General features: G+C 39.6%; 2 non-coding genes across 2 annotated transcripts; both read right to left on the reverse strand.

Moving 5' to 3' along the window:
- Positions 1-19,536: 19,536 nt before the first annotated feature.
- LOC130952753 (small nucleolar RNA R71) lies at positions 19,537-19,639 on the reverse strand. The gene has a single exon (XR_009074930.1). It is a non-coding gene; the product is annotated as a small nucleolar RNA R71 (small nucleolar RNA).
- Positions 19,640-62,643: 43,004 nt separating this feature from the next.
- On the reverse strand, positions 62,644-62,751 carry LOC130953039 (small nucleolar RNA R71). The gene has a single exon (XR_009075213.1). It is a non-coding gene; the product is annotated as a small nucleolar RNA R71 (small nucleolar RNA).
- Between the last annotated feature and the right edge of the window lie 9,338 nt (positions 62,752-72,089).

The raw sequence follows: 72,089 nt of genomic DNA on the forward strand, positions 1-72,089 counted from the left end.
AATAATAAACTGAAATACCTCAAATAACATTAATTCAAAGAATAATCTGTAACATAGAAGAATTCATAAATTAAATTGAGAAGATAAATAAAAAAGAATATGGAACCTGATGAAAAGAGATAATCCTGAAGGCAAAAGAAATTCTAATTCTAAATCCTAGAAGAGAGAGGAGAGAACCTCTCCCTCCAAACTACATCTAATTCATCAATAGTAACTAATTGGAGATTTCCTATATGCTTTTTGAATGGGTGGATTCCTCCATTTATAATCCTTTAATCTGTGTTCTCTAGGTTTGGATCTGGGCCAAAAAGGGCCCAGAAATCGCTGAGGATGACTTCTGCAAATTCTGCAGATCGCGCACGTCACGCGTCCGCGTGAGTCACGCGGTCGCGTCATCTGGAGTTCTGCTTTTCCACGCGGTCACGTCAGTCATGCGCCCGCGTTAGTTGTGTTTTGCAGGTCACGCGCTTGCCTCTTCCATGTGCTCGCGTCGAATCTCTATTGCGCGAACCACGCGTTCGCGTCGTCCATGCAGACGCGTCACTGCCAGTTTCTCCAAAACTCCAATTTGTGCTTTCCTTTCATTTTTGTATGTTTCCTTTCCATCCTTTAAGTCATTCCTGCCCTAGAAGTTCTGCAACTACTCAACACACAAATTACGGCATCGAATGGTAATAAAGGGTAATTAAAATAATTATTTTTAAAGCATAGGAAATATGTAATTCACATATATCATATAATAGGGAAGGGAAAGTAAAACCATGCAATTTATATGAATAAGTAGGTGAAGGGTTAAATAAATCATTCAATTTAAGCACAATATATATCATAAAATATGGGTTTATCAACCTCCCCACACTTAAACAATAGCATGTCCTCATGCTAAATCCAAGAGAAAAGAGTGAAGGTGAAATGGTGGGATCTCATGCAATGCAATCTATCCTAGATGCAACTACCTAAATGAGTCATGCTAAACTAGTTATTGTTCACTTGTATATAAAACTTGCATGTAGTTAAATTAATTCACATTTTCAAGGAAATATATATATGCATAGCCAACCTTAGACAATGTTAAAGCACTTTTACAATTGAGAAAAAATATTTTTCAAACTTGCAAGACAATTAACAATTGAGACAGAGATATATGGTGATGAGCTATTGAACCCTCACTGGATTTTGTGTTTATTCTCTAGTCACTCAGTGTTTATTGGGTTAATCACTCTAATCTTCTTTTTATTCTTACTTTCTATAACTTTGTTCTTCATCTAACCAATCAACAATTATAGAATACATACATACAAAAATCATGAGGTCTTTTTAGGGTTGTAATGGGGCCAAGGTAGAGGTAAGAGTATATGTATAAGGCTAAGTGAGCTAATAAGTGAATCCTTGATTAGTCTAAGATCTCGCCTAACATACATATTTTTACATAAATCAAAGTTTCTTAACCTATTTGCCCAAACTTTTCCACTTTATGTTGCAAACTCATGCATTAAATTCAACTTTGTCCCATGTGTATTGACTCTTTTTATTTTGTAACTGGGAAATTTCTTTGTGTTCCCTTATTGAAAATAAAAACTTTTTTTAATGCACATGGTAATTTAATTATTTTGATTTCACATGAGCATGCTTCCTAAATTTTTACATAACTTGTTCAATTTAATTTCCTACTTTTTCTATCATCCCATGTTCCCATAAAATTCCCCACACTTAAATTATACACAATTTCTATCTTAAGCTAACTAAGGATTCAACTTGGGATTTTTTTTATTTTATTTTTCTGCTTAAGGCTAGTAATGTGGTTATGAAATAGAAGGGGATTAAAAGGCTCAAGGGGGCTAACAAAGGTGATTTAAAGGGTAGGCTTATCTGGGATAAGTGAGTGAAAATAAGTAATGGCCTCAATCCTATCTTGGTATGTATCTATATTCTATATTGGATATATAGATTAAAGCAAAGTAAAGAACACCAGAATAAAAAAAGAAGGGCAAAACACACAGGAATAAAAATTATGGTCTGAATGTAATCATACAATTAAGCTCAAAACTCACAGGCTATGTGTTTTCAAGCTCATAAATCATATGTATGTCATGCAAGTAGAAATTAAGAGTTTCTATTATTCTCAATGTAAAATATATTGGATGGCTTTAAAGTTTTAGTGTTCCTCCTTGATAAAATGTTGTTAACTAACTAACATGTAATGCTATATATACAAGCGGTGTGGATTGATTCTGTTAAAGTCTCTAGCTTACTTCCTTTTTATTTTCAATCAAATCAACTATCATATGCTAAAAAGGGTAAACTATACTAATTGATCCACTTAATATATAACTAGTAGACTATGGTGCAAATCGAGCCAAAATATCCAAGATGTATATACAGCCCAAAGTGCATAATGCAAAAAGTACAATAAAAGCAAAAGAGAGAAATGTGCAAAAATACAGAAAATAGACAAAATAAGAAGAGAGTCTGTAGTAGTTCACCAAAATGAATAGATGCCAGAGATGGCGACCTCCCCACACTTAAATAATAGCATCGTCCTCGATGCTCACTCAAGTAGGGTGTGACGAAGTGTCATCTCTGAAAAGATGGGCTGCTGGTGTCTCGATGGTGGCTGAGGATCTACAGTTGCTGTGAGGATCGGAGGAGTGGTCTGATGCAGTGGGGGGTCTGTCCGTAGAGGAACCTCCGGATTTGTGGTCTGTAGCTGGTGGTGCTCCTCATGATGTGGTGCAGTGTGGCTGGGACCTCTCTGCTCAGCCTTGGTAGGTGCCTCCTCCTCGTGATCGCTCACCTCCTCGTCAGATGTGTCGGAGGGCGTGTCGGGTTCGGAGAGAATGTCACCACCAGAGCGGATCATCAGCTTGAGGTGCTCATAGCATCGCTTGTGGCGACGCTCAGACCTCTCAAAAAGTCACCTGGTGCGACGGTCAGATCTCTCAAACTGCTGCTGGTGATGGCGCTCCATCTGATCTAGTGATGAGCGGATAATTTATACGCTTTTTGGCATTGTTTTTAGGTAGTTTTTAATAGGATATAGTTACTTTTAGGGATGTTTTCATTAGTTTTATGCTAAATTCACGTTTCTGGACTTTACTATGAGTTTTTGTGTTTTTCTGTGATTTCAGGTAATTTCTGGCTGAAATTGAGGGACCTGAGCAAAACTCTGATAAGGAGGCTGACAAAGGACTGCTGATGTTGTTGGATTCTGACCTCCCTGCACTCGAAATAGATTTTCTGGACCTACAGAACTTCAAATGGAGCGCTCTCAACGGCGTTGGAAAGTAAACATCCAGAACTTTCCAGCAATATATAATAGTCCATACTTTATTCGGGATTAGACGACGCAAACTGGCGCTCAACGCCAGTTCTATGCTGCATTCTAGAGTCAAACGCCAGAAACACGTCATGAACCAGAGTTGAACGCCAAAAACACATTACAACATGGCGTTCAACTCCAATAGAAGCCTCAGCTCGTGTAAAGCTCAAGCTCAGCCCAAGCACACATTAAGTGGGCCCCGGAAGTGGATTTCTGCATCAATTACTTACTTCTGTAAACCCTAGTAGCTAGTTTAGTATAAATAGAACTTTATACTATTGTACAAGGGGTCCTTTTCCCTTATTTTCGAATTCATATGCCATTTGTGGGGGCTGGCCATTCGGCCATGCTTGGACCATCACCTATGTATTTTCAACGGTGAAGTTTCTACACACCATAGATTAAGGGTGTGGAGCTCTGCTGTACCTCGAGTTTTAATGCAACTACTACTATTTTCTATTCAATTCAGTTTATTCCTATTCTAAGATATTCGTTGCACTTCAACATGATGAATGTGATGATCTGTGACACTCATCATCATTCTCACCCATGAACGCGTGACTGACAACCATTTCCGTTCTACCTTAAATCGGGCGCATATCTCTTGGATTCCTTAATCAGAATCTTCGTGGTATAAGCTAGAATTGATGGCGGCATTCATGAGAATCCAGAAAGTCTAAACCTTGTCTGTGGTATTCCGAGTAGGATTCAGGGATTGAATGACTGTGACGATCTTCAAACTCGCGATTGTTAGGCGTGATGACAAACGCAAAAGAATCAAGGGATTCTATTCTGACATGATCGAGAACCGACAGATGATTAGCTGTGCTGTGACAGAGCATTTAGACCATTTTCAGTGAGAGGATGGGATGTAGCCATTGACAACGGTGATGCCCTACATACAGCTTGCCATGGAAAGGAGTAAGAAGGATTGAAAGTAAGAAAGCAGTATGTTGCAGAGATTCAACAGGGACAAGCATCTCCATACACTTGTCTGAAATTATCACCAATGATTTACATAAGTATTTCTATCTTTATTTTCAGTTTATTTATTATTATTCGAAAACTCCATAACCATTTATTATCCGCCTGACTGAGATTTACAAGATGACCATAGCTTGCTTCATACCAACAATCTCCGTGGGATCGACCCTGGTGCACGAATTTGTGATTCGCACAACTAACCAGCAAGTGCACTGGGTCGTCCAAGTAATACCTTACGTGAGTAAGGGTCGATCCCACGGAGATTATTGGCTTGAAGCAATCAATATTTATTTTATTTGTCTTAGTCAGGATGTCAAAGAAAATTGTTTGGATTACTTGAACAATAGAGTTACTTGTTTATAAAGGATTGTGGAATATGTTGGAGTTTTGGAGATGCTTTGTCCTTTGACTTCAACTCTTCCTTGGAATCTTCTTCTCACACGCAGGTTCCTTCCATGGCAAGCTCTCTGTAGGGTGTCACCGTTGTCAATGGCTACCTCCCATCCTCTCAGTGAAAACGTTCCTATGCTCTGTCACAGCACGGCTAATCATCTGTCGGTTCTCAATCAGGTTGGAATAGAATCCCTTGATTCTTTTGCGTCTGTCACTAACGCCCAGCCCTCAGGAGTTTGAAGCACGTCACAGTCATTCAATCCTGGAATCCTACTTGGAATACCACAGACAAGGTTTAGACTTTCCGGATTCTCATGAATGCCGCCATCAATCCAGCTTATACCACGAAGATCCTGATTAGGGAAGCTAAGAGACATTCATTCAATCTGATGTAGAACGGAGGTGGTTGTCAGGCACACGTTCATGGGTTGAGGAAGGTGATGAGTGTCACGGATCATCACCTTCTTCACAATTAAGCGCGAATAAACATCTTAGATAAGAACAAGCGTGTTCGAATTGGAAAACAAAGGAATTGTATTAAATCATCGAGACGCTGCAGAGCTCCTCACCCCAACAATGGAGTTTAGAGACTCATGCTGTCAAAAGTATGTAATTCAGATCTGAAAATGTCATGAGGTACAAGAAATGTCTGTAAAAGTTGTTTAAATAGTAAACTAGTAACCTAGGTTTACAGAATATGAGTAAACTAAGATAATAGGTGCAGAAATCCACTTCTGGGGCCCACTTGGTGTGTGCTGGGGCTGAGACTAAAGCTTTCCACGTGTAAAGACCTTTCTTGGCGTTAAACTCCAGGTTATGACGTGTTTTGGGCGTTCAACTCCGGATCATGACGTTTTTCTGGCGTTTAACTCCAGACAGCAGCATGAACTTGGCGTTAAACGCCAAGTTACGTCGTCTATCCTTGCGCAAAGTATGGACTAGTATATATTGCTGGAAAGCCCTGGATGTCTACTTTCCAACGCCGTTGAGAGCGCGCCAATTGGACTCCTGTAGCTCCAGAAAATCCATTTCGAGTGCAGGGAGGTCAGGATCCAACAGCATCAGCAGTCCTTTTTCAGCCTAAGTCAGATTTTTGCTCAACTCCCTCAATTTCAGCCAGAAAATACCTGAAATCACAGAAAAACACACAAACTCATAGTAAAGTCCAGAAATATGATTTTTGCCTAAAAACTAATATTATTTTACTAAAAACTAACTGAAACATGCTAAAATCTACATGAAATTACCCCCAAAAAGCGTATAAAATATCCGCTCATCACAACACCAAACTTAAACTTTTGCTTGTCCTCAAGCAACTAGATGAATAAAATAGGTTCTAACAGAAATTAAGAAGTAATAATATTTTTGTGTTTTAAATGAGGCTCAGATTCTTATTAGATGAGCGGGGCTTGTAGCTTTTTTGTTTCTGAACAGTTTTGGCATCTCCCTGTATCTTTTAAATTTCAGAATGATTGGCATCCTTAGGAACTCAGAATTCAGATAGTATCATTGACTCTCCTAGTGTAGTATGTTGATTCTTGAACACAGTTATTTTATGAGTCTTGGCTGTGGCCCTAAGCACTTTGTTTTCCAGTATTACCACCGGATACAAAAATGCCACAGACACATAACTGGGTGAACCTTTTCAGATTGTGACTCAGCTTTGCTAGAGTCCCCAATTAGTGGTGTCCAGAGCTCTTAAGCACACTCTTTTGCTTTGGATCACGACTTTAACCACTCAGTCTCAAGCTTTTCACTTGGACCTTCATGACACAAGCACATAGTTAGGAACAACTTGATTTAGCCGCTTAGGCCTGGATTTTATTTCCTTGGGCCCTCCTATCCATAGATGCTCAAAGCCTTGGATCCTTTTTACTCTTGGCTAGTGCTCATGGCTTGTGAATATCTTTCTCTTTTTTTTTTTGAACTGCTTTTTCTTGCTTCAAGAATCAATTTCATGATTTTTCAGATCATCAATGATATTTTTCGTGTTCCTCATCCTTTCAGGAGCCAATATTCATCAAATTCAAAGTACATATTATGCACTGTTCAAGCATTCATTCAGAGAACAAAAAGTATTGCCACCACATATAATTAATTATAAATTTTATTATTAAGAACTCGAAAAATATAGATTACTTCTTTATTCTAAAATAAAATCTACTACTTTATTCATGCCTGATGATGATGAGAAAAATAAACTATAGCTTAATTGGAAATAAAATCAAAATAGACATACTAATTACTACTAAATATCTCCTAAGGTGAACTTCAATAAAAAAACGCTATCACTAAATTAAAGCAGGAAAATTGGAACTCAGCAACCTGTTGTTTTGAGTAGTAGATGTTCTTTTAATCTGTGGAGCACTTTTCAGGGATTAATTTTTGGCGCTTCAGCTCCCTTAGATCACGCCCTTGCTCCTCCTGTTCCTTGAGCAGTTTGCAAATCATGCTACTTTGATTATTCTGTTCTTCCTTTATTTGATCCATAGCTTCTTGCAATCTGGAAATAGAAGCCTCAAGATGTTCCCAATATTCGAATTGGGGCAGTTCTGGGAGGACTTCTTGTGCTCTCCTCTTGGTTGAATCATCTTGTTGCTGTTGTCTGACCATTGATATTCCAGTAATGGGCTTTTCAATTAGGATATATTCAGTTATTCCCATCTTTACTCCAGCATCTTTGCAGAGCATAGAGATTAAGCTTGGATAGGCCAATCTGGCGTCCTTAGAGTTCCTGTTTGCTACTTTAAATAGCTCACATGAGATCAGCTGATGGACTTCTACCTCTTTTCCCAACATGATGCAGTGAATCATGACAGCTCTTTTGATGGTTACTTCAGAACGGTTGCTGGTGGGCAATATGGAACGCCCTACGAAATCCAGCCAGCCTCTGGCTACTGGTTTTAGATCCTCCCTTTTTAGTTGAACTGGGACGCCAGTCGTGCTGGTAGTCCACTTGGCTCCAGGGATGCATATATCCTCCAGAATCTTGTCCAACCCTTTATTAACCCTCATCATTCTCCTATTAAAGGAGTCTGGGTCATCTTTCAGTTGAGGAATCTTGAATATCTCCCTGATCTTGTCAGAATTGGTATGAATGATCTTTCCTCTGACTAAGGTCTGATGGTCAAAGAGAGCAGCTCCAATTAGTCTTTGCCTGTCTGTCTGCCATAGATTGGCATAGAACTCTTGAACCATGTTTCTTCCCACTTTTGTTTCAGGATTGGCCAGAATTTCCCAATGCCTGTTTCGGATTTGCTCTTGGATCTCCGGATATTCATCTTCTTTCAGATCAAATCTGACTTCCGGGATCACTGATCTGTGACTCATTATCTTGTAGTAATGGTCTGCATGTTCTTTAGTTAAGAACTTCCCTTGATTCCAAAGTGGCTTTGGAGTGCTTTCTTTCTTGCCCTTTTGGGTGGGTTGCTTTCCTCTTGGGGCCATGAATTTGATGATCACGGATAACCACACCAAACTTAGAGCTTTGCTTGTCCTCAAGCAATAGAGAAGAAAGAAGAGGGATAGGAGGAGAGCAATTGTAGGATGGTGATGATGAGGAAGGCGCCAAATACAAGATATAGGGAGGGGGGGGTGGGAAATTTTCGAAAAATAAGAAAGAGATAAGATAGAAGATATGATTTTAAAAGATATGATCAGAAAAAGATATAATTAAAAAAAGAAAAAGATATGAATTATAATTTAAAAGATAAAATTGAAATTTAATTTTGAAAAAGATTTTAAAAGAAATAATTAAGTTTTGAAAACAAATTTGAAAAGATGATGGGTTGGATTTGAAAGCCATTTGTTTTTTTGGGTTAAGATATATCTAAAACATTTGTAAAATTGGATTTTAGAAATTAGGATCAAAACTTTTGGAATTGAAAATAATAATTTAAAATATGTTTATTCAAGAAAATATGAATTGAAACATAAAAATTTTGAAAAATTGTAAAAAAAAAACGAAATTGTACCTCCTCCCACCATCCTGGCGTTAAACGCCCACATGGTGCATGGTTTGGGCGTTTAACGCCCACATGTTGCTTCTCCTGGGCGTTCAACGCCCATGTGATGCTTCTTTCTGGCGTTGAACGCCAGGAAGTCCTTCTTTACTGGGCGTTTTCTAAACGCCCAGAATGCTAGCAGATTGGCGTTAAACGCCCAGAAGGTGCATCTTTCTGGCGTTTAACGCCCAGAAGATGCTCCTTTCTGGCGTTTAACGCCCAGATAGCTACCCTTACTGGCGTTAAACGCCCAGTGGGTGCTTCTTTTGGGCGTTTAACGCCCACAGTATTTCTTACTGGCTTTTTCACGCCAGTGAGCTTCCAAATTTCCCTGTAACTCTGTGACTTCAACCAATTGCTAATTCACCTTTGAAGATACTTGGACTTAAACCTGTAAAGAAAAGAAAATTTATTTAATTAGTAAATAAACTTTGTAAATGGCTGGGTTGCCTCCCAGCAAGCGCTTCTTTAATGTCCTTAGCTGGACTGTCACTGATCTTCAATGTAATCTCAGTCTTGAGCATTCTTGCTCGAAATTATCTTCAAGATAGTGTTTAACTCTTTGTCCATTGACAATGAACTTTTTGTTAGAGTCACTATCCTGAAGTTCTATGTATCCATATGGTGATACACTTGTGATTACATATGGACCTCTCCACCGGGATTTTAACTTCCCAGGGAATAATCTGAGCCTAGAGTTGAATAGCAGAACTTTCTGTCCTGGTTTAAAGACTCTGGATGACAATTTCTTATCATGCCATCTTTTTGCTTTTTCCTTGTAAATTTTCTCATTTTCAAAAGCATTGAGTCTAAATTCCTCTAGCTCATTTAACTGGAGCAATCGTTTTTCTCCAGCTAACTTGGCATCAAGGTTTAGGAATCTGGTTGCCCAGTAGGCCTTGTGTTCCAGTTCCACTGGCAAGTGACATGCCTTTCCATACACAAGCTGGTATGGAGAGGTCCCTATAGGGGTCTTAAATGCTGTTCTGTATGCCCACAGAGCATCATCCAAGCTTCTTGCCCAATCCTTTCTACGGTTAATTACAGTCCGTTCCAGGATTCTTTTAAGTTCTCTATTTGAGACTTCAGCCTGCCCATTAGTTTGTGGGTGATATGGAGTAGCCACCCTGTGGTTGACTCCATAACGTACTAGAGCAGAGTAGAGCTGTTTATTACAAAAATGAGTGCCCCCATCACTGATTAACACTCTAGGGATACCAAACCTGCTGAAGATATGTTTCTGGAGGAATTTTAACACTGTTTTAGTGTCATTAGTGGGTGTTGCAATAGCCTCCACCCATTTGGATACATAATCCACTGCCACCAGAATATAGGTGTTTGAGTATGATGGTGGGAAAGGTCCCATGAAGTCAATGCCCCATACGTCAAACAACTCAATCTCTAAGATTCCTTGTTGGGGCATGGCATAACTGTGAGGCAGGTTACCTGATCTTTGGCAACTATCACAGTTAAGTACAAATGCTCGGGAGTCTTTATAGAGAGTAGGCCAGTAGAAGCCACTTTGGAGGACTCTTGTGGCTGTTCGTTCACTTCCAAAATGTCCTCCATACTGTGATCCATGGCAATGCCAAAGGATCTTCTGTGCTTCTTCTTTAGGCACACATCTACGGATTACTCCGTCTGCACATCTCTTAAAGAGATATGGTTCATCCCAAAGATAGTACTTTGCATCTGTGATTAATTTCTTTGATTGCACCTTACTGTACTCTTTGGGTATGAATCTTACTGCCTTGTAGTTTGCAATGTCTGCAAACCATGGCACTTCCTGGACGGCCAGCAGTTGCTCATCCGGAAAGGTTTCAGAGATCTCAGTGAGAGGGGGGGACACCCCTTCCACTGGTTCTATTCGGGACAGGTGATCTGCTACTTGATTTTCTGTCCCTTTTCTGTCTCTTATTTCTATATCAAACTCTTGCAGAAGCAACACCCATCTGATGAGTCTGGGTTTTGAATCCTGCTTTGTGAGTAGATATTTAAGAGCAGCATGATCAGTGTACACAATCACTTTTGATCCTACTAAATAGGATCTGAATTTGTCAATGGCGTAAACCACTGCAAGTAGCTCTTTTTCTGTGGTTGTGTAATTCTTCTGTGCATCATTTAGAACACGGCTAGCATAGTAAATGACGTGCAGAAACTTGTCATGCCTTTGTCCCAATACTGCACCAATGGCATGGTCACTGGCATCACACATTAATTCAAATGGTAATGTCCAGTCTGGTGCAGAGATGATTGGTGCTGAGACCAATTTAGCTTTCAGGGTCTCAAATGCCTGCAAACACTCTTTATCAAAGATAAATGGCGTGTCAGCAGCTAGCAGGTTGCTCAGAGGTTTGGCGATTTTTGAGAAATCCTTTATAAACCTCCTATAGAATCCTGCATGCCCCAGAAAGCTTCTGATTGCCTTAACATTAGTAGGTGGTGGCAATTTTTCAATTACTTCTACCTTAGCTTGGTCCACCTCTATTCCCTTGTTCGAAATTTTGTGCCCAAGGACAATTCCTTCAGTCACCATAAAGTGACATTTTTCCCAGTTTAAAACCAGGTTAGTCTCTTGGCATCTTTTCAGAACAAGTGCTAAATGGTTAAGGCAGGAGCTGAATGAGTCTCCAAATACTGAAAAGTCATCCATGAAGACTTCCAGAAATTTTTCCACCATATCAGAGAAAATGGAGAGCATGCACCTCTGAAAGGTTGCAGGTGCATTGCACAGGCCAAATGGCATCCTTCTGTATGCAAATACTCCAGATGGGCATGTGAACGCCGTTTTCTCCTGATCCTGGGGATCTACTGCAATTTGATTATAACCTGAATATCCATCCAGGAAGCAGTAGTATTCATGGCCTGCTAGTCTTTCTAGCATTTGGTCTATGAATGGTAAAGGAAAATGATCCTTTCTGGTGGCTGTATTGAGCCTTCTGTAATCAATGCACATACGCCACCCTGTAACTGTCCTTGTAGGAACCAGTTCATTTTTTTCATTGTGAACCACTGTCATGCCTCCTTTTTTTGGAACAACTTGGACAGGGCTCACCCAGAGGCTGTCAGAAATAGGATAAATGATCATAGCCTCTAGTAGTTTAGTGACCTCTTTTTGCACCACTTCTTTCATAGCTGGATTCAGCCGCCTTTGTGGTTGAACCACTGGCTTGGCGTCATCTTCCAGCAAGATTTTGTGCATGCATCTGGCTGGGCTAATGCCCTTAAGATCACTAATGGACCACCCAAGAGCTGTCTTGTGCGTCCTTAGCACTTGAATTAGTGCTTCCTCTTCTGTGGCTCTAAGGTAGAGCTTATAATTACAGGAAAGGTATCACCTTCTCCCAGAAATGCATATTTTAGGGATGGTGGTAATGGTTTGAGTTCGGGTTTTGGAGGTTTTCCTCTTGAGGGATTTCAGAGGTTCTATTATCTTCTCTGACTCCTCCAAATCAGGCTGAACATCTTTAAAGATGTCCTCTAGCTCTGATTCCAAACTCTCAGCCATATTGACCTCTCTTACCAGAGAATCAATAATATCAACACTCATGCAGTCATTATGGGTGTCTGGATGTTGCATTGCTTTGACAACATTCAACTTGAACTCCTCCTCATTGACTCTCAAGGTTACTTCCCCTTTTTGGACATCAATGAGGGTTCGGCCAGTTGCTAGGAAAGGTCTTCCTAGAATGAGAGTTGCACTCTTGTGCTCCTCCATTTCCAGCACCACAAAGTCAGTAGGAAAGGCGAATGGCCTAACCTTGACAATCATGTCTTCAATCACGCCTGATGGGTACTTAATGGACCATCAGCAAGTTGAAGACATATCCTGGTTGGTTTAATTTCTTCAGTTAAACCAAGCTTTCTGATAGTAGATGCAGGTATTAAGTTGATACTTGCCCCAAGATCACATAGAGCTTGCTTGGTACAATTACCCTCTAATGTGCATGGTATCATAAAGCTCCAGGATCTTAAGCTTCTCAGGTAAGCTTTTCAGAATGACTGCACTGCATTCTTCAGTGAGGTAGACTTTTTCAGTTTCCCTCCAATCCTTCTTATGACTTAAGATTTCTTTCATGAACTTAGCATAAGAAGGTATTTGCTCAAGTGCTTCTGCAAACGGAATCTTTATTTCAAGAGTCCTGAGATAGTCTGCAAAGCGGGCAAATTGCTTATCCTGTTCCGCTTGGCGGAGTTTTTGAGGATAAGGCATTTGGCTTTGTATTCCTCAACCTTAGTTGGTTGAAGGACGCCTTTTTAGAAGGATTGTTATCAGCACTTGTATGTGACTGATCACCACTGGCGTTTGAATACCAGGGGTGGAAGCTGGGGTGGCGTTAAACGCCACCTCCTTGCTTGTTACTGGCGTTCGAACGCCAGAACCATGTTCCTTTTGGGCGTTCAACGCCAGATCCATGCTTGTTTCTGGCGTTGAACGCCAGGAATGAGCATGGTCTGGGCGTTTAGCGCCAGCTTTATCCCTTTCTGGGCTCTGCCTGTCCTCAAAGGGATTTTGAGTAGCTATTTGTTCATTTCCTGTCTTCTTGCTGCTTTGAAGTGAGGTATTTAATGTTTTCCCACTTCTTAATTGAACTGCTTGGCATTCTTCTGTTATTTGTTTTGACAGTTGCTTTTCTGTCTGCTTTAATTGCACTTCCATGTTCCTGTTAGCCATTCTTGTTTCCTGTAATATTTCCTTGAATTCGGCTAGTTGCTGAGTTAAAAAATCTAATTGCTGATTGAATTCATTAGCCTGATCCACTGGACTGAGTTCTGCAGTTACTGTTTTGGCTTCTTCTTTTATAGAAGATTCACTGCTTAGGTATAGATGCTGATTTCTGGCAACTGTATCAATAAGCTCTTGAGCTTCTTCAATTGTTTTTCTCATGTGTATAGATCCACCAGCTGAGTGGTCTAGAGAAATCTGAGCTTTTTCTGTAAGCCCATAGTAGAAGATGTCTAATTGCACCCATTCTGAAAACATTTCAGAGGGGCATTTTCTTAGCATCTCTCTGTATCTTTCCCAGGCATCATAAAGGGATTCATTATCTCCTTGTTTGAAGCCTTGGATGTTTAGCCTTAGCTGTGTCATCCGTTTGGGAGGGAAATAGTGATTCAGGAATTTTTTTGACAGCTGTTTCCATGTTTTTATGCTGCTCTTAGGCTGGTTATTTAACCACCTCTTAGCTTGATCTTTTACAGCAAATGGAAACAGTAATAATCTGTAGACATCCTGATCTACTTCCTTATCATGTACTGTATCAGCAATTTGCAGAAATTGTGCCAGAAACTCTGTAGGTTCTTCATGTGGAAGACCAGAATACTGGCAGTTTTGCTGCACCATGATAATGAGCTGAGGATTCAGCTCAAAGCTACTAACTCCAATGGAGGGTATACTGATACTACTCCCAGATGAAGCAGTAGTGGGGTTAGCATATGACCCCAGAGTCCTCTTGGACTGTTCATTCATACTTACTTCCATAATGGAATACAAGCTGAGAATTTATATGTTGAGAATTATTTATTTTATAATAGTGGAATAAAAAAAATGGAATATATAAAAAAAAAATATTTTGAAAATATTTTGTGAAAATTTTTTTCGAAAAATTTGAAATTGAAAATTGAAGTTTATATTAAAAATTTCGAAAAAGTAGTTTTAAAATTGGTTAGAAAATAAAATTTTTTTTTGAATTTTGAATTTTATGATGAAAGAGAAAAACTCACAAAAGACACAAGACTTAAAATTTTTAGATCTAATGCTCCTTAAATTTCGAAAATTTTTGGAGGGAAAACACTAAGGAACACCAAACTTAAAAATTTTAAGATCAAGACACAAGAAAAACTCAAGAACACCTTGAAGATTCACAAGAACACCAAGAACACAAGAAAGAACACCAAACTTAAAATTTTTAGAAAACCAAGATAAATTTTCGAAAATTGTGAAAAGATTAACAAGAAAACACCAAACTTAAAGTTTGGCACAAGATTAAATCAAGAAAAATTATTTTTGAAAAAAGGATTTTAAAAAGAAAGTGCCCAATTGCCAAGAACATAAGCCAACACTATAACCAACTGAATTAAAAATGTAATGTATTTAAAGATGTATTATTTTTATGGATAAAATAAATTTTTGAAAACTAATGTTTTGAAAAAGCACAAGAAAAACAAGAAAAGACACAGAACAAGAAAAATTAAAGATCAAACAAGAAAAATAAACAAGAACAACTTGAAGATCAATGAAGAACAAAGAACACAAGTCGAAAATTTTAAAGAAAAATATAGGATATGCAATTGACACCAAACTTAAAATAAGACACTAAACTCACGAAAATTAGCAACTAATAAAGAAAAATAATATATTTTGAAAAGAAATTTTTGAAAAGAAACTATCCTATCAAGATTTACTGACCCTATAACAATAAAAATAAAAATAAAATATTCCTAATCTAAGAAATAAAATAAGCCTTCAATTGTCCAAACTCAATAATCCCCGGCAACGGCGCCAAAAACTTGGTGCACGAATTTGTGATTCGCACAACTAACCAGCAAGTACACTGGGTCGTCCAAGTAATACCTTACGTGAGTAAGGGTCGATCCCACGGAGATTATTGGCTTGAAGCAATCAATATTTATTTTATTTGTCTTAGTCAGGATGTCAAAGAAAATTGTTTGGATTACTTGAACAATAGAGTTACTTGTTTATAAAGGATTGTGGAATATGTTGGAGTTTTGGAGATGCTTTGTCCTTTGACTTCAACTCTTCCTTGGAATCCTCTTCTCACACGCAGGTTCCTTCCATGGCAAGCTCTCTGTAGGGTGTCACCGTTGTCAATGGCTACCTCCCATCCTCTCAGTGAAAACGTTCCTATGCTCTGTCACAGCACGGCTAATCATCTGTCGGTTCTCAATCAGGTTGGAATAGAATCCCTGATTCTTTTGCGTCTGTCACTAACGCCCAGCCCTCAGGAGTTTGAAGCACGTCACAGTCATTCAATCCTGGAATCCTACTTGGAATACCACAGACAAGGTTTAGACTTTCCGGATTCTCATGAATGCCGCCATCAATCCAGCTTATACCACGAAGATCCTGATTAGGGAAGCTAAGAGACATTCATTCAATCTGATGTAGAACGGAGGTGGTTGTCAGGCACACATTCATGGGTTGAGGAAGGTGATGAGTGTCACGGATCATCACCTTCTTCACAATTAAGCGCGAATAAACATCTTAGATAAGAACAAGCGTGTTCGAATTGGAAAACAAAGGAATTGTATTAAATCATCGAGACGCTGCAGAGCTCCTCACCCCCAACAATGGAGTTTAGAGACTCATGCCGTCAAAAGTATGTAATTCAGATCTGAAAATGTCATGAGGTACAAGAAATGTCTGTAAGGTAGCGTTTGGTGGAGAGACAGATACTGAAAGACTGAGACTGAGAGACAGAGACTAAGACAGAGATTGAAATAAGTTTTAGTATTCTGTTTGGTGCCAAATGGGAGACAAAAATTGAAACAAGAATAAAACTCTAATTTAATTTGCACAAAGGATAAAATTGGAATTAATTAATTAAAATGAGAGTATTTTAGGTATAAAATGTTATTAAAGTTTCAGTCTCTGTTTCTAAAAATATCAGTCCCCTGTGTCCCTATATTTTGGAGGCACTGAAATACTGAAATTTTGGAGACAGAGACAGAAATTTTAGTACCAGTCTCTGAGCCAACAAACATGATACTGTGTCTCAATCTCTTGGTCTCTGTCCCAGTACTGCAAAACAAACGCTACCTAAAAGTTGTTTAAATAGTAAACTAGTAACCTAGGTTTACAGAATATGAGTAAACTAAGATAATAGGTGCAGAAATCCACTTCTGGGGCCCACTTGGTGTGTGCTGGGGCTGAGACTAAAGCTTTCCACGTGTAAAGACCTTTCTTGGCGTTAAACTCCAGGTTATGACGTGTTTTGGGCGTTCAACTCCGGATCATGACGTTTTTCTGGCGTTTAACTCCAGACAGCAGCATGAACTTGGCGTTAAATGCCAAGTTACGTCGTCTATCCTTGCGCAAAGTATGGACTAGTATATATTGCTGGAAAGCCCTGGATGTCTACTTTCCAACGCCGTTGAGAGCGCGCCAATTGGACTCCTGTAGCTCCAGAAAATCCATTTCGAGTGCAGGGAGGTCAGGATCCAACAGCATCAGCAGTCCTTTTTCAGCCTAAGTCAGATTTTTGCTCAACTCCCTCAATTTCAGCCAGAAAATACCTGAAATCACAGAAAAACACACAAACTCATAGTAAAGTCCAGAAATATGATTTTTGCCTAAAAACTAATATTATTTTACTAAAAACTAACTGAAACATGCTAAAATCTACATGAAATTACCCCCCAAAAAGCGTATAAAATATCCGCTCATCAGACCCTTACTCACGTAAGGTTTATTACTTGGACGAACTAGTGCATTTGCTGGTTAGTTGAGCGAAGTTGTGAAATTATGTTTAGACCATGGTATTGAGCACCAGGTTTTGGGGCCATTACCGGGGAATCAATTTCGAACAACAATTTAAGTATGAATCACAATTTCGTCCACCAAGTTTTTGGCACCGTTGCTGGGGATTGTTTGAGTTTGGACAACTGACGGTTCATCTTGTTGCTCAGATTAGGTAATTTCTTTTTTTATTTTTATTTTCAAAAAGTTTTCAAAAATATTTTTTAAAATTTTCCCTTTGTTTTCGAAAAATCCTTCAGAGTTTTTAAGAATGAATTCTAGAGTTTCAAAATGGTATGCTGAAGCTTGGCTGGCCATCAAGCTTTAGACTAACCTGGTATGATTCCTGGGATTTTGATTGAGGACTTTGAATTCATTACTTCCTTTTTCCTATATATTTTTCGAAAAATATAAAATAAAATTAAAAAAATTTAATAAAATCATAAAATCAAAAATATTTTGTGATTCTTGTTTGAGTCTTGTGTCATGATTTAAGTTTGGTGTCAATTGCATATTCATCTTGTTCTTGCATTTTTCGAAAATTCATGTATTCATAGTGTTCTTCATGATCTTCAAGTTGTTCTTGGTAAGTATTCTTGTTTGATCTTGATGTTTTCTTGTTTTGTGTCTTTTATTGTTTTTCATGTGCATTTTTGCATTCATAGTGTCTAAACATGAACAATTTCTAAGTTTGGTGTCTTGCATGTTTTTTTTGCATCAAAAGTTTTTCAAAAATATGTTCTTGATGTTCATCATGATCTTCAAAGTGTTCTTGGTGTTCATCTTGATATTCATAGTGTTTTTGCATGCATCATGAGTTTTGATTCATAATGTTCATGTTGTGAGTCATTTTTGTTGTTTTTCTCTCTCATCATTAGAAATTCAAAAAAAAAAATCTTTTCCTTATTTCTCTCAAAATTTCGAAAATTTGAGTTGACTTAGTCAAAAAATTTTAAAAATTAATTAGTTCTTATAAGTCAAGTCAAATTTTCAATTTTAAAAATCTTATCTTTTCAAAATCTTTTTCAAAAATCAAATCTCTTTTACTTTTATCTTATGATTTTCGAAAATTTAAAACTATTTTTCAAAATCTTTTTCTTATTTTATTTCAAATTTTTGAAATTTAACTAACAAGTAATGTGATTGATTCAAAAATTTGAAGTTTGTTACTTTATTGTTAAGAAAGGTTCAATCTTTAAATTCTAGAATCATATCTTTTAGTTTCTTATTAGTCAAGTAATTAATTTTAATTTTAAAAATTAAATCTTTTCCAACCATATCTTTTTAATCATATCTTTTTATCATATCTTTTTAAATTTTATCTTTTTTCAAAAATTTGATTTCAAAATATCTTCTTATCTTCTTATCTTTTCAAAATTGATTTTCAAATCTTTTTCAATTAACTAACTAACTTTTTGTTTGTTTCTTATCTTTTTCAAAACCAACTAACTACTTTTCCCTCTATAATTTTCGAAAATCACTTCCCTCTTTTTTTTTTAAAAAATTTTCTTAATTAATTAATTATTTTGAATTTTAACTTTAATCTTATCTCCCCTTTAATTTTCGAAAATCATTAACTCCTTTTCAAAATTTATTTTCAAAAATTTCTCCCTCTCTCATCTTATTCTATTTATTTATTCATTTACTAATACCTCTCTTCATCTCTCTTCATCTCAAATCACTGCCTCTATTCTCACCCTTGTGTTTGGATTATTCATTCTTCTCCACTCTTATTCCCTTTCTTCTTTTACTAACATAAAGGAATCTCTATACTGTGACATAGAGGATTCCTCTTCTTTTTCTATTCTCTTCTCTTTCATATGAGCAGGAATAAGGAAAAAAGCATTCTTGTTGAAGCTGATCCAGAACCTGAAAGGACTCTGAAGAGGAAACTAAGAGAAGCTAAATTACAACAATCCAAAGATAACCTTACTGAAATTTTCGAACAAGAAAAGGATATGGCAGCCGAACCCAACAACAATAATGCAAGGAGGATGCTTGGTGATTATACTACACCTACTTCCAAGTTTGATGGAAGAAGCATCTCAATTCCTGCCATTGGAGCAAACAATTTTGAGCTGAAACCTCAACTAGTTGCTCTAATGCAACAAAATTACAAGTTTTATGGACTTCCATCAGAAGATCCCTACCAGTTTTTAACTGAGTTCTTGCAGATCTGTAAGATTGTTAAGACTAATGGAGTAGATCCTGAAGTCTACAGGCTCATGCTTTTCCCTTTTGCTGTAAGAGACAGAGCTAGAACATGGTTGGACTCACAACCTAAGGATAGCCTGGACTCTTGGGATAAGTTGGTCACGGCCTTCTTGGTTAAGTTCTTTCCTCCTCAAAAGCTGAGCAAGCTTAGAGTGGATGTTCAGACCTTCAAGCAAAAAGATGGTGAATCCCTCTATGAAGCTTGGGAAAGATACAAGCAGATGACCAAAAAGTGTCCTTTTGCATGTTTTCAGAATGGACCATGATAGATATATTCTATTATGGTCTGTCTGAGTTCTCTAAGATGTCACTGGACCACTCTGCAGGTGGATCCATTCACCTAAAGAAAATGCCTGCAGAAGCTCAGGAACTTATTGAAATGGTTGCAAATAACCAATTCATGTACACTTCTGAGAGGAATTCCGTGAATAATGGGACGCCTCAGAGGAAGGGAGTTCTTGAAATTGATGCTCTGAATGCCATATTGGCTCAGAACAAAATGTTGACCCAGCAAGTCAACATGATTTCTCAAAGTCTGAATGGATGGCAAAATGCATCCAATAGTACTAAAGAGGCATCTTCTGAAGAAGAAGCTTATGATTCTGAAAACCCTACAATGGCAGAGGTAAATTACATGGGTGAACCTTATGGAAACACCTATAATTCTTCATGACGAAATCATCCAAATTTCTCATAGAAGGATCAACAAAAGCCTCAACAAGGCTGTAATAATGGTGGAAGAAACAGGTTTAGCAATGGCAAGCCGTTTCCATCATCTTCTCAGCAACAGACAGAAAATTCTGAGCAAAATACCTCTAACTTAGCAAATATAGTCTCTGATCTATCCAAGGCCACTTTAAGTTTCATGAGTGAAACAAGGTCCTCCATCAGAAATCTGGAGGCACAAGTGGGCCAGCTGAGTAAGAAAGTCAATGAAACTCCTCCTAGTACTCTCCCAAGTAATACTAAAGAGAATCCAAAAAGAGAGTGCAAGGCCATTGATATAATCAACATGGCCGAACCTAGAGAGGAAGGAGAGGACGTGAATCCCAATGAGGAAGACCTCATGGGACGTCTCTCAAGCAAGAAGGAGTTTCCTATTGAGGACCCAAAGGAATCCGAGGCTCATATAGAGACCATAAAGATTCCACTAAACCTCCTTCTGCCATTCATGAGTTCTGAAGACTATTCTTCCTCTGAAGAGGATAAAGAGGTAACTGGAGAGCAAGTTGCTCAATATCTAGGAGCTATCATGAAGCTGAATGCCAAGTTATTTGGTAATGAGACTTGGGAAGTTGAACCTCCCTTGCTCATTGGTGAACTAGATACATGGGTTCAGCAAACTTTACCTCAAAAGAGACAAGATCCTGGCAAATTCTTAATACCCTGCACCATAGGCACCATGACCTTTGAAAAGGCTCTGTGTGACCTAGGGTCAGGCATAAATCTTATGCCATTCTCTGTAATGGAAAAGCTGGGGATCATTGAGGTACAGCTTGCCATAATTTCATTACAAATGGCAGACAAGTCAGTAAGACAAGCTTATGGTTTGGTAGAGGACGTGTTGGTAAAGGTTAAAGGCCTTTACATCCCTGCTGATTTCATAATCTTAGACACTAGGAAGGAGGAGGATGAATGCATCATCCTTGGAAGATCTTTCCTAGCCACAGCAGGAGCTGTGATAGATGTTAACAAAGGAGAATTAGTCCTTCAATTGAATGGGGACTACCTTGTGTTTAAGACCCAAGGGTGTTCTTTTGTAAACATGGAGAGGAAGCATGAAAAGCTTCTCTCAGTACAGAGTCAAACAAAGCCCCCACCATCAAACTCTAAGTTTGGTGTTGGGAGGCCAAAGCCAAACTCTAAGTTTGGTGTTGAATCCCCACATTCAAACTCTAAGTTTGGTGTTGGGAGTCTACAACATTGACCTGATCACCTGTGAGGCTCCATGAGAGCCCACTGTCAAGCTATTGACATTAAAGAAGCGCTTATTGGGAGGCAACCCAATTTTTATTTATCTAATTCTATTTTTATTTTTATTTTTCTTTTATGTTTTATTAGGATCATGATCATGTGGAGTCACAAAATAAATACAAAAATTAAAAACAGAATAAAAAACAGCAGAAGAAAAAGCACACCCTGGAGGAAGGTCTTACTGGCGTTTAAACGCCAGTAAGGAGCATCTGGCTGGCGTTCAATGCCAGAACAGAGCATGGATCTGGCGTTGAACGCCAGAAATAAGCAGCATGGAACTGGCGTTCAACGCCAGAAACATGCTGCAAATGGGCGTTGAACGCCCAAAACAAGCATGAAGCTGGCGTTCAACGCCAGAAACAAGCATCAATCTGGCGTTGAACACCAGGATTGCATGAAAAGGGCGTTTTACACGCCTCATTGGTGCGGGGATGTAAATCCTTGACACCTCAGGATCTGTGGACCCCACAGGATCCCCACCTACCTCAACTCACCTTCTCTCCTCTTCACACAATCCAATAACACTCTTCACCACTCACATCCATCCATCCTTCCCACCCAAACCCACCCTAAATGGCCGAAACACAAACCTCTCTCCCTCTCCTCCATTTCTTCCTCTTCTTCTTCTATTCTATCTTCTCTTTACTCGAGGGCGAGCAATATTCTAAGTTTGGTGTGGTAAAAGCATAGCTTTTTAGTTTTTCCATAACCATTGATGGCACCTAAGGCCAGAGAAACCTAAAAAAAAAAGGGAAGACAAAAAATTTTTTTTTCCACCTCCGAGTCATGGGAGATAGAGAGATTCATCTCAAGGGTCCATAGCTCAGTAGTAGAGTATTTGAATGCACATCAAGAGAGCATGAGGAATTCCCTCATCAAGAAATCCCTGAGATACCTCAGGGGATATATTTTCCTCCATACAACTATTGGGAGCAACTAAGGATAGGAGCACCAAAATCACTAGGGATCAAGCAACAGAGGCAAGGAAGAGACATAAAGGAGCTCAAAAAGCACCATTGATCCTTCAAAAAGGTGCCACCCTCACTAAGGTGGACCCATTCCTTGTTTTTATTTCTCTGTTTTTCGATTTTTATGCTATATGTTTGTTTATGTTTTGTGTCTTTACTTCATGATCATTAGTATGTAGTAACTATGTCTTAAAGCTATGAATAATTCCATGAATCCTTCACCTTTCTTAAATGAAAAATGTTTTTAATTCAAAAGAACAAGAAGTACATGAGTTTTGAATTCATCCTTGAATTTAGTTTAATTATATTAATGTGATGACAATACTTTTTATTTTCTGAATGAATGCTTGAACAGTACATATTTTTGATCTTGTTATTTATGAATGTTAAAATTGTTGGCTCTTGAAAGAATGATGAACAAAGAGAAATGCTATTGATAATCTGAAAAATCATGAAATTGATTCTTGAAGCAAGAAAAAGCAGTGAATAGGAAAAGCTTGCGAAAAAAAAATAATAATAGAAAGAAAAAGAAAAAGCAAGCAGAAAAAGCCAATAGCCCTTAAAACCAAAAGGCAAGGGTAAAAAGGATCCAAGGCTTTGAGCATCAATAGATAGGAGGGCCCAAGGAAATAAAATCCAAGCCTAAGCGGCTAAATCAAGCTGTCTGGTGGACGAAATTGTGATCCATGTTCTAACTATTTTGAGATGAAGGCATTCTTATGGCACTGGTTGAATTCACAACTCCGTTCAACTAACCAGCAAGTGTACTGGGTCGTCCAAGTAATAAACCTTACGTGAGTAAGGGTCGATCCCACAGAGATTGTTGGTATGAAGCAAGCTATGGTTACCTTGTAAATCTCAGTTAGGCAGATTAAATATTGTTTATGGTTTTGGAAATAGAAATAAACAAAATAGATAAAATAATAAAAGGGATAGAACACTTATGCAGATTCATTGGTAGGAATTTCAGATAAGAATATGGAGATACTGTATGGCTCAAGGACGCCTGCTCTCCTACTGCTTCAACTCAATCCTTCTTACTCCTTTCCATGGCAAGTTGTGTATAGGGGTTCACCGTTCGACGATGGCTACTTTCAATCCTCTCGGGAAAATGGTCCTCTGCGGCTATCACTCGCATGGCTAATCGTCTGGAGGCATCACCTGGCCGAAGGCTACATCCCATCCTCGCAGTGAAAACTACGCTCACGCGCTCTGTCACAGCACGGCTAATCACTGGTTGGTTCCCGCGCCTACTGGAATAGAATCCCTTGATTCTTTTGCATTTTTCATCACGCCCAGCACTTGCAAGTTTGAAGCACGTCACAGTCATTCATTACCGGAATCCTACTCGGAATACCACAGACAAGGTGAGACTTTCCGGATCCTCATAAATGCCGCCATCTATCTAGCTTATACCACGAAGATTCTGTTGGGGAATCTAAGAGATACACATTCAAGCTCTGTTGCATGTAGAACGGAAGTGGTTGTCAATCACACGCGTTCATAAGTGAGAATGATAATGAGGGTTATCTAATCATCACATTCATCATGTTCTTGGGTGTGAATGAATATCTTGGAATAAGAATAAGAGAGAATTGAATGAAACAAAATAGAATTGCATTAATACTTGAGGTACAGCAGAGCTCCACACCCTTAATCTATGGTGTGCAGAAACTCCACCGTTGAAAATACATAAGTAAAAGGTTCAGGCATGGCCGAATGGCCAGCCCCCAAAACGTGATCAATAGCCTCTTAGGATGAAGAATAAAACAAAACTGAGACCAAAGATGTCTAATACATTAGTAAATCATCCTATTTATAATAAACTAGCTCCTAGGGTTTACATGAGTAAGTAATTGATGCATAAATCCACTTCCGGGGCCCACTTGGTGTATGCTTGGGCTGAGCTTGATCAATCCATGAGCTGAGGCTTCTCTTGGAGTTGAACTCCGAGTTATGACATGTTTTGGGCATTCAACTCCGGATCATGACGTTTTTCTGGCGTTTAACTCCAGACAGCAGCATGTACTTGGCGTTCAACGCCAAGTTATGTCGTCAATTTCCGAATAAAGTATGGACTATTATATATTGCTGGAAAGCCCTGGATGTCTACTTTCCAACGCCGTTGAGAGCGCGCCAATTGAAGTTCTGTAGCTCCAGAAAATCCATTTCGAGTGCAGGGAGGTCAGATTCCAACAGCATCAGCAGTCCTTTTGTCAGCCTTTTTCAGAGTTTTGCTCAAATCCCTCAATTTCAGCCAGAAATTACCTGAAATCATAGAAAAACACACAAACTCATAGTAAAGTCCAGAAATGTGAATTTAACATAAAAACTAATGAAAACATCCCTAAAAGTAGCTTAAACTTACTAAAAACTACCTAAAAACAATGCCAAAAAGCGTATAAATTATCCGCTCATCACTGTCCCTAACCATGTGCTTATGGCATGCAGACCCAAGTGAAAAGTTTGAGACTGAGTGGTTGAAGTCGTGATCCAAAGCAAAAAGAGTGTGCTTAAGAACTCTGGACACCTCTAACTGGGGACTTTAGCAAAGCTGAGTCACAATCTGAAAAGGTTCACCCAGCTATGTGTCTGTGGCATTTATGTATCTGGTGGTAATACTGGAAAACAAAGTGCTTAGGGCCACGGCCAAGACTCATAAAAGTAGCTGTGTTCAAAAATCAACATACTTAAATAGGAGAATCAATAACACTATCTGAAATTCTAAGTTCCTATAGATGCCAATCATTCTAAACTTCAAAGGAAAAAGTGAGATGCCAAAACTGTTCAGAGGCAAAAAGCTACAAGTCCTGCTCATCTAATTAGGACTAATATTCATTGATATTCTGGAATTTATAGTATATTCTCTTCTTTTTATCCTAATTGATTTTTAGTTGCTTGGGGACAAGCAACAATTTAAGTTTGGTGTTGTGATGAGCGGATAATTTATACGCTTTTTGGCATTGTTTTTAGGTAGTTTTTAATAGGATATAGTTACTTTTAGGGATGTTTTCATTAGTTTTTATGCTAAATTCACATTTCTGGACTTTACTATGAGTTTGTGTATTTTTCTGTGATTTTAGGTAATTTCTAGCTGAAATTGAGGGGCCTGAGCAAAACTCTGATAAGGAGGCTAACAAAGGACTGCTGATGCTGTTGGATTCTGACCTCCCTGCACTCGAAATAGATTTTCTGGAGCTACAGAACTTCAAATGGAGCGCTCTCAATGGCGTTGGAAAGTAGACATCAAGAGCTTTCCAGCAATATATAATAGTTCATACTTTATTCGGGATTAGACGACGCAAACTGGCGCTCAACGCCAGTTCTACGCTACATTCTGGAGTCAAACGCCAGAAACACGTCATGAACCAGAGTTGAACGCCAAAAACACGTTACAACTTGGCGTTCAACTCCAATAGAGCCTCAGCTCGTGTAAAGCTTAAGCTCAGCCCAAGCACACATTAAGTGGGCCCCGGAAGTGGATTTCTGCATCAATTACTTACTTCTGTAAACCCTAGTAGCTAGTTTAGTATAAATAGAACTTTTTACTATTGTACAAGGGGTCCTTTTTCCTTATTTTTGAATTCATATGCCATTTGTGGGGGCTGGCCATTCAGCCATGCCTGGACCATCATTTATGTATTTTCAATGGTGGAGTTTCTACACACCATAGATTAAGGGTGTGGAGCTCTGCTGTACCTCGAGTTTTAATGCAACTACTACTATTTTCTATTCAATTCAGTTTATTCCTGTTCTAAGATATTCGTTGCACTTCAACATGATGAATGTGATGATCTGTGACACTCATCATCATTCTCACCCATGAACGCGTGACTGACAACCACTTCCGTTCTACCTTAGACTGGGCGCATATCTCTTGGATTCCTTAATCAGAATCTTCGTGGTATAAGCTAGAATTGATGGCAGCATTCATGAGAATCCGGAAAGTCTAAACCTTGTCTGTGGTATTCCGAGTAGGATTCAGGGATTGAATAACTGTGACGAGCTTCAAACTTGCGATTGTTGGGCGTTATGACAAACGCAAAAGAATCAAGGGATTCTATTCTGACATGATCGAGAATCGACAGATGATTAGCCGTACTGTGACAGAGCATTTGGACCATTTTCACTGAGAGGATGGGATGTAGCCATTGACAACGGTGATGCCCTACATACAGCTTGCCATGGAAAGGAGTAAGAAGGATTGAAAGTAAGAAAGCATTATGTTGCAGAGATTCAACAGGGACAAGCATCTCCATACACTTGTCTGAAATTCTCACAAATGATTTACATAAGTATTTCTATCTTTATTTTCAGTTTATTTATTATTATTATTCGAAAACTCCATAACCATTTATTATCCGCCTGACTGAGATTTACAAGATGACCATAGCTTGCTTCATACCAACAATCTCCGTGGGATCGACCCTTACTCACGTAAGGTTTATTACTTGGACGACCCAGTGCACTTGCTGGTTAGTTGAGCGAAGTTGTGAAATTATGCTTAGACCATGGTATTGAGCACCACATTTTGGGGCCATTACCAAGGAATCAATTTCGAACAATAATTTAAGTATGAATCACAATTTCTTCCACCATCTAGGTGATCAAAGAGTCGGTGCACCAGACAGTAGACAAGCTCAGGAGCAGGTGGGGGTACAGCGGATGGTACTGGGCCGATGGAAGCAGAAGGGGTAGCTGAAGAGGTGGCTTCCTGATAAACCCCATTTTTAGAGCTTATCTTATGCTTGATTTAGGGGATTTTATAACCTTTTACCCACATTTATGCAATGAAATAGCATGGTTTTGTATATTCTCCTTTAATTGTGCTTAAGAGTGAAAACATGCTTTTTAGGACTCAAAATAGCTAAATTTAATTCACCTTGATTCTATTAGATGCCTTGATATGTTTGTTAAGTGATTTCAGATTTAGGAGGCAAAGATTGGATCAAGGGAATGAAGAAAAAGCATGTAAAGTTGGAGAACTCATGAAGAAATGATGGAACCAAAAAGCTGGCAAGCCGACCTCTTCGCACTTAATTGATCATAACTTGAGCTACAGAGGTCCAATTGATGCGGTTCTAGTTGGGTTGGAAAGCTAACATTCGGGGCTTCGAAACGATATAAGATTTGCTATAGTTGCATCCCGCATAGGGGCGCGCACGCTCACGGTACGCGGACGTGCCGATGGTGGCACATGACCCACTTAATGCAACACGTGGCCAGCGATTTTAGAAGCCTTGTGGGCCCAATCCAACTCATTTCTGATGCTATTTAAGCCAAGGATTGAAGAGGAATCAACATACTTTTGATCATTAGTCATAGTTTAGTTTTAGAAGTAGTTAGAACTAGTTTTTAGAGAGAGAAGCTCTCATTTCTCTCTAGAATTAGGATTAGGCATTAGGGTTAGATTAGGATCTTATAGTTCTAGGTTTAATTCAAGTCTCCTTCTACTTCTACCTCCAATTGGTGATTGCTACACTTTGGTTCTTCTCTCTATCTCTATTCTCTTGTTGTAATTTCTCTTATTTTGTTTCTAAGTTTTGTAATTGAGATACTCTTGTTCTCTTTATTTTCTTTCAATAATGCAATTTGAGGTAATTCATGATAATTGTGATTTCCTTGATTGTTGTTGTTAATTCTTTACATTCAATTGTAGTTAGAATTCATTCTTGTTGTGATTGACTATACTTTTCTTTTGTGCCTTCCAAGTGTTTGATTAAATGCTTGGAAGAATGTTAGACTAGAATTTTATGTTCTTGGCTTGAGAAGGTAACTTAGGATTTCTTGAGTCATTAATGTCCAATTGATTGATAGTTGACAGCCATTAACTCTAGCCTTCATTAATCCAATTAGTGGAAAGCTAGGACTTATGGACTAGGATTGATATAACTCACTTGACTTTCCTTTGTTAATTGATTTAAGGATGACTAAGTGGGATTAATCCTTGCAACTACCATACTTGTGGCTAGTGATAATGATGAAGACCCTTGACAACCAAACCTTGCCAAGACCATTTTGTGAATAAAGTTTTCCTACCATTTACTATTCACATTCCTCATCTAAAACCCCAAAATAAGCAAGTCCATAACCAATAACAAGAACACTACCCTGCAAGTCCTTTGAGAGACGACCCGAGGTTTAAATACTTCGGTTTATAGATTTTAGGGGTTTGTACTTGTGACAAACAAATTTTTGTATGAGAGGATTATTGTTGGTTTAGAGACTATACTTCGACGAGATTTCATTTAGAAAATTCTAAACCGTCAAAAATCCAATCATCACTGCCTCAGTAGTGTCAGTGAGAAATAGAGGGCGGTAGCCGAAAGCCAAGAACTTCTGACTGTGAGGGATGATCTTTCGACACTCTGCTACGGGGGGCTTTTCATCAACAGCCTCCCAAGGGATCTCAGCTCGGCGACCCAATTGAGTAATCTGGTAAGGAAAAGAGAGGGTGCCTCTAATATGGACCCTGGCCATGTAATGCTGGATGAAGCGAGGTAGATAAAGGTCCTTACCCGTCATCACACACCAGATGAGGGTAATCATAGCAGCTGGCACCTCCGTCTCATGAGTGCTCGGCATCACATAGTTACTCAGAATCTGTTGCCATAGTCGAGCCTCATTATTCAGATATATAAGCCTGATTCCCTTTGGTACCAATGTGCTAGTTCCCATGACCCAAGGAACAGTAGGATCAAGAGTGATGTCCTTCTTTACTGCATCCCAATCAAACCTCATGAATCTCATATCTTCCTCAGCTTTCTGGTAACCATCTGGCTGATCTGATTTAGGTGGAAGATGAAGGATTTCTTCAATTGCTTCCTCGGTAACCAGAATCTGTTTGACTCTGAGCTATACTGCATCCATGGAAGAGAAAAAGTAGTTACAGTAGAATTCTCTAACCCAGGATGAGTTGACCTCAGTTAGGTTCCTCTCCAGGAAGAATCAGCCTCTCTGTTTGATCTGATCTGAGGTGTACTACTGGAGTTCTTCTGGAATTTTGAGGGTCCTTTCCAGGTGTAGGTTCCTGGTGGTGGCAAAGGTTGGGTAATTCAGCTCACAGTATTTGTTTGCAAATTTTACCGGGTCAGCTGAAGGTACCAACTGATCAGCCTTTTTCTGCGGGGTAAAGTTCTTCTCCCGCCAGGAATCATCATGTAAGATGCTAATGATGGAACTAGAGGATTCACCTCTTTTCCGTTTGCCAGTTGTTGCTTTGCCCTTACCCCTGCCTTGAGAGTCAGACATCCTGAAAAAAAATAGATTTTTTCAAGATATAATTGAGGAATAAAAGCAGGAAAACAGGTAGGCAAATAACAAGATAAGCATGAAGTGGCAAAGGAGCAGTAGAAAAATGAAATGAGTTAAGTAAATGTATATTTCGGATTGTGTTGGAGTTGAAAAGCGGAGATGAGAAATCACTTTCCAAAATGTGTTAGAAGTGGAAAGCTTGTTAAATAGAAAAAAAACAATAATCATGCCGTGAGTGAAATTAATTTAAAGAAGTAGGGAAAAGGTAAAGTGGGAAGTTAGAAAGTTAAAAATGGGTAAAATTGAAAAAGAGGTTAGAAAGCGAAAATTAGTGAGTTAGTAAAAAGGAAGTCAGAGTAAGTGGCATGATGATTGGTTTCTAAGTAACAAGAATTTCACAGATTTAAGCAACAGTTAACTCATATTCAAGCAAGGATAACAGGGTATTGATGATGATTCATATATATATAGAAGGAGTAAAAAGCATAATCAAATCATCAATAATGCGATTTATTATCCAGGAAATCAAAAGGGATAAAAATGCTGGCCCGTGCATTCAAGAATGGGTTTGGTTGATTAATCAGAAAATTGAGAAATGCCAAAACCAAGTCTTGAATGTCAAAAGGAAACAGTTTGCAGAAAATTGGGCAGCATTCAGGCTAAAATTGGATGTTTCCGGAAAATAAATAGCAAGAATAAGTTCATATGAATTGAAATAAGGCTGCACAAATAGCAAAAATAAGAAAGAGCAGTGGAACAGCAACATGTAACAGTTAAGAGTAGCATATGAACAGGGTCAACATCATAGCCAGAATAAATTACAGAGCAGATAAACAGATAACAGGAACGGTGCAATTATCAGGCCTAAATCCACTAACCAGATCCTAGCTACCTAACCACCTAGAATCCACTACAAACATGCATCTCTATCTAGCCTATGCGGAACAAAAATTGAAAAACGAACTAAAGAGTTGCAAGGATGAATTGCCATATGGTGGAACCTGGTGCGTAAAGGGCAATGGGATGGGGTAGAGGGAAGGCAGTGGTGATGTGGTGGCACCGGGAGGGGCACAGCGGCGCTAGGTGAACAGAGGTGGGGATCTGGTCGTGGTGGGGGCTGGGTGGTGGCCGGCGGAGGGGGCAGCGCCGGTCGGAGGCTTGCGGCGGTGGTACAGTGGAGAGTGAGAAAGAGGGGGATGGAAAGAAGAGAAGAGAGAAGAGAGAAGAGGGGTGGTGGTCGCGGTGGTGGCTGGGTGGTGGAGGGTGGCGTGGCAGTGGTTTTGGTGGTCGGAGATGGGGACTAGGGTGGTGAAGAGAGAGTTGCAGAGGTTATGGGGAGAGGAGGTTAAGGTTTGGGGACATGACGGGGAAAGGGTTCGCGTGACATAGGGTTAGTGATCGTGAATCCACGCAAACGCGTGGATGATGCGATCGCATGAGTAGGGTAGAATAGGGTTGACACGGATGCGTGGTTGACGCAATCGCGTGGGTTGGGTGTAAGATAGGTGACGCGGACGCGTGAAGCACGCGAACGCGTCGCTGATATTTGTGCTAGACGCATGATTCCAGCGTCGTTTCAGCGCAACTCTCTGTTTGGTTTTGGGGGTTTAAAGTCTCCGCGCGACGCGATCGCGTCACTCACGCTTTCGCGTGGTGTGGGTGTTATGTAGGTGACGCGTTCGCGTCAGGGACGCGTACGCGTGGGTTGTTTGGTGCTACATGCACAATAGCCGCACGATTTCAGCCCAACTTTCTGGGCGTTGGATCTTTACGTCGATATCCAGATCACGCTTTCGGGTGGGTGACGTGGACGCGTGGGGGGCCTTTTTTGCAGCTGACGCAATCGCGTGGGGCACGCGGTCGCGTGGAATAATTGTGCTAAAGGCACGCCTCCAGCCTTGCTTCAGCATGACTCTCTGTTCACTTTCCTTTTCTTTTAATGCACTTGTGACGCGGACGCGTCAGCGACGCTGTCACGTCGTGTGCTCTCTCCCTTTTTTTTGATACAGTATGCAAAATGCAAAAATGCAATGAATGTCATGCAAAAATTCAGGTTCTAACAAAATTCAAAAACAGAGAAAAATAGAGGGGGAACGATCATACCATGGTGGGTTGTCTCCTACCTAACACTTTTAGTTAAAGTCCTTAAGTTGGACATTTGATGAGCTTCCTCCTTTGGTGGCTTGTGCTTGAATTTATCCAGAAATCTCCACCAGTGTTTGGAATGCCAGCATCCTCCGGGGTCCCAAACAAAGTACGTAAAGCCCTTGTGTGAGTTCAAACAGGCTTGTAGGCTCCCGGAGTGTTGAATGGTAGAATAGATTCTAGGATCCCAAATTCTACTTGTACACCCGTCTTTGTCTTGATCTGTATTTTTTCAGTCGGGTGATAAGTAATCTGAATTCTCACTACAGTGACCAAACAGCTTCCGAGATCCTTCTAATTGAGCTTGACACAAATTCCTGCACCTCAAATTGAAGTGCAAAACCTCATTGAATCTTGCATACCAGCGCTGAGTGCGAGTCATTTCCCTTTTTCTCTTAAAGTCGCAAAGAGCTCTAAGCTGGCCATCTGTCTCAAGCAAACCATATTCCAGTGGAAAATTGAAGATAAAGGTCAAGGATTTTACCCACTTGAAGTTTGTGTTGGGTGGTAGTGGCGTTGGGATCAGTGTTTTCAGTGGTTCTACAAGCTCTACTCCCTTGTGGTCTTCCGTGAATTCCTCCACTTCTTGGCAATTTTCTTCCAATTCAACCATGTCTTAATCAAAGTCACTGATATCTTCCTCATCACTTGAGTCATAATTGGGAGGTTGAGAAAAGTCGACCTCTGCATCATCCTCGTATTCACTTGGGGAAGATTCTTCTGTCTCTAGGAATTCACTTGCGGATGCAAGTTTAATACCAAGAGAACTTGACTTGTGATCATCATCATCAAGGAAACATGTGTCTCGGGTAGTTCCGTCTAGTTCTCCATAAGATACCTGCTTTAGGGGTTGTGCACTATCCTCCTTAGCATCAATTGTAGCGTCCTTGACGGAATTCTCCACAACTCTAGATTTAGGTGGCGGTTCCGCATCTCCTAAATCTTCAACCAACTCTTCTTCTTCTATAATGACAGCGTCCTCTACTTGTTCTAGTACGAAGTTATGCTCTATGCTGTCCACTGGAGCTTCTTGTGTCGTCTTCTTTGTGCTGCGTTCTTCATTGAATTCTCCACATGAAGCCATGGGAGTTTGTTGAGGGGCTGAACGTCTGGAAGATAATTGATTTATTGCTTGCTCCAGTTGATGAAGGGTTGCATTAAATTGGTTTTCTGATTCTTCGAAGTGAACCTGTGATTCTTGGCTTGATAGGTATGGACATGGTGCATAGGGGAGTGGTGGTTCTTGGGAGTAATTGGATTGGTGTTGGGGCGGGTAAGGATCATGTGGTGGCGAATGGCAAAAAGAAGCTTGTGAGTATGGTGGGTTAAGGTTATGTTGAAAGGATGGTCTCTGAGCATAGGGTGGGGCTTGTTGGTAGCTACAAGGGGGTCCACCAAATCTATTTATTGGGTATGCATTGTAGAATGGTCTTTGTCCATGATATCTAGGAGGTTGTTGTTGCCTAAAGGGGTGATCAGATCCTCGTGGCTCCATCCATCTTTGATTGCTTAGACCTTGATGCATAGTCCTGTTATAGCTTCCATTCCTTGCAACAAAATTAGAACCAAACTCAAAGCGAGAGGGGTGAGAATTCATAGTAGTTATCAGAAATGAGGAGGGAAGAGAAGAAACAAATAAACAAGTTAAAAGAAAAAATATTTACAATAACCAATAATAAGGCACACGTTTGCAATTCCCCGGCAACGGTGCCATTTTGACGTTGGGATTTTTGCTAGTAAAGAATTTTATAAAATATAGTCGCATTGTGAGTATAGATTCTAAACCAACAGAAAATCTATTCGTACAAACGTTTTGGTTGTCACAAGTAACAAACCCCTAAATAAATTGATAACCGAGTATTTAAACCTCGGGTCGTCTTCTCAAGGAATTGCAGGGAGGTATGTTCTTATTATTGGTTATGAAGATTATAAATCGGAGTTTTAAAGATGAGGAACAAGTCACTTAAATTGCAATTAAAATAAATAAAAGACTGTAAAATAAATAAATAACTGTAAAATAAACTTTTGGCAAGGTATGAGAAATTGGAAGTCCTATCCTAGTTATCCTTATTAATGATGATGAAAATTGAATCTTAATTCTACTTAGTTAACCTTTGCTAGTGCAAGGGAAGGTCAAGTGACTAATTAGCCGTGACTAATTTGCGAGTGTTGGGCGTAGTGACAGACACAAAAGGATCAATGGATCCTATTCCGACATGATCGAGAACCGACAGATGATTAGCCGTGCGGTGACAGCGTATTTGGACCATTTTCACGAGAGTACGGATGGTAGCCATTGACAACGGTGATCCACCAACACACAGCTTGCCATAGGAGGAACCTTGCGTGTGTGAAGAAAAAGACAGGGGAAAGCAGAGATTCAGAAGACAAAGCATCTCCAAAACTCCAACACATTCTCCATTACTGCGTAACAATTACTTATTTTATGCTCTTTTACTTTTTACAATTGAAACTAAAGAACCCTATTGGTATCCTGACTAAGAATAATAAGATAACCATAGCTTGCTTCAAGCCAACAATCTCTGTGGGATTCGACCCTTTCTCACGTAAAGTATTACTTGGACGACACAGTGCACTTGCTAGTTAGTTGTGCGGAATTACATAGTGTGAGTGTAATTTTCATGCACCAAGTTTTTGGCGCCGTTGCCGGGGATTGTTTGAGTTTGAACCACTGACGGTTTATCTTGTTGCTTAGATTAGGAAATTTTTGTCTCTTGGGTCAGAGTCTTTTATTTTCTTTTCAAAAATTTTTCAAAAATATTATTTTTCTTTATTGAATTTTCATTCTTTTTTGTGAGTTTAGTGTCATGTTCTAAGTTTGGTGTCAATTGCATGTTTTTCTTTGTCTTTCAATTTTTGAATTGCATGTTCTTGTTCTTCCTTGATCTCCAAGTTGTTCTTGTCAATTTTTCTTGTTTGATCTTTGGTTTGTCTTGTTTTGTGTCTTTTCTTGTTTTTCTTGTGTATTTTCAAATTTTTAGTTTTCAAAAATTTTTTATTTATTAAATACCTTGTTAAAACACGTTAAATTTATAGCTCAGTTGGCTAGATCGTTGGCTTATGTTCTTGGCAATTGGGTATCTTCCTTTTAAAACCTTTTTCAAAAATAATTTTTCTTTGATTAAATCTTGTGCCAAACCTTAAGTTTGGTGTTCTCTTGTTAATTTTCTTTAATTTTCAAAAATTTATTTTGGTTTTCTAAAAATTTTAAGTTTGGTGTTCTATCTTTTGTTCTTGTTGTTCTTGTGAGTCTTCAAAGTGTTCTTGAGTCTTCCTTGTGTTTTGATCTTAAAATTTTTAAGTTTGGTGTACCTTGGTGTTTTCCCTCCAAAATTTTCGAAAACAAGGAGCATTGGATTTGAAAATTTTAAGTCTTGTGGCTTTTGTGTGTTTTCCTCTTTCATAATAAAATAAAAAATATCTTTTCTAACTATTTTTAAGCAACTATTTCGAATTTGTTTTCATAAAAATTCAGATTTCAATTTCAAAATTTTTCAAATCTTATCCTTTAATTTTTTTTAAATCATATATTTTTCAAAAAAAATATCCTAACCACACTCTCTCCTCACTTTTTCGAAAAAAAAATTTAAAATATTTTTTAAATTTTATTTTCATCTTTTATTTTAGTTTTTAATTTTATTTTATTTTATTATTTTGAAAATTATTTTTCTTATACAATAAAATAAATAAAATAAATCCACCTTATCTCCCTTTCTCCATGATGGATCTAAGTGGAAATGAACAGTCCAGAAGGACTCTGGGGTCATATGCTAACCCCACTACTGCTTCATATGGGAGTAGTATATGTATACCCTCCATCGGAGTTAGTAGTTTGGAGCTGAATCCTCAGCTCATTATCATGGTGCAATAAAGTTGCCAGTATTCTGGTCTTCCACAGGAAGAACCTACAGAGTTTCTGGCACAGTTTTTACAAATTGCTGACACAGTACATGATAAGGAAGTAGATCAGAATGTCTACAGATTGCTACTGTTTCCATTTGCTGTAAAAGACCAAGCTAAGAGGTGGTTAAATAACCAACCTAAGGCTAGCATAAGAACATAGAAACAGTTGTCAGAAAAATTCCTGAATCAATATTTTCCTCCAAAACGGATGACACAGCTAAGACTGAGCATCCAAGGCTTTAAACAATGAGATAATGAATCCCTTTATGATGCCTGAGAGAGATACATAGAGATGCTAAGAAAATACCCCTCTGAAATATTTTCAGAGTGGGTGCAGTTAGACATCTTCTATTATGGGCTTATAGAGAAAGCTCAGATTTCTCTAAACCACTCAGCTGGTGGATCTATCCACATGAGAAAGACAATTGAAGAAGCTCAAGAGCTCATTGATACAGTTGCCAGAAATCAGCATCTGTATCTAAGCAGTAAATCTTCCATGAAAGAAGAGGCTAAAACAGTAACTGCTGAACTCAGTCTTGCAGAACAAGTTACTGAATTCAATAAGCAATTAGATTTTCTAACAAAACAGCTAGCCAAATTCAAGGAGATATTGCAAGAAACAAGAATGGTTAATATGAATATGGAAGTGCAGTTGAAGCAAACAAAACAGCAGTCATCAAAACAAATAACAGAAGAGTACCAAGCAGTTCAATTAAGAAGTGAGAGAACATTAAATACCTCACTTCAAGGCAGCAGGAAGCCAAGAAATGAACAAACTGCTACCCAAAATACCTCTGAGGACAGTAAGAGCCCAGAGAGGAACAATTATGGCATTCAAACACCAGAAAATGGTGAAGGGCTGGCGTTAAACGCCCAACCCATGCTCAGTTCCGGCGTTCAAACGCCAGAAACAGGCAAGAAGTTGGCGTTGAATGCCCAAAGGAAGCTCAGTTCTGGCGTTCAGACGCCAGAAACAGGTAAGGAGTTGGCGTCTAACGCCATACCAGCTTCCACCCCTGGTATTCAAACACCAGTGGGGGATCAGACACATACAAGTGCTGATAGCAACCCCTCTAAAAAGGCGTCTCAACCCATATCTGTAGGCAATAAACCTGCAGCAACTAAGGTTGAGAAATACAAAGCCAAAATACCTTATCCTCAGAAACTCCGCCAAGCGAAACAGGATAAGCAATTTGCCCGCTTTGCAGACTATCTCAAGACTCTTGAAATAAAGATTCTGTTTGCAGAGGAACTTGAGCAAATACCCTTATGCTAAGTTCATGAAAGAGATCTTAAATCATAAGAAGGATTGGAGAGAAACTGAAAAGTTTACCTCACTGAAGAATGCAGTGCAGTCATTCTGAAAAGCTTACCAGAAAAGCTTAAAGATCCCGAAAGCTTTATGATACCATGCACATTAGACGGTACTTGTACCAAGCAAGCTCTATGTGATCTTGGGGCAAGTATCAACCTAATACCTGCATCTACTATCAGAAAGCTTGGTTTGACTGAAGAAGTCAAACCAACCCGAATATGTCTCAAACTTGCTGATGGCTCCATTAAATACCCATCAGGCATGATTGAAGACATGATTGTCAAGGTTGGGCCATTTGCCTTTTCCACTGACTTTGTGGTGCTGGAAATGGAGGAGCACAAGAGTGCAACTCTCATTCTAGGAAGACCTTTCCTAGCAATTGGATGAACCCTCATTGACGTCTGATGAGCGGATAATTTATACGCTTTTTGGCATTGTTTTTAGGTAGTTTTTAGTAAGTTCAAGCTACTTTTAGGGATGTTTTCATTAGTTTTTATGTTAAATTCACATTTCTGGACTTTACTATGAGTTTGTGTGTTTTTCTGTGATTTCAGGTAAATTCTGACTGAAATTGAGGGATTTGAGGAAAACTCTGAAAAAGGCTGACAAAAGGACTGCTGATGCTGTTGGAATCTGACCTCCCTGCACTCGAAATGGATTTTCTGGAGCTACAGAACTCCAATTGGCGCGCTCTCAACGGAGTTGGAAAGTAGACATCCAGGGCTTTCCAGCAATATATAATAGTCCATACTTCATTCGGAAATTGACGACGTAACTTGGCGTTGAACGCCAAGTTCATGCTGCTGTCTGGAGTTAAACGCCAGAAAAACGTCATGATCCGGAGTTGAACGCCCAAAACATGTCATAACTCGGAGTTCAACTCCAAGAGAAGCCTCAGCTCGTGGATTGATCAAGCTCAGCCCAAACATACACCAAGTGGGCCCCGGAAGTGGATTTATGCATCAATTACTTACTCATGTAAACCCTAGGAGCTAGTTTATTATAAATAGAACATTTAACTAATGTATTTGACATCTTTTGATCACTTTAGATCTTAGGATCAGATTTTTGAACGCATAGTTCTTAGACCATGGGGGCTGGCCATTCGGCCATGCCTGAACCTTTTACTTATGTATTTTCAACGGTGGAGTTTCTGCACACCATAGATTAAGGATGTGGAGCTCTGCTGTACCTCAAGTATTAATGCAGTTCTATTTTCTTTTATTCAAATCTCTCTTATTCTTATTCCAAGATATTCATTCGCACCTAAGAACATGATGAATGTGATGATTAGATAACCCTCATTATCATTCTCACTCATGAACGCACGTGATTGACAACCACTTCCGTTCTACATGCAACCGAGCTTGAATGTGTATCTCTTAGATTCCCCAACAGAATCTTCGTGGTATAAGCTAGATAGATGGCGGCATTTATGAGGATCCGGAAAGTCTCACCTTGTCTGTGGTATTCCGAGTAGGATCCTGGGAATCCGGAAAGTCTAACCTTGTCTGTGGTATTCCGAGTAGGATTCCGGTAATGAATGACTGTGACGTGCTTCAGACTTGCAAGTGCTGGGCGTGATGACAAACGCAAAAGAATCAAGGGATTCTATTCCAGTAGGCGCGGGAACCAACCAGTGATTAGCCGTGCTGTGACAGAGCGCGTGAGCGTAGTTTTCACTGCGAGGATGGGATGTAGCCTTCGGCCAGGTGATGCCTCCAGACGATTAGCCATGCGAGTGACAGCCGCAGAGGACCATTTTCCCGAGAGGATAGAAAGTAGCCATCGTCGAACGGTGAACCCCTATACACAGCTTGCCATGGAAAAGAGTAAGAAGGATTGAGTAGAAGCAGTAGGAGAGCAGGCGTCCTTGAGCCATACAGTATCTCCATTCACTTGTCTGAAATTCCTACCAATGAGGCTGCATAAGTATCCCTTTTGTTATTTCTTTTTATTATTTGATTCTCCAAATTCCATAATTTTATCTGCCTAACTGAGATTTACAAGGTGACCATAGCTTGCTTCATACCAACAATCTCTGTGGGATCGACCCTTACTCACGTAAGGTTTATTACTTGGACGACCCAGTACACTTGCTGGTTAGTTGAACGGAGTTGTGAATTTAACTAGTGCCATAAGAATGCCTTCATCTCAAAATAGTTAGAACATGGATCACAATTTCGTCCACCAACGTCCAAAAAGGAGAAGTAACCCTGAGAGTCAATGAGAACGAGTTTAAGTTGAATGTTGTCAAAGCTATGCAGCATCCAGACACCCCAAATGACTGCATGAGCATTGATATTATTGACTCTCTGGTAAAAGAGGTCAATACGACTGAGAGTCTCGAATCAGAGCTAGAGGATATCTTTAAAGATGTTCAGCCTGATCTGGAGGAACTAGAAAGAATAATAGAACCTCTGAAAATACCACTGAAAGAGGAAAAACCTCCCAAACCCGAGCACAAACCATTACCACCATCCCTAAAATATGCATTTCTGGGAGAAGGTGATACCTTTCCTGTAATCATAAGCTCTACCTTAGAGCCACAGGAAGAGGAAGCACTAATTCAAGTGCTAAGGACACACACGACAACTCTTGGTTGGTCCATCAGTGATCTTAAGGACATTAGCCCAGCCAGATGCATGCACAAGATCCTATTAGAGGGTGACGCTAAGCCAGTGGTTCAACCATAGAGGCGGCTGAGTCCAGCCATGAAGAAGGTGGTGCAGAAGGAGGTCACTAAATTACTAGAGGCTGGGATTATTTAGCCTATTTCTGATAGCCCCTGGGTAAGCCCTGTCTAAGTCATCCCTAAGAAGGGTGGCATGATAGTGGTTCATAATGAAAAAAATGAACTGGTTCTTACAAGAACAGTTACAGGGTGACATATGTATATTGATTATAGACGGCTCAATATAGCTACCAGAAAGGATCATTTTCCTTTACCATTCATAGACCAGATGCTAGAAAGACTAGCAGGTCATGAATACTACTGCTTCCTAGATGGATATTCAGGTTATAATAAAATTGCAGTAGATCCCCAGGATAAAGAGAAAACAGCATTCACATATCCATCCGGAGTATTTGCATACAGAAGGATGCCATTTGGTCTGTGCAATGCACCTGCAACCTTTCAAAGGTGCATGCTCTCTATTTTCTCTGATATGGTGGAAAATTTTCTAGAAGTCTTCATGGATGACTTTTCAGTATTTGGAGAATCATTTAGCTCCTGTGTTGACCATCTAGCACTTGTTTTAAAGAGGTGCCAAGAGACTAACCTAGTTTTAAACTGGGAGAAATGTCACTTTATGGTGACTGAAGGAATCGTCTTTGGGCACAAAATTTCAAACAAGAGAATAGAGGTGGATCAAGCTAAGGTAGAGGTAATTGAAAAATTACCACCACCTGCCAATGTTAAGGCAATCAGAAGCTTTCTAGGGCATACAGGATTCTATAGGAGGTTTATAAAATATTTTTCAAAAATTGCCAAACCTCTGAGTAATCTGCTAGTTGCTGACATGCCATTTATCTTAGATAAGGAATGTCTGCAGGCGTTTGAGACTCTGAAAGCTAAATTGGTCACAGCACCAGTCATCTCTGCACCAGACTGGACATTACCATTTGAACTAATGTGTAATGTCAGTGACCATGCCATTGGTGCAGTGTTGGGACAAAGGCATGACAAGCTTCTGTACGTCATTTATTATGCCAGTCGTGTTTTGAATGACGTACAGAAGAATTACACAACCACGGAAAAAGAGCTACTTGCAGTGGTTTACGCCATTGACAAGTTCAGATCTTATTTAGTAGGAACAAAAGTGATTGTGTACACTGACCATGCTGCTCTTAAATATCTACTCACAAAGCAGGATTCAAAACCCAGACTCATAAGATGGGTGTTGCTTCTGCAAGAGTTTGATATAGAAATAAGAGACAGAAAAGGGACAGAGAACCAAGTAGCAGATCACCTATCCCAAATAGAACCAGTAGAAGGGGCGTCCCTCCCTCGTACTGAGATCTTTGAAAACTTTTCGGATGAGCAACTCTTGGCCGTCCAGGAAGTGCCATGGTTTGCAGACATTGCAAACTACAAGGCAGTGAGATTCATACCCAAAGAGTACAGTAGGCAGCAATCAAAGAAATTGATCACGGATGCAAAATACTATCTTTGGGACGAACCATATCTCTTCAAGAGATGTGCAAACGGAGTAATCCGTAGATGTGTGCCTAAAGAAGAAGCACAAAAGATCATCTGGCATTGCCATGGATCACAGTATGGAGGACATTTTGAAAGTGAGCGAACAGCCACAAGAGTCCTCCAATGTGGCTTCTACTAGCCTACTCTCTATAAAGACTCCCGAGTGTTTGTACTTAATTGTGACAGTTGCCAAAGATCTGACAATCTGCCTCACAGTTATGCCATACCTCAACAAGGGATCTTGGAGATTGAGTTGTTTGATGTATGGGGTATTGACTTCATGGGGCCTTTCCCACCATCATACTCAAACATTTATATTCTGGTGGCAGTGGATTATGTATCCAAATGGGTGGAAGCTATTGCAACACCCACTAATGACACTAAGACAGTGCTGAAATTCCTCCAAAAACACATCTTCAGCAGATTTGGTATCCTTAGAGTACTAATCAGTGATGGGGGCACTCATTTCTGCAATGAACAACTTTACTCTGCTTTGGTTCGATATGGAGTTAGCCACAGGGTAGCTACTCCATATCATCCACAGACAAATAGGCAAGCTGAAGTCTCTAATAGAGAACTTAAAAGAATCCTGGAACGGACTGTGATTAACCGTAGAAGGGATTGGGCAAGAAGCTTGGATGATGCTCTGTGAGCATACAGAACAGCATTCAAGACTCCTATAGGAACTTCTCCATACCAGCTTGTGTATGGAAAAACCTGTCACTTGCCAGTGGAACTGGAGCATAAGGCCTATGGGGCAACCAGATTCCTAAACCTTGATGTCAAGTTAGCTGGAGAAAAACGATTGCTCCAGTTAAATGAGCTAGAGGAATTCAGACTCAATGCTTTCGAAAATGCGAAAATTTACAAAGAGAAAGCAAAAAGATGGCATGATAAGAAGTTGTCATCCAGAGTCTTTGAGCCAGGGCAGAAAGTTCTGCTGTTTAATTCTAGGCTCAGATTATTCCTCGAAAAATTGAAATCCCGGTGGAGAGGACCATATGTGATTACAAGTGTGTCACCATATGGATACATAGAGCTTCAGGATAATGATTCTAACAAAAAGTTTATTGTTAATGGACAGAGAGTCAAACATTATCTTGAAGGCAATTTTGAGCAAGAATGCTCAAAACTGAGACTTAATTAAAGCTCAGTAATAGTCCAGCTAATGACAATAAAGAAGCACTTGCTGGGAGGCAACCCAGCCATTAACAAAGCTTATTTTTCAATTAATTGATTTTTATAGGTTCATATTAATTTTCTTCAAGGTAAAATGGCAATTGCATGAGTTCACAGAGTCACAGAAGGATTCAGAGGATAAAACAGCAAAAAGAAGGTCACTGGTGTGAAAAAGCCAGTAAGAGCTGTTTTGGGCGTTAAACGCCCAAAAGAAGCATCTACTGGGCATTCAACACCAGTAGAGATAGCCATCTGGGCGTTAAACGCCAGAAAGAAGCATCTTCTGGGCGTTTAACGCCAGATTTACAGTGTCCCGAGTGTTCAGAAAAATGCCCAGTGACAAAGGAGTTTTTGGCGTTTAACGCCAGCTGGAAGCAACAGTTGGGCGTTAAATGCCCAGGAGAAGCTACAAATGGGCATTAAACGCCCAAAACATGCAGCGTTTGGGTGTTTAACGCCAGGATTGTGGGGAGGAGGTAAATTCGTTTTCAATTCAAACTTTTTCTATTTTTTATGTTTCAATTCATGATTTCTTGCATAAACATGTTACAAACTCTCATATTCCAAACCTCAATTCCAAAAATTTTTAATCCTAATTTTTCAAATCCTTTTTCAAAGATATCAAATGTATCTTAATTCATAAACACAAATCCTTTTCAAATCCTCTCCAACTTCTTTTCAAATCTTTTTCAAAACTCAAATATCTTTTTAAATTCTTCTCAAATTTTTTCTTTTAAATTCATCATATCTTCTTTTCAAAATTCAGATTTATTTTTTTTAAATATCTTTCATATCTTTTCAGTTTTAAATTGCATCTTTTTCCTATCATACTTATCTTTTACAAATCATATCTTCTATCATATCTCCTTCAAAATTTTCGAAAAACCCACCCCTTCCCTTTAAATCCTAGTTCGGCCTCCCTCCTCTCCCCCACAATTCGAAAAATTAGCTCTCCTTCTATTCCTCTCCTTTCCTTTCTTTTGCTTGATGGCAAGCAAACCTCTAAGTTTGGTGTGTTTATCCGTGATCACTAAACCAATACCCATTAAGATCATGGCTCCTAAGGAAAAACAAACCACTCCAAGAGGCAAGAAAGAGAATATTCCAAAACAACTTTGGAATCAAGGGAAGTTCTTAACCAAGGAACATTCAGACCATTACTACAAAATAATGGGTCTAAGGTCAGTGATCCTGGAAGTTAAATTCGATCTGAAAGAAGATGAATATCCGGAGATCCAAGAGCAAATTCGAAACAAGAGCTGGGAAATCCTAGCTAATCCTGAAATAAAGGTGGGAAGGAACATGGTTTAGGAATTCTACTCTAATCTGTGGCAAACAGACAGACAGAGAATAGCTGGAGCCGCCTTCTATAATTATCGAACCTTGGTCAGAGGGAAGATTGTTCACCTTCACCCTGACAAAATCAGGAAAATCTTTAAGCTACCTCAGCTGAAAGATGACCCAGACTCCTTTAATAGGAGAATGATGAGAACAAATAAGGGCTTGGACGAAATTCTAGAGGACATATGCCTCCCTAGAACCAAGTGGATAACCAGCACCAAGGGTGTCCCAAATCAACTCAAGAGAGAAGATCTCAAACCAGTCGCCAGAGGCTGGCTGGACTTCATTGGGCATTCTATACTGCACACTAGCAACCGCTCTGAAGTCACCATCAAAAGAGCAGTAATGATCCATTGCATTATGTTGGAAAAAGAAGTGGAAGTTCATCAGCTGATTTCTTGTGAACTTTACACAATTGCAAACAAGAATTCCAAAGATGCCAAATTGGCTTATCCAAGCTTAATCTCTATGCTATGTAAAGATGCTGGGGTGAAGATGGGAGTAACTGAATATATCTCAATTGACCGACCAATCACCAAAAAGTCAATGGAAGGACAACAAGTGCAGGACGACTCCATCAAGAGGAGAGCACAAGAGTTCCTCCTGAAAATTCCTCAAATTGAATACTGGGAGCGTCTTGAAGCATCTGTCATCAAGTTGCAAGAAGCTATGGACCAACTAAAGGAAGAACAGAAAAATCAAAATAGCATGCTTTGCAAACTGCTTGGGGAACTGATGAGCGGATAATTTGTACGCTTTTTGGCATTGTTTTTAGTATGTTTTTAGTATGTTTTAGTTAGTTTTTAGTATATTTTTATTAGTTTTTAGTTAAAATTCACTTTTCTGGACTTTACTATGAGTTTGTGTGTTTTTCTGTGATTTCAGGTATTTTCTGGCTGAAATTGAGGGACCTGAGCAAAAATCTGATTCAGAGACTGAAAAGGACTACAGATGCTGTTGGATTCTGACCTCCCTGCACTCGAAGTGGATTTTCTGGAGCTATAGAAGCCCAATTGGCGCGCTCTCAACGGCGTTGGAAAGTAGACATCCTGGGCTTTCCAGCAATGGATAATAGTCCATACTTTGCCCAAGATTTGATGGCCCAAACCGACGTTCCAAATCAGCTGAAGAATGCCCGGCGTTAAACGCCGGAACTGGCACAAGAATGGGAGTTAAACGCCCAAAACACTGGCACAAAAGCTGGCGTTTAACTCCAAGAAGAGTCTCTACACGAAAACACTTCAATGCTCAGCCCAAGCACACACCAAGTGGGCCCGGAAGTGGATTTTTATGTCATTTACTCACCTTTGTAATTCTTAAGCTATTAGTTCCCTATAAATAGGACCTTTTACTATTGAAAAATTACCACCACCTAATAATGCCAAGGCAATTCGGAGTTTCTTGGGACATGCCAGATTTTACAGGAAATTTATAAAGGGTTTTTCTAAAATTGCTAAACCTTTGAGCAACCTCTTGGTTGCAGACATTCCTTTTAACTTTGATAATAATTGTTTGCAGCCTTTGAAACTCTGAAAACAAGGCTTGTCTCTGCACCCATCATAGGTCCTCCCAATTGGGATTTACCATTTGAATTATGTGAGATGCCACTGATTATGCTATAGGATCTGTCTTGGGACAGAGACAATGCAAGCTTATGCATGTCATTTATTATGCTAGTCGTGTACTAAATGATGCTCAAAAGAACTACACAACTACAGAAAAAAATTACTAGTTGTAGTGTATTGTCTGATAAGTTTAGATCCTGTTTAATTGGTTCCAAGGTTATTGTTTATATTGACCACGCTGCTCTTAAGTACCTTCTAACCAAGTAGGATTCTAAACAAAGATTGATCAGGTGTGTGCTGCTTCTTCAGGAGTTTGACATTGAGATTAGAGAAAGGAAGGGGTCAGAGAATCAAGTGGCTGACCATCTTTCTAGGATCAAACCTGAAGAAGCGACGCCCACCCTCACTGCTATGACTGAGACCTTCTTGGATGAGTAACTCTTCATGATTTAGAGGGCTCTATAGTTCGCAGACATTGTGAACTACATGGCCATGAGGTTCATCCCCAAGGAGTACACTAAATAGCAAGTTAGAAAGCTTTTGAATGATGCTAAGTAATATTTGTGGGAAGAACCTTATCTTTTTAAGAGATGCTTAGATCGTATAATTTGGCGTTGTGTCTCAGATGAGGAATCACAGTAGATCCTCTGGCATTGTCACAGTTCTGAATATGGAGGCCACTTTGGTGGTGAAAAGATAGCCACCAAGGTCATTTAGAGGGTTTTTATTGGCTGACTCTCTTCCAGGACTCCCGAGAATTTTTAAAAAACTGTGACAAGTGCCAGAAAGTCGAGAATCTCCCTAACAATCATGAGATTCCACAGCAGGAGATTCTAGAGATTGAGTTATTTGATGTATGGGGTATTGATTTCATGGGACATTTTTTACCCTCATACTCAAACACTTACATCTTGGTAGCGTGGATTATGTGTCCAAGTGGGTGAAAACCATGGTTTTACGCACCAATGATGCCAAAGTAGTGCTGAGCTTTTTGCAGAGATATATTTTTAGTCGGTTTGGTGTCCCAAGGACACTGATTAGCGATGGAGGAAGTAACTTTTACAACAAATAGTTGGACTAAATTCTGTAGAGATATTGAGTCTGTCATAAAGTGGCAACACCTTATCACCCCCAGACAAGTGGATAGGTTGAAGTCTCTAACAGGGAACTCAACAGGATCCCAGAGATGACTGTGAGTACTTTAAGGAAGGGCTGGACAAGGAAACTTGATGATGCTATCTGAGCATACCGGACTGCTTTTAAGACTCCTATTGGAATGTCCCCATACCAGTTAGTTTATGGTAAGGCCTGTCACTTGCTAGTGGAGTTGGAGCACAAAGCATATTACGAAAAAAAGTTTCTAAACTTTGATTTCAAGGCTGCAGGATAGAAGAGGCTGCTCCAACTGAATGAGCTTGACGAGTTCAAAAACTCTACTTACGAGAATACCAAGTCCTACAAGGAAAAGATCAAGAGGTGGCATGACAAGAAGATAGCCACAAGAGCATTTAGGCCAGGCCAAAAGGTTCTACTATTCAATTCTAGGCTAAAACTCTTTCCCAGAAAGGTAAAGTCCCGGTGTTCAGGACCTTTTTTGGTAACCGGAGTGTCAGCTTATGGTTATGTAGAACTTCAAGAGGAAAACTTAGATAGAAGGTTCACAGTCAATGGCCAGAGGGTAAAGCACTATCTTGGAGGTGAGATTGATTGTCTGGGGTCCACTCATCTACTTAGTAGAACTGACCATCAAGTTAATGACGGTAAAAAAACGCTTGTTGAGAGCTAACCCAACCCTTACTATCCTCGATTTCATGTTTAGTTTGATTTTCATTTCTTTTTGTTTATTTTAGATAATTATTCTTAGTTTTTCCTTGGTTTAATAGTATTTGTGGTCATGCAAAGTGTTTAGAACAGGAACATGAGGGATTTGGAAGAAGAACAGAACACCCTGGAGAGCATTTTACTCGAGTACTCTGGGGCAATTACCAAGGAGCTCTCTGATGGGTGGCGTTAAATGCCAGGCTGGGCGTTTAGCACCGAGGAACACATAAATCAAGGAGGATTTACATCGATTTGGGCTCTAAATGCCAGGATGGGTGTTTAACGCTTAAATTGGTCACATGGATGCTGGCGTAAAACGCCAGAGAAGGCGTTTAACGCCCTGAATAGCACGCAAACCAAGACAAACTCATTCCTCATAAGGTGCTAAATGCTAGCTGGGTGTTTAACACTAGGCCTCGTCCTAAAAAAAATATTTTGAATAAGGTGGTGGTGCTAAACACCAGAATGGGCGTTTAGCGCCCTAGATGGCACATATTGTGAGGCGTTGCGGCACTAAACGCTAGAGCTGTCGTTTAGCGCCAACAATGCAGATTTGGGTATTGAGAAAGGAAATTCAAATTTTGCAACGGTAACTTCCAAACCCCCCTCCCCTTTGACCGTTCCAACCTTTTCCATACCCTCCCCTCATTCCCTATCATATCTCATCAAATCTTCCCCATATCTCTCTTTTCTATAACACCCATCAACCCATTTAATTTACCCAACCCCAATCCTTCTCCCTTCATAACCATACCCTATCCCCCTCTATAAATACCCACTTCTTCTTTTTCACTTTTTACCACAGCACAATTCACCATCTTTCATCCCTTCTCTTTCTTTTTACCGTCATCCTTCTTTTTTACTTTTTTCTTTCTTCCCCCTCCTCATAGCCGAGCTATACCCCACCCCCTCATTCTACTTTATTTTCCTTTACTCTCCCTCCCTTTCTTCTTTTCACCACATCTTACCACTTCCCTTTTTTCTTTTCTTTTTCTTGTTCTCTTTTCTTTGCTCGGGAACGAGCAACAACTCTAAGTTTAGTGTTGGGGCGCTCCACTTTTCTCTTATTTTTCTCATATCCCATATGGCACCCAAGACTGGAGAATCCTCTTCTAGGAAGAGAAAGGAAAAGGCTCCCGCAACCGGTCTATTTGATAACAACTGATTCATTTTCAAGATCTATGAGGATCACTTCCATGAGATTGTGAGCAAAAAAAAGGTGATCCCGGAGGTCTGATTTGATTTGCAACAGGATGAATATCCAAAAATCCAAGAGCAGATTCTGAGGAGGGGATAGGAAGTTCTGTACAACCCGTGACTAATGTAGGCATTCTAATGGTCCGGGAGTTTTACACCAATACTTGAGTGACGTACAAACATATCAAGGATGTGAACCCTGAGTTTAAGACCTGGCGTACTATGGTCCGAGGAAGGATCATAGAGTTCGATCTAGAGAGAGTGAGGGATATACTTCAGTTACCGCCATCCAGAGATGACCCTCACTTTTACTCTCACAGGCTCACCCGTGATCAGAGGTTGGACCAGATCCTCACTGATATATACCTCTCCGGAGCATAGTAGAGGAGGGATGCTAGAGGGTAGCCATACCAATTGGGAAAGCATGATCTGAAGCCCGTTGTTCGAGGGTGGTTGGAGTTCATTCAGCGCTCTATCATCCCTACGAATAACCGGTCTGAGGTTACTATTAACTGAGTTGTGATGATTCACTACATCATGCTCGGTAATGAGGTAGAGGTGCATCATGTGATCCCTTTGGAGTTGTACAACATAGCTATGAAGGCCTCTACTTTTGCTAGATTGGCCTCCCCTCATCTCATCTTCTGCCTGTGCGAGGCTGCCCGCGTCTGCTTTGACCGAGACACTCCTATTGACGTTGATAGACCGATCACTACGAGGGATATGGGGTATGCCAAGGAGCTTCGACGAGCACCGCCTTAGGAGCCAGTTCCCCCTCCTCAGCAGGAGCAGCCTGAGATGCCTCAGGGATATTACTTCTCTCCGCGTGATTACTGGGATCAGTTGACAGCATCTATCGGGCAGCTGGCATCTTCTATTGACCAGCTGAGGATAGACCATCAGGATCACTCTACCCTCCTTCATCAACTAGTGGAGGAACAGTAGAGCCAGAGGCAAGAATTGGACGAGCTGAGGTGCTTGAGAGGATTCTGAAGAATGAAACTCTCGCATGATCTAGAATTTTCACAAATAAATTCCCGTTGTAAGTATAGCTTCAAGACCGACAAGAATTCCTTTCTTACAAATGTTTTAGTTGTCACAAGTAACAAACCCAATAAAATTTATAAACCGAAGTATTCAAACCTCGAGTCGTCTTCTCAAAGGATTGCAGGAAGTATGATTTATTATTGGTTATGAAAAATAGTATTTTTGGATTTGAAAAGGTTTGAGCAACTAGTCTAATTGAGAAGAAAAATAAATTAATACTAGAAAATCTCTTGGCAAGGTATGAGAATTGGAATTCCTATCTTAGTTATCCTTATCAGGTGTGTTGAAATTGGATTTTAATCCTGCTTAGTTATCCCTTATTAAATAAAGGAAAGTCAGGCAAACTAATTAAATTGATCCTCAAGTCCTAGTCAACTTTTAGAGCGATCTAAATCAATTAGCAATTGCCAATTTCAACCACTGCTGAGTTTGATAACTCAAGTGTTACCAATTAATTAACTAAAGACAAAAGAAGAAAATAAATCATAAACAGAGCAAAATAATCATGAGTCTGAAATACCTCAAAGTATATTAATTAAGAAAATCCTAACATGAATGGTTCATAAGCCAATTGGGCAACATAAGTCAAATACACATAAAAGCATCAGAGTAAATAAGAGTAGAAGAGAAACATATATTATTGAACCTGGTATGAAGAAACAATCCTAATAACTAAAAGAAATCCTAAATCCTAAGATAAATCCTAATCCTAAGAGAGTGGAGAGAACCTCTCTCTCTAAAACTACATCTAAATTGTGAAAAGTGTGTATTATGAATGAATGATTCATGATGAATGAATGATTCATGATGAATGAATGGATTCCCCCACTTTATAGCTTCTAATCTGTGTTTTATGGGCCAGAAACTGGGTCAAAAACAGCCCAGAATTCACTGATTGTGAAATCTGGTTCGTACAGGTCGCGGCAAAGTGACGTGGAGGCATCATCCACGCGTTTACGTGGATTGAAATTCGCAGATGCGACATGTGCGCGTCATCCACGCGTTCACGTTGCCTAAATTTGGGGAAGCTATAGAAAATTATATATTTTTGCGAAGCCCCAGATGTTAGCTTTCCAACGTAACTAGAACCGTATCGTTCAGACCTCTGTAGCTCAAGTTATGGTCGATTTAGTACCAAGAGATCAGGCTGGACAGCTTTAGCAGTTCCTTCAGTTTCTTGTATTCCTTCCAATTTTGCATGCTTCCTTTCCATCCTCTAAGCCATTCCTGCCCTGTAATCTCTGAAATCACTTAACACACATATCACGGGATAAATGGTAATAAGAAAGAATTAAACATAGTGAAATTAAGACCAAAGAAGCAAGTTTTCAATCATAGAACAAATTCTAGGAAGGAATTGTAAGACCATGCAAATAGTATGAATAAGTGTGCAAAGGCTTGATAAAAACCACTCAATTGAGTATAAGATAAACCACGAAATAGTGGTTTATCAGATTCCCCGGAAGAGTAGCCACCAGGACTGAGGTAGTTGAGTTTCTTATCTGTCATTTCCTTTATTTTTTGTTCTTCAATGTTTTATCTTGTTTTCTGTTATCTATTTGTAGCCTTTACATGATTATTTGTAGCTTTTTATTGTTTTTCTAGCTTAGTTATTTAAATTAATGTTTTATATTTATTTTGAAAAAGTGTCTCATGTATTGCTCACTGAGCTCGAAAAATCAAAAGAAAAAGAAAAGAAGTAGTAAAATGCATGAGACTTGAGTATATATTCTGAGTTGTCTTGAATACTTTGCTATGGTGATATTATCTATGATTCTGAATGTATGAATTGAGTAGTGCATATTTGATATTGTAGTTAATAATGCTTATTCTTGAGGTACAAAAACTTAGAGAAGTATTATGGATTCTCTAAATTGAGTAAGAAATTGATCCTTGAGGCAAAACAAATAGCAAAAAAAAAAAGAAAATAAAGAGCAAGGTCCAAGGCTCTGAGCATCAATGGTTAGGAATGTCAATTATGATCAAAAGCTCAAACAGTTGTTTTCCTAACTATATGCTTGTAGTGTAAATGTGTCAAGTAACCCTTGAGACATAGCACTGAGAGTCGATACCAAGTGCAATTACAGAGTATGCCTAAGGCTCTGAGCACCACTAAATGGGAGAAATTAAAAGAAAAATTAGAACTCAAAGAGTTCCCCAGCCAAGTGCTTGTGGTGTTCTTGTGTCAAGTTAAGGTTGAGACAAAACACTAAGAGTCACGGCTATACTCAAGGTGCAAAGCACACAAAGAAAAAATAAGAAAAAGTTGTGTTCAAGGATTAATAAGAGTTTAAAGAAGAGAATCCATAATATCATTCGAGTTCTAGTTGGTGCACGAAATTGCAATCACACTTGTAATTTCGCACAACTAACTAGCAAGTGCACTGGGTCGTCCAAGTAATACCTTACGTGAGTAAAGGTCGATCCCACGGAGATTGTCGGCTTGAAGCAAGCTATGGTTACCTTGTAACTCTTAGTCAGGAGATTATCAATGAAAAGGGTTTTGTTTGCAATAAAATAAAAGAGCATGAAATAAAAGGTACTTGTGATTCAATAATGGAGAACAGGTTGGAGTTTTGGAGATGCTCTGTCATCTGAATCTCTGCTTTCCTATTGTCTTCTTCTTTACACACGTAAGGCTCCTTCCATGGCAAGCTGTGTGTAGGGTGTCACCGTTGTCAATGGCTACTTCCCATCCTTTCAGTGAAAATGGTCCATGTGCGCTATCACCGCACGGCTAATTATCTATCGGTTCTTGATCATGTTGGAATAGAATCCAGTGATCCTTTTGCGTCTGTCACTACGCCCAACACTCGCGAGTTTGAAGCTTGTCACAGCCATCCCTTCCCAGATCCTACTCGGAATACCACAGACAAGGTTTAGACCTTCCGGATCTCAGGAATGGCCGCCAATAATCCTAGCTTATACCACGAAGACTCCGATCTTTCGGAATGGAGGCTAAGAGATACACATTTGAGGTGGTTGTCAGGCACGCGTTCATAAGTTGAGAATGGTGATGAATGTCACGGATCATCACATTCATTATGTTTAAGTGCGAATGAATATCTTATAACGGAAACAAGCGTGATTGAATAGAAAACAGTAGTAATTGCATTAATCTATCGAGACACAGCAGAGCTCCTCACCCCCAACAATGGAGTTTAGAGACTCATGATGTAGAGATACAATGTAAAACGTGAAAATGTCATGAGGTACAAAATAAATCTCTAAAGGTAGTTTTTATACTCAACTAGTAACCTAGGTTTACAGAAAATGAGTGAACTAAGATAGGTAGTGTAGAAATCCACTTCTTGGGCCCACTTGGTGTGTGCTTGGGCTGAGCATTGGAGCTTTCACGTGCATAGGCTGTTTCTGGAGTTAAACGCCAGCTTTAGTGCCAGTTTGGGCGTTTAACTCCAACTTTTATGCCAGTTCTGGCGTTTTGATGCCAGAAAAGGGCAGAGAGCTGGCGTTTTGACGCCAATTTATGTCGTCAAAACTCGCTCAAAGTATGGACTATTATATATTGCTAGGAGCGCACCATTGGGAGTTTTGTAGCTCCAGAAAATCCACTTCGAGTGCAGGGAGATCAGAATCCAATAGCATCTGCAGTCCTTTTTTAGCCTCTGAATCAGATATTTGCTCAGGTCCCTTAATTTCAGCCAGCAAATACCTAAAATCATAGAAAAACACACAAACTCATAGTAAAGTCTAGAAATATGATTTTTGCATAAAACTAATAAAAATATACTAAAAAGTGGCTAAATCCTACTAAAAACTATATGAAAATACCCCCAAAAAGCGTATAAAATATCCGCTCATCACAACACCAAACTTAAATTGTTACTTGTCCTCAAGCAACTAGATTTATGAAATAGGCCAAAGAAAATCAAGAGGCAATAGCATCTCAGAGTGTACATGAAGCTCAAATTCTAATTAGATGAGCGGGACTAGTAGCTTTTTGCTTCTGAATAGTTTTGGCATCTCCATTTATCCTTTGAAGTTCTGAATGACTGGCATCTATAGGAACTCCGAATTCAAATAGTGTTATTGATTCTCCAAGTTTAGCATGTTGATTCTTGAACACAGCTACTTTAGGAGTCTTGGCCGTGGCCCTAAGCACTATGTTTTCCAGTATTACCCCTGGATACATAAATGCCACAAACACATAACTGAGTGAACCTTTTTAGATTGTGACTCAGCTTTGCTAAAGTCCCCAGTCAGAGGTATCCAGAGCTCTTAAGCACACTCTTTTTGTGTTGGATCACGACTTTAACCACTCAGTCTCAAGTTTTTCACTTGGACCTGCATGCCACAAGCACATGGTTAGGGACAGCTTGATTCAGCCGCTTAGGCCAGGATTTTATGCTTGTAGGCCCTCCTATCCATTGATACTCATAGCCTTGGATCCTCTTCACCCTTGCCTTTTTGGTTTAAGTGGTTATTGGCTTTTTTTGCTTGCTCTTTTTTCTTCACTGCTTTCTCTTGCTTCAAGAATCAATTTTATGATTTTTCAGATTATCAACAATATTTCTCTTTTTTCATCATTCTTTCAAGAGCCAATAATATTAACATTCATAAACTTCACTATCAAAATTTATGCACTGTTCAAGCATTCATTCAGAGAGCAAAGAGTATTGTCACCACATATAAATAATTTAAATTTTTCTTATTAAGAACTCGAAGATAAAATTGCTTCCTTATTCTAAAAATCTGCTATTTTATTCATGTTTAATGATGATGAGAAAAATAAATTATAGCTTACTTGGGGATAAAATTAAAAACGAAAGATAAAGACACTAATTACTACTATTCCTATGACTCTAAAAATAGATTTTTAATAGCAGAGTTATCACAAAGTTAAGATTAGGACTCAACAACCTTTATTTTGGGAGGTGGATGCTCCTTCATTCTGTGGGGTCTCTGGCCCTTCAAGAGGTAGCTTATGACGCTTCATTTCCTACAGTTCACGCCCTTGCTTCTCCTGTTCCTTAAGCAGCTTGCAGAGCATGCTATTTTGATTTTGCTGTTCTTCTTTTATTTGATCCACAGCTTCTTGCAGCTTGGTAATAGATGCTTCTAAGCGGTTCTAGTAGTCAATCTGTGGGATTTTTGGGAGAAACTCTTGCGCCCTCCTTTTGATGGGAATGTCTTGCACTTGTTGCCCTTCCATTGACTTCTTTGTGATTGGGAGGTCAACTGAGATATACTCATCTACTCCCATTCTTACTCCAACATTTTTACATAGCAGAGAAATCAAGCTTGGGTAGGCCAATTTGGCTTTAGTGTAGTTCTTGTTTGCAATTGTATAAAGCTCACAAGCAATCAGATGATGAACTTCCACTTCGTTTCCCATCATAATGCAGTGGATCATCACTGCTCTTTTAACAGTGACCTCAGAGCAGTTGCTGGTGGGTAGTATGAAACGCCCAATAAAATCCAGCCAGCTTATAGCAACTGGTTTGAGATCCCCTCTCTTGAGTTGAATTGGGACATTCTTTGTGTTGGTTACCCACTTAGCTCCAGGGATGCATATGTCCTCTAGAACTTGGTCCAAGTGCTTATCTTGATTCACAATTCTCCTGTTAAAGGATTCTGGGTCATCTTGTAGTTGAGGCAGCTTGAAGATCTCTCTTATGATGTCATGGTGAAAGTAGATAATCCTTCCTCTGACCATAGTTCGGAAGGTATAGAAGGCGGTTCCAGATATTCTCTGTTTATCTGTTTGCCACAGATTTGAGTAGAATTCCTGAACCATGTTTCTCCCCACCTTTGTCTCAAGATTAGCTAGGATTTCCCAGCCTCTGTTTCGAATTTGCTCTTGGATCTCCGGATATTCATCTTCTTTCAGATCAAATTTAACTTCCGGGATCACTGACCTCAGACCCATTATTTTGTAATAATGGTCTGCATGTTCTTTGGTTAAGAACTTCTCTTGATTCCAAAGTGGTTTTGGAATATTCTCTTTCTTACCTCTTGAGGTGGTTTGTTTTCCCTTAGGACCCATGATCTTAGTGAGTCTTGGCTCAGTGATCACGAAAAGCACACGAAACTTAGAGGTCTGCTTGTCCTCAAGCAAAAGAAAGGAAAGGAGAGGAAGAGAGGGAGAGACAATTTCGAATGATGGAGGAAGGGGGATGCCCGAATGGGAATTTAAAGGGGAGATGGGTGGATTCAAAAATTTTGAAAAAGATATGATAGAAGATATGATTTGTAAAAAGATAATTATGATATGCAAAAGATGTATTTTAAAACAGAGAAGATAAGAGGGAGATTTGAAAAAATAATTCTAATTTTGAAAAGATAGTGTGATGGTTTGAAAAAGATTTGAAAATAATTTAAAAAAGATATATGAGTTTTGACAAAGATTTTGAAAGACATAGAAAAAGATTTTTTTTGGATTAAGAAATTTTTGAAATTGAAATTGAAAGATGAGGATTTGTAACATGTTCATGCAAGAAATGTGGAAAGAAATATGAAAATTAAAAAAAAATCTGAGTTGGGAACAAGAACCCCCTCCCCTCCATGTTCCTGGCGTTAAACGCCCAAGAGTAGCATGTTTTGGACGTTTAACGCCCAATTGCTGCCTATTTTGGGTGTTTAAACGCCCAGCCAGGTACCCTGGCTGGCGTTTAAACGCCAATTTGCCTTCCTTACTAGGCGTTTAAACGCCCAACCAGGTACCCTGGCTGGCGTTTAAACGCTAGTTTTCCTTCCTTACTGGGCGTTTAAACACCCAACCAGGTACCCTGGCTGGCGTTTAAACGCCAGAATTCCTTTGTCACTGGAAATTTTTCTAAATGCCTAGGATGCTGTAGGTCTGGCGTTAAACGCCCAGAATGGCACCCATTCTGGTGTTTAACGCCCAAAAATGCTCCTTACTGGCGGTTTTCTGCTGGTGAGCATCTTTTCTCTGTTTTCCACTCTGAATTCTTCTGTAACTCTGTGAACTCCTGTAATGGAAGATAAATTGTGTCAAACTCTTATAATTACTAAAAAAACTATGCTTAACCAATAGCTGGGTTGCCTCCCAGCAAGCGCTTCTTTATTGTCTTTAGCTGGACCTCATTGAATGTTATTCTAGGCTCAGTTTTGAGCACTCTTGCTCAATATTGCTTTCAAGATAGTGTTTGACTCTTTGTCTATTAACAATGAATCTTTTATCAGAGTCACTATCTTGAAGCTCTACATATCCATATGGTGACACACTTGTAATCACATATGGTCCCCTCCACCGGGATTTTAATTTTCCAAGGAATAATTTGAGTCTAGAGTTGAATAGCAGGACCTGTTGGCCTGGTTCAAAGACTCTGGATGACAATTTCTTGTCATGCCATTTTTTTGCTTTCTCCTTGTAAATTTTTTCATTTTCGAAATCATTGAGCCTGAACTCCTCTTGCTCATTCAACTGGAGCAATCTTTTCTCTCCAGCTAATGTAGCATCAAGGTTTAGGAATCTGGTTGCCCAGTAGGCTTTGTGTTCCAGTTCCACGGGTTGATGACAGGCCTTGCCATACACAAGTTGGTATGGAGAAGTTCCTATAGGAGTCTTGAATGCTGTTTTGTATGCCCACAGAGCATCATCCAAGCTTTTTGCCTAATCCTTTGTACAGGCCATTACAGTTCGTTCCAGGATTCTTTTTAGTTCTCTATTCGAGACTTCAGCTTGCTCATTTGTCTGTGGATGATATGAAGTTGCTACCTTGTGGCTAATTCCATACCGGACCATAGCAGAGTAAAGCTGTTTATTACAGAAATGAGTGCCTCCATCGCTGATTATTGCTCCAGGGACACCAAATCTACTGAAGATGTGTTTCTGGAGGAACTTTATCACTGTTTTTGTATCACTAGTGGGTGTTGCAATTGCCTCTACCCATTTAGATACATAGTCTACTGCTACCAGAATGTAAGTGTTTGAGTATGAAGGTGAGAAAGGCCCCATGATGTCAATACCTCATACGTCAAACAATTCAATCTCTAAAATCCCTTGTTGAGGCATGGCATAACCATGAGGTATATTACCAGCTCTCTGGAAACTATCACAGTTCCGTACAAACTCTCGGGAGTCTTTATAGAGAGTAGGCCAGTAGAAGCCACATTGGAAGACTTTTGTGACTGTTCGCTCACTTCCGAAATGTCCTCCATATTGTGATCCATGGCAGTGCCAAAGGATCCTCTGCGCTTCTTCTCTAGGTATGCACCTACGGATTAATCCGTCTGCGCATCTCTTAAAGAGATATGGTTCATCCCATAAGTAGTACTTTGCATCAGAAATTAATTTTTTCGTTTGCTGCCTGTTGTACTCCTTGGGTATGAACCTTGCAGCCTTATAGTTTGTAATGTCTACAAACCATGGTACTTCCTGAATGGCAAAGAGTTGTTCATCCGGAAAGGTTTCAGAGATCTCAGTGATGGGGAGGGATGCCCCTTCTACTAGTTCTATCCGAGATAGGTGATCTGCCACTTGGTTTTCTGTCCCTTTTTTGTCTCTTATTTCTATATCAAAATCTTGCAGAAGTAGCACCTACCTTATGAGCCTGGGTTTTGAATCCTGCTTTGTGAGTAGATATTTAAGAGCAGCATGGTCAGTGTACACAATCACCTTTGATCCTACCAAATAGGATTTGAACTTGTCAATGGCATAAACCACTGCAAGCAACTCCTTTTCTGTGGTTGTGTAATTCTTCTGTGCATCATTTAGGACACGACTGGCATAATAAATGACATGCAGAAGTTTGTCATGCCTCTGTCCCAATACTGCATCAATGGCATGGTCACTGGCATCACACATCAGTTCAAATAGTAATGTCCAGTTTAGTGCAAAAATGACTGGTGCTGTAACCAGCTTGGCTTTCAGGGTCTCAAACGCCTGCAGACACTCTGTGTCAAATATAAATGGCATGTCAGTAGCTAGCAGATTACTTAGAGGTTTTGCAATTTTTGAAAAATCCTTTATAAACCTCCTATAGAATCCTGCATGCCCCAGAAAGCTTCTGATTGCTTTAACATTGGCAGGTGGTGGTAATTTTTCAATTACCTCTACCTTAGCTTGATCCACCTTTATTCCTTTGTTTGAGATCTTGTGCCCAAGGACGATCCCTTCAGTCACCATAAAGTGACATTTTTCCCAGTTCAAAACCAGGTTAGTCTCTTAGCACCTTTTTAGAACAAGTGTCAGGTGATCAAGACAGGAGCTGAATGAGTCTCCATATACTGAGAAGTCATCGATGAAGACTTCCAGCAATTTCTCCACCATATCAGAGAAAATAGAGAGCATGCATCTCTGAAAGGTTGCAGGTGCATTACACAGCCCAAATGGCATCCTTCTGTAGGCAAATACTCCAGATGGGCATGTGAATACTGTTTTCTCTTGATCCTGGGAATCTACTGTAATTTGGTTGTAGCCTGAATAGCCATCCAAAAAGCAGTAATAATCATGACTTGCTAGTCTTTCTAGCATCTGGTCTATGAATGGTAAAGGAAAATGATCATTTCTAGTGGCTGTATTGAGTCTTCTGTAGTCAATACACATGCGCCACCTGTAACTGTTTTTGTGGGAACCAGTTCATTTTTCTCATTATGAACTACTGTCATGCCTCCCTTCTTGGGGACTGATGAGCGGATAATTTATACACTTTTTGGCATTGTTTTTAATATGTTTTTAGCATGTTTTAGTTAGTTTTTAGTATATTTTTATTAGTTTTTAGTTAAAATTCACTTTTCTAGACTTTACTATGATTTTGTGTGTTTTTCTGTGATTTTAGGTATTTTCTGGCTGAAATTGAGGGACCTGAGCAAAAATCTGATTCAGAGACTGAAAAGGACTGCAGATGCTGTTGGATTCTGACCTCTCTGGACTCGAAGTGGATTTTCTGGAGCTACAGAAGCCCAATTGACGCGCTCTCAATGGCATTGGAAAGTAGACATCCTGGGCTTTCCAGCAATGTATAATAGTCCATACTTTCCAAATCAGCTCAAAACTGCCCGGCGTTAAACGCCGGAACTGGCACAAGAATGGGAGTTAAACGCCCAAACTGGCATAAGAGCTGGCGTTTAACTCCAAGAAGAGTCTCTACACGAAAATGCTTCAATACTCAGCCCAAGCACACACCAAGTGGGCCCGGAAGTGGATTTTTATGTCATTTACTCATTTTTGTAAACCTTAAGCTACTAGTTCTCTATAAATAGGACCTTTTGCTTTTGTATTAGATATCTTTTGATCACTTTAGATCTCTAGATCATCTTGGTAGCTATCTTTAGTCTTACGCTATCTTAGATCATGGGGCTAGCCTCACTGCCATGCCTAGACCTTGTTCTTATGTATTTTCAACGGTGGAGTTTCTACACACCATAGATTAAGGTGTGGAGCTCTGCTGTACCTCGAGTATTAATGCAATTACTATTGTTCTTCTATTCAATTCAGCTTGTTCTTATTCCAAGATATTCATTCGCACTCAAGAACTTGATGAATGTGATGATTATGTGACGCTCATCATCATTCTCACTTATGAACGCGTGCCTGACAACCACTCCCGTTCTACAAGCAAACAAGGCTTGAATGTTTATCTCCTGGATTCTTTAATCAGAATCTTCGTGGTATAAGCTAGAATTGATGGCGGCATTCAAGAGAATCCGGAAGGTCTAAACCTTGTCTGTGGTATTCTGAGTAGGATTCAATGATTGAATGACTGTGACGAGCTTCAAACTCCTGAAGGCTGGGCGTTAGTGACAGACGCAAAAGAATCAATGGATTCTATTCCAACCTGATTGAGAACCGACAGATGATTAGCCGTGCCGTGACAGGGTGCGTTGAACATTTTCACTGAGAGAACGGGATTGTAGCCACTGACAATGGTGATGCCCAACATACAGCTTGCCATGGAAAGGAGTAAGAAGGATTGGATGAAGACAGTAGGAAAGCAGAGAGACGGAAGGGACAAAGCATCTCCATTCGCTTATCTGAAGTTCTCACCAATGAATTACATAAGTATCTCTATCTTTATCTTTATGTTTTATTCATCATTCATAACCATTTGAGTTTGCCTGACTAAGACTTACAAGGTGACCATAGCTTGCTTCATACCAACAATCTCCGTGGGATCGACCCTTACTCGCGTAAGGTTTATTACTTGGACGACCCAGTGCACTTGCTGGTTAGTTGTGCGAAGTTGTGTTTATACCATGGTATTGAGCACCAAGTTTTTGGATTCATTACCGGGGATTATTTGAGTTGTGAAAAGTAGTGATCACAATTTCGTGCACCAAGTTTTTGGCGCCGTTGCTGGGGATTGTTGAGTTTGAACAACTGACGGTTCATCTTGTTGCTTAGATTAGGTATTCATCTTCAGAGTTCTTAAGAATGAATTCTAGTGTTTCAAGGTGATGTTTTTATCATCACCAAAGCTGATTGATTCTCATCAATTTAGCTCTTGAATGCAATGTCCTGCTGAAGCTTGGCTAGCCATGTCTAATTCCTTTAGACTAAAGCTTTAGACTAACATTGCATGATTCCTGGAATTCTCATTAAGAATTTTGATACCTTTATTTTCTTTCCCACTTAATTTTCGAAAATTCCAAAAAAATTACAAAATCATAAAAACCAAAAATATTTCTTGTTTGAGTATAGAGTCTCATTTTAAGTTTGGTGTCAATTGCATGTTTCTGTTCTTCTTGCATTCATTCATCTGTCTTAAGTGATCTTCAAGATGTTCTTGATGATTTCATTGCTCTGATCTTTAAATTCTCTTGACTTGAGTGTTTTGTTGTTTCTCATATGCATTCTCATTTTGTTAGTGTCAGTAGTATACAAACTGCTAAGTTTGGTGTCTTGCATGCATTGTTATTTGATTTTAGTTGCATTTTGATTATTCCTCATTATTAAAAATCCAAAAATATTTTTAATTTGTGTCTTTTCAAGTCAATAATACAGAGAATTGAAGATTCAGAACATACAGCAGAGGAATTATACAGAAAAAGCTGGGCGTTCAACACGCCCAGTGAGGAAGGCAAACTGGCATTTAAACGCCAGCCAGGGTGCCTGGCTAGGCGTTTAACGCCCAAAAGGGTAGTGCTTTGGGCGTTAAACGCCAGAATGTGCACCATTCTGGGCGTTTAACGCCAGGATGGCACAAGAGGGAAGATTCTGTTTTTAATTCAAATTTTTTTTCAAGTTTTCAAAATTTTTCAAAATCAAATCTTTTCAAATCAAATCTTTTCAATCAAATCTTTTTCAAAATCAATTTCTTTCCTTTTTCAAAAATACTTGCTATCAATTAATGATTTGATTCAACATTTCAAGTATGTTGCCTTTTCTGTTGAGAAAGGTTTAATGTTTGAATCATATTTTTTCTTGTTAGCCAAGTCATTAATTTTTAAAAATCAAATATTTTTTTCATTGTTTTTCAAATCATATCTTCTCAATCACATCTTTTTAAAACCATAACTTTTCAATCATATCTTTTTTATTTCTAATTTCAAAATCTTTTTCAAAAATCACTTGATTTCTTTTCCACTCCTGGTTTTCGAAAATCAATTAGTGTTTTTCAAAATGTTTTTAAAATCTTTTACTTAATTTTCGAAAATTTCTTCCCCTCTTCTCATATCCTTCTTTTTATGGACTAGCACTATTCCTCAATGAACAATTCGAACTCCATCTCTCTTGATAAGTTCGAATTCTTCTACTTCTTCCTTCTATTTTTCTTTTCCTCTGACACCTCAAGGAATCTCTATACTGTGACATAGAGGATTCCATATTTTCTTGTTCTCTTCTCTTTCATATGAGCAGGAGCAAAGACAAAAGCATTCTTGTTGAGGCTGACCCTGAACCTGAAAGGACCTTGAAGCAAAAGCTAAGAGAAGCTAAGGCACAACTCTCTGTAGAGGACCTAACAGAAATCTTCAAAGAAGAAGAACCCATGGCAGCCGAAAACAACAACAATGCCAACAATGCAAGGAAGGTGCTGGGTGACTTTACTGCACCTACTCCCAACTTCTATGGGAGAAGCATCTCTATCCCTGCCATTGGAGCAAACAACTTTGAGCTTAAGCCTCAATTAGTTTCTCTAATGCAACAGAATTGCAAGTTCCATGGACTTCCATTGGAAGATCCTCATCAGTTTTTAGCTGAATTCTTGCAAATCTGTGACACTGTCAAGACTAATGGGGTTGACCCTGAGGTCTACAGACTTATGCTATTCCCGTTTGCTGTTAGAGACAGAGCTAGGATATGGTTGGACTCACAACCTAAAGAAAGCCTGAACTCTTGGGAAAAGCTAGTCAATGCCTTCTTGGCAAAGTTCTTTCCACTTCAAAAATTGAGTAAGCTTAGAGTGGAAGTCCAAACCTTCAGACAGAAGGAAGGTGAATCCCTCTATGAAGCTTGGGAAAGATACAAACAATTGATCAGAAAGTGCCCCTCTGACATGCTTTCTGAATGGAGCATCATAGGTATTTTCTATGATGGTCTGTCTGAACTGTCCAAGATGTCTTTGGATAGCTCTGCTGGAGGATCTCTTCATCTGAAGAAGACGCCTACAGAAGCTCAAGAGCTCATTGAAATGGTTGCAAATAACCAATTCATGTACACTTCTGAAAGGAATCCTGTGAACAATGGGACAAATCAGAAGAAAGGAGTTCTTGAGATTGATACTCTGAATGCCATATTGGCTCAGAACAAAATATTGACTCAACAAGTCAATTTGATTTCTCAAGGTCTGTCTGGAATGCAAAATGCACCAGGCAGTACTAACGATGCTTCATCTGAAGAAGAAGCTTATGATCCTGAGAACCCTTCAATAGAAGAGGTGAATTACATGGGAGAACCCTATGGAAACACCTATAATTCTTCATGGAGAAATCATCCAAATCTCTCATGGAAGGATCAACAGAGACCTCAACAAGGTTTCAACAACAATAATGGTGGAAGAAACAGGTTTAGCAATGGCAAGCCTTTTCCATCATCTTCTCAGCAACAGACAGAGAATTCTAAGCAGAACCACTCTGACTTAGCAACCATGGTCTCTGATCTAATCAAAACCACTCAAAGTTTCATGACTGAAACAAGGTCCTCCATTAGGAACTTGGAGGCACAAGTGGGTCAGCTGAGCAAGAAAATTTCTGAACTCCCTCCTAGTACTCTTCCAAGCAATACAGAAGAGAATCCAAAAGGAGAATGCAAGGCCAATAACATGGCCCACATGACCGAACTTGGAGAGGATGAAGAGGCAGTGAACGCCACTGAGGAAGACCTCAATGGGAGTCCACTGACCTCCAATGAGTTCCCTAATGAGGAACCATGGGAATCTGAGGCTCACACTGAGACCATAGAAATTCCATTGGATTTACTTCTGCCATTCATGAGCTCTGATGAGTATTCTTCCTCTGAAGAGGATGAGTATGTCACTGAAGAGCAAGTTGCTAAATACCTTGGAGCAATCATGAAACTAAATGACAAGTTATTTGGTAATGAGACTTGGGAGAACGAACCTCCTTTGCTCACCAAAGAACTGGATGACTTGTCTAGGCAGAAATTACCTCAAAAGAGACAAGATCCTGGGAAGTTTTCAATACCTTGCACCATAGGCACCATGACCTTTAAGAAGGCTCTGTGTGACTTAGGGTCAAGTGTAAACCTCATGCCTCTCTCTGTAATGGAGAAGCTAGGGATCTTTGAGGTACAAGCTACAAGAATCTCACTAGAGATGGCAGACAATTCAAGAAAACAAGCTTATGGACTTGTAGAGGATGTTTTGGTAAAGGTTGAAGACCATTACATCCCTGCTGATTTCATAGTCCTAGAGACTGGGAAGTGCATGGATGAATCTATCATTCTTGGCAGACCCTTCCTAGCCACAGCAAAGGCTGTGATTGATGTGGACAGAGGAGAATTGATCATTCAAGTGAATGAAAAATCCCTTGTGTTTAAGGCTCAAGGATATCCCTCTGTCACCATGGAGAGGAAGCATGAAGAGCTTCTATCAAAACAGAGCCAAACAGAGCCCCCACAGTCAAACTCTAAGTTTGGTGTTGGGAGGCCACAACCAACTTCTAAGTTTGGTGTTGAACCCTCACATTCAAACTCTAAGTTTGGTTTTGGGAGGTTCCAACATTGCTCTGAGTATCTGTGAGGCTCCATGAGAGCCCTATGTCAAGCTACTGACATTAAAGAAGCGCTTGTTGGGAGGCAACCCAATGTTATATTTATCTATTTTTCCTTTGTTATTTTATGTTTTCGGTAGGTTGATGATCATGAGAAGTCACAAAATCAATTGAAAAATCAAAAACAGAATGAAAAACAGAAAGAAAAATAGCACACCCTGGAGGAAGACCTTGCTGGCGTTTAAGGGCAGCAAATGGGCGTTTAACGCCCAGTCTGGCACCATTCTGGGCGTTTAACACCAGAAAGGGGCACCAGACTGGCGTTAAACGCCAGGAAAGGGCAAGAAGTTGGCGTTAAACGCCAGAAATGGGCACCAGCCTGGCATTTAACGCCAGAATTGGCACATAGAGCAATTTTGCTCGCCACTTGGTGCAGGGATGACTTTTTCTTGACACCTCAGGATCTGTAGACCCCACAGGATCCCCACCTACCCCACCACCCTCTCTCTTCTTCTTCACCCATTCACCAATCACCTCAACCACTCTTCCCCAAAAACCCTTCACCTATCAAATCCCATCTTTCTCTTCACCACTCACATCCATCCTTCATAAAACCCTACCTACCTCACCATTCAAATTCAAACCACTTTCCCACCCAAACCCACCCTCCTATAGCCGAACCCTACCCCTCTCTCCACCCCTATATAAACCCATCTTCACTCCCTCATTTTCACACACCCTAAACACTACTTCTCCCCCTTTGGCCGAACCACAAAGCCATCTCCATCTCCTCTATTTCTTCTTCTTCTACTCTCTTCTTTCTTCTTTTGCTCGAGGACGAGCAAACCTTTTAAGTTTGGTGTGGTAAAAGCATTGCTTTTTGTTTTTCCATAACCATTTATGGCATCCAAGGCCGGAGAAACATCTAGAAAGAGGAAAGGGAAGGCAAAAGCTTTCACCTCCGAGTCATGGGAGATGGAGAGATTCATCTCAAGGGTGCATCAAGACCACTTCTATGAAGTTGTGGCCTTGAAGAAGGTGATCCCTGAGGTCCCTTTCAAACTCAAAAAGAGTGAATATCCGGAGATCCGACATGAGATTCGAAGAAGAGGTTGGGAAGTTCTTACCAACCCCATTCAACAAGTCGGAATCTTAATGGTTCAAGAGTTCTATGCCAATGCATGGATCACCAAGAACCATGATCAAAGTGTGAACCCAGACCCAAAGAATTGGCTTACAATGGTTCGGGGGAAATACTTAGATTTTAGTCCGGAAAATGTAAGGTTGGCATTCAACTTGCCCATGATGCAAGGAGATGAACACCCTTACACTAGAAGGGTCAACTTTGATCAAAGGTTGGACCAAGTCCTCACAGACAACTGTGAAGAGGGCGCCCAATGGAAGAGAGATTCAAGAGGAAAGCCGGTTCAATTGAGAAGGCATGACCTCAAGCCCGTAGCTAGGGGATGGTTGGAGTTTATCCAACGCTCAATCATTCCCACTAGCAACCGGTCTGAAGTTACTCTAGACCGGGCCATCATGATTCATAGCATCATGATTGGAGAAGAAGTAGAAGTTCATGAGGTTATAGCCCAAGAACTTTATAAGGTGGCGGATAAGTCCTCTACCTTGGCAAGGTTAGCCTTTCCTCATCTCATTTGTCACCTCTGTTATTCAGTTGGAGTTGACATAGAGGGAGACATCCCCATTGATGAGGACAAGCCCATCACTAAGAAAAGAATGGAGCAAACAAGAGATCCCACTCATCATGAAATCCCTGAGATACCTCAAGGGATGCACTTTCCTCCACAAAACTATTGGGAGCAAATCAACACCTCCCTAGGAGAATTGAGTTCCAACATGGGACAACTAAGGGTGGAGCACCAAGAACATTCCATCCTCCTCCATGAAATTAAAGAAGATCGAAGAATCATGAGAGAGGAGCAACAAAGGCAAGGAAGAGACATTGAGGAGCTCAAGCACTCCATAAGATCTTTAAGAGGAAGAACAAGCCGCCATCACTAAGGTGGACCCGTTCTTTAATTTCCTTGTTCTTTATTTTTCTATTTTTCGAAAAATCATGCTTATGTTTATCTATGTTTGTGTCTTGTGATCATTAGTGTCTTAGTGTCTATGCCTTAAAGTTATGAATGTCCTATGAATCCATCACCTCTCTTAAATGAAAAATGTTCTTAATTGAAAAAGAGAAGAATTGCATGAAATTTAAATTTTATAACAGATTAATTATTTTGATGTGGTGGCAACACTTTTGTTTTCTGAATGTATGCTTAAACAGTGCATATGTCTTTTGAATTTGTGGTTCATGAATGTTGGCTCTTGAAAGAATGATGAAAAAGGAGACATGTTACTGAGGATCTGAAAAATCATAAAAATGATTCTTGAAGCAAGAAAAAGCAGTAAATACAAAAAAAAAAGAGAAGAAGCGAAAAAAAGGGAGAAAAACGAAAAAAAAAGAGAAGAAAAAGAAAAAGAAAAAAATAAAGTTGTGATCCAAGGCAAAAAGAGTGTGCTTAAGAACCTTGGACACCTCTAATTGGGGACTCTAGCAAAGCTGAGTCACAATCTGAAAAGGTTCACCCAATTATGTGTCTGTGGCATGTATGTATCCGGTAGTAATACTGGAAGACAGAGTGCTTTGGGCCACGGCCAAGACTCATAAAGTAGCTGTGTTCAAGAATCATCGTACTTAACTAGGAGAATCAATAACACTATCTGGATTCTGAGTTCCTATAGAAGCCAATCATTATGAATTTCAAAGGATAGAGTGAGATGCCAAAACTGTTCAGAGGCAAAAAGCTAAAAGCCCCGCTCATCTAATTAATACTGATCTTCATAGATGTTTTTGGAACTCATTGCATATTCTCTTCTTTTCATCATATTTGATTTTCAGTTGCTTGGGGACAAGCAACAATTTAAGTTTGGTGTTGTGATGAGCGGATAATTTATACACTTTTTGGCATTGTTTTTAATATGTTTTTAGTATGTTTTAGTTAGTTTTTAGTATATTTTTATTAGTTTTTAGTTAAAATTCACTTTTCTGGACTTTACTATGATTTTGTGTGTTTTTCTGTGATTTCAGGTATTTTCTGGCTGAAATTGAGGGACCTGAGCAAAAATCTGATTCAGAGACTGAAAAGGACTGCAGATGCTGTTGGATTCTGACCTCCCTGCACTCGAAGTGGATTTTCTGGAGCTACAGAAGCCCAATTGGCGCGCTCTCAACGGCGTTGGAAAGTAGACATCCTGGGCTTTCCAGCAATGTATAATAGTCCATAGAGATTTGATGGCCCGAACCGGCGTTCCAAATCAGCTCAAAACTGCCTAGCGTTAAATGCCGGAACTGGCACAAGAATGGGAGTTAAACGCCCAAACTGGCATAAGAGCTGGCGTTTAACTCCAAGAAGAGTCTCTACACGAAAATGCCTCAATGCTCAGTCCAAGCACACACCAAGTGGGCCCGGAAGTGGATTTTTATGTCATTTACTCATTTTTGTAAACCTTAAGCTACTAGTTCTCTATAAATAGGACCTTTTGCTTTTGTATTAGATATCTTTTGATCACTTTAGATCTCTAGATCATCTTGGTAGCTATCTTTAGTCTTACGCTATCTTAGATCATGGGGCCGGCCTCATGGCCATGCCTAGACCTTGTTCTTATGTATTTACAATGGTGGAGTTTCTACACACCATAGATTAAGGTGTGGAGCTCTGCTGTACCTCGAGTATTAATGCAATTACTATTGTTCTTCTATTCAATTCAGCTTGTTCTTATTCCAAGATATTCATTCGCACTCAAGAACTTGACGAATGTGATGATTATGTGACGCTCATCATCATTCTCACTTATGAACGCGTGCCTGACAACCACTCCCGTTCTACAAGCAAACATGGCTTGAATGTTTATCTCTTCGATTCTTTAATCGGAATCTTCGTGGTATAAGCTAGAATTGATGGCGGCATTCAAGAGAATCCGGAAGGTCTAAACCTTGTCTGTGGTATTCTGAGTAGGATTCAATGATTGAATGACTGTGACGAGCTTCAAACTCCTGAAGGCTGGGCGTTAGTGACAGACGCAAAAGAATCAATGGATTCTATTCCAACCTGATTGAGAACCGACAGATGATTAGCCGTGCCGTGACAGGGTGCGTTGAACATTTTCACTGAGAGGACGGGATTGTAGCCACTGACAACGGTGATGCCCAACATACAGCTTGCCATGGAAAGGAGTAAGAAGGATTGGATGAAGACAGTAGGAAAGCAGAGAGACGGAAGGGACAAAGCATCTCCATTCGCTTATCTGAAGTTCTCACCAATGAATCACATAAGTATCTCTATCTTTATCTTTATGTTTTATTCATCATTCATAACCATTTGAGTTTGCCTGACTAAGACTTACAAGGTGACCATAGCTTGCTTCATACCAACAATCTCCGTGGGATCGACCCTTACTCGCGTAAGGTTTATTACTTGGACGAATGACAAACCCCAATTTGACGGTTTATCTTGTATTGAATTTAGGGGATTTTATCACCTTTCACCCACATTTATTCAATGAAATAGCATGGTTTTGTATATTCTCCTTTAATTGTGCTTAAGAGTGAAAACATGCTTTTTAGGTCTTAAAATAGATAAATATAATTTACCTTGATTCCATTAGATGCCTTGATATGTTTGTTAAGTGATTTCAGATTTAGGAGGCAAAGATTGGATTAAAGGAATGAAGAAAAAGCATGTAAAGTTGGAGAACTCATGAAGAAATGAAAGAACCGGAAAGCTGTCAAGCCGACCTCTTTGCACTTAAACGACCATAACTTGAGCTACAGAGGTCCAAATGATGCGATTCCAGTTGGGTTGGAAAGCTAACATCCAGGGCTTCGAAATGATATAAATTTTGCCACATGTTGCTTCGCGTTCAGGGGCGCGCACGCGCACTTTGCGCGCGCGTGCCGATTCTGTCCGTGGCCCACTTTAATGAAATCGTCCCCAACGGTTTTAGGAGCCTTGTGGGCCCAATCCAACTCATTTCTGATGCTATTTAAGTCAAGTATTGAAGGGAAATCAATATACTTTAGATACTTTTGATCATTTAGCTTAGTTTTAGGAGTTAGAGTTAGTTTTAGAGAGAGAAGCTCTCACTTCTCTCTAAGATTAGGAATTAGGGTTAGATTAGGATCTCATAGTTCTAGGTTTAATTCAAGTCTCCTTCTACTTCTACCTTCAAGTGGTGATTGCTACACTTTGGTTCTTCTTTCTATCCCTATCCTCTTGTTGTAATTTCTCTTATTTTGTTTCTAGGTTTTGTAATTGAGATACTCTTGTTCTTTTGTTTTCTTTTAATAATGCAATTTGAGATAATTCATGTGATTGTGGTGTTGTTGATTGTTGTTTTGTTAATTCTTTGTAATTGTTTGTTGTTGATTCCTTTTATTCTTACAAATAAAAATGCTTTCTTTCATTACCTTCCAAGTGTTTGATGAAATGCTTGAGAGGATGTTAGAGTAGGATTTTATGTTCTTGGCTTGAGAAGGTAACTTAGGATTTCTTGAGTCACTAGTGTCCAATTGATTGCTAGTTGATAGCCATTAACTCTAGCCTTCATTAATCCAATTAGTGGAAAGCTAGGACTTATGGACTAGGATTGATATAACTCACTTGACTTTCCTTTGTTAATTGATTTAAGGATGACTAAGTGGGATTAATCCTTGCAACTACCATACTTGTGGCTAGTGATAATGATGAAGACCCTTGACAACCAAATCTTGCCAAGACCATTTTGTTAATAAAGTTTTCTTACCATTTACTATTCATGTTTCTCATCTAAAACCCCAAAATAACTCACAACCAATAACAAGACACTTTATTGTAAATCCTAGGGAGAACGACCCGAGGTCCAATACTTCGGTTTATAAATTTTAGGGGTTTGTACTAGTGACAAACAACTTTTTGTATGAAAGGATTATTGTTTGGTTTAGAAACTATACTTTACAACGAGATTTCATTAGTGAAATTCTAAACCGTCAAAAATCCATTCGTCAAAATGGCGCCGTTGCCGGGGAGTTGCAATGGTGTTATGTTATTGGTTGTTGTATATATGTGAATATTGTGAATATGTTTGTCTTTTGCTTGTTTGTTAGTTTTTGTTAGGTTTAGGACTTCGTTGCTTATCTTTGTTAATTTTTGTTTTCTTTGCTATTATGAATTCTCATCCTCACTTTGGCTATGAGTTTGGCTCAAATTATGTTGTAAGAAATGGGAACTACAATGGTAATATGCATCAAGGATTTGGGCACAACCAAAGATGGGAAGAGCCTCAAGGGATTGATCAACCTTTTTGGCAACAACCTCCAACTCCTTATGGGTATAACTCTTATCCTAATGCATATCAATCTAATGGATGTGGTAACCCTTATTGTGATTGTCAACAACCACTACCACATGCCTATGAACTACCCACTCAACATGATTTTGAACCACCTTGCTCACAAGCCCCATATCACCAAAACCCTCCATATGACCCCAATCCTTAACCACCATACCCACCACCTTATGAGCCATATGAACCATACATGGAACCACCACCATTCCAACACAATTAGTCTCAAGAACCACCTCAATGCACACCATCTCCATACCCTTACCAAGAAGAACCACCTTCCTACTATAAACCCTCTCTCCAAAATAATGAACCCTCTTATCCACCCCAAGTCTCAATAGATGACTCTCTCACATTGCTACTTCAAGGACAAGCGGATATGCAAAGGAACACCCTAGAGTTTGTGACTAACTTGACCAAGGTAATGTCTACCTTAGCCTACAAATTTTTGAACACTCAAGGTGCTTCCGTGGCCACATGTGAAGAATCCATTGAAGATCATAGCATGAAGGAGAGATTGGAAAACCCAGTGGAAAATGAGGGAGGCTATTTTGTATTAGAGCAATTGGAGGAGCCTAAGGTTATTGAAGAAAAGGAAGAAGTGGTTGAAGATTTAGGAGACGTTGAGAGTCCATGGGAATGTAGCATCATGGAAAACTCTTCCAAGAAGCTTGACATTGATGTTGAGGAGGGTTGATGAGCGGATATTTTATACGCTTTTTGGGGGTAATTTCATGTAGATTTTAGCATGTTTTAATTAGTTTTTAGTTAAATATTATTAGTTTTTAGGCAAAAATCATATTTCTGGACTTTACTATGAGTGTGTGTATTTTTCTGTGATTTCAGGTATTTTCTGGCTGAAATTGAGGGAGCTGAGCAAAAATCTGACTTAGGCTGAAAAAGGACTGCTGATGTTGTTGGATCCTGACCTCCCTGCACTCGAAATGGATTTTCTGGAGCCACAGGAGTCCAATTGGCGCGCTCTCAACGGCGTTGGAAAGTAGACATCCAGGGCTTTCCAGCAATATATAATAGTCCATACTTTGCGCGAGGATAGATGACGTAACTTGGCGTTGAACGCCAAGTACATGCTGCTGTCTGGAGTTAAACGCCAGAAACACGTCATGATCCGGAGTTGAACGCCCAAAACACGTCATAACTTGGAGTTCAACTCCAAGAAAAGCCTCTACTCGTGGATAGCTTTAGTCTCAGCCCCAGCACACACCAAGTGGGCCCCAGAAGTGGATTTCTGCACCAATTATCTTAGTTTACTCAT

Source organism: Arachis stenosperma, chromosome 9 (genome assembly GCF_014773155.1).
Source record: "Arachis stenosperma cultivar V10309 chromosome 9, arast.V10309.gnm1.PFL2, whole genome shotgun sequence".
In the NCBI taxonomy this organism is placed as follows: domain Eukaryota; kingdom Viridiplantae; phylum Streptophyta; class Magnoliopsida; order Fabales; family Fabaceae; genus Arachis; species Arachis stenosperma.